The following is a 58,406-nucleotide window of genomic DNA, read 5'->3' on the forward strand; positions in this document are numbered from 1 at the left end:
AAAGTTCTAGACTGCTTACAAATGTGGAATTTAACGTGGCATATTAGAGAGACAGGATTCTTAAGCCAAATGTTGTTTCCATCTGTTGATCTTAATTCAGTGTGAATGCATCAGTGATAAATGAAAACTGAGAATTAGCCATTATTGTAAACTAGTCCCTTAAATGTTTGCAAATGATCAGGTTTGTACATTTATAATTTTAGCAGCTTAAACAGGAATTCAGTTTCTGTTAAGTGATGAAATAGTGAAGGAACTGTGTGTGTGGGAGAAGAAACCCAGGCCTGTTGCACAGAGAAAAGCCATAAAAATGTGGACAGTGATGTCTATTTAATTCTTCTACAAATAAATGTGCAAGTGAGAGAAACAACATCAGGAAGAGCATGAACATTTCTACTTTATCAAATAAATAAATCTATGTGAAAAAATACATGCAAGTGTGCTGGAGTTTAAATTCAAATTGTAGGAAGCTATAATGTATAACAAGATTTTAACTTTTAAGAGGCTAGTGTGATCAACGTGTACTGTGCTGGCTATGGCCAGAAGAAAATAACCATCAACTTTATTCCCAACCTCACATTTATCTTAAAACAAATTGGGTTCTCTTAGAAAAATTCCTCATAGCACAGTAAAATTTGTTTCCCCAGACGGCAGTATTTAAAGTAGACTCTGGTATAAACATTCTAGTCATGCTTTCTCTTCCACAGATACTCTTAGCCTTCATACTTTCCAAAATTATTTGAAAAGAACTAAAACAAATCCCACCTCCTTTCTGTCCAACTTAATTTTAAAAGAAACACTTACTATCCCACAACAGTTTTGAAATTCATTTTATTTTTAAATTCTATGAGAACAATTTTGCTAGTGGATGGTCCAGAGGTTTGGTCCCAGAGGGGGGAAAAAGGGATTCTTGCACTTGATTATCATCCCCAACAATGAAATGCAAACTCTGGTGCACATTCATTGGTTTGCACCAATTCTTTAGTACGTCCTCCTGTTTGTTTTTTAAAGTTCCAGGCTAATTCACCTACAATGAAATTCATTTATCCAGTTCAAAAATGTGTTTTATAATGCTGCTTTCTTTTAAAATTCTGAAAAAAATGGGTGCACATATACTTATATAGAAGACATTTTTACTGTGCCAGCTATCAAATTCAGGTCTCCGTTTGCCATGGTGCATGCAGTATACTCATGAAAGAATACCTGGTGCCTTCTCATCTTCATGGTATTTAAACCTCTATTATAAAAGCAGCTTAAAACTATGCCACAAGACTACACTGTCCATCTAACCCATAGGCAACCTGTTTAGCAAGCCAGGCACTGGAACTTTAATGGTTCTGCCTAAGTTTAAATGAGACTGTCACAGGACAGTAAACTTGGTCTGTTTTATTTGCACCAGATAACTGGTAAGGAAACATTTAGAGGCATTTATTATGTGGATTAAATATGACTTGTTTTGCAAAGTACAGCATACTTTTCTGTCTGTAAGCCAAACCAACTGTCTTTACATGAGCAAATTTACACATAGTTGCAGTACACAGATAAGAGTTCATAAATAAAATTCTACCAAGTATACAATGCTTAGCAAATTTTCAAGTCATCAGGATTCTCCACCCATATAAACAGTGTGGCGGGTAGAGATAACCTTCACCAAAGATGCGTCTCTCGAATCTCAGCAATAATCTGACTGGCTCGCTGCAATGCCTGCAGAGAGGGGAAAAACAAAAGAAGAAATATTAATTTTTTTCCTTATTTGCTTCTCATATGACAACCAGGAGATCATTCTATGGAAGACAATGTTAATTCAGCAATGTTTTACAAAACAAGATCAATCATTGTTTTCATTGTGAGAGTGTTGGGAGGATTAATTCACTAATATTTGTAGAGGCCTCTCCCTCAGATGGAGCATACTACACAAGTGCAAAATATGACAAAAACACAAAGGTATTGTCAAGATCGTAGACCAGAGTTATTGTGTCAAGTCACCCCCTCAGCCTCTCATTTATGAACTGAAAATGTTAGAAATTCATGCAAAACAGGTCTCAGTTTAAAACAAAAAGGTTCTGTTCCAGTCATAACTTTTTTAGACTTCTCTTTTGTTTCAAGCAACAGAGGGTCCTGTGGCACCTTTAAGACTAACTTTTGTTTCGAAGCTGTTCTCGCCTACCCAAAGGCCCCAAAGCATTTGTATTAACACTCCATGTGGATCAATTAATCTTTAGGTAAGCCACACAGATATTTGCCACCACGTATCATCATAATAAAGAATAAAATTGTTTCTTTCTGCAACTAACGTATAAATTGCACTTATTTTGTACCTTTAAACCTCTTCACTAGCATTCTGCCTAATTCATGCACCACTGGACTATGTCCAAATCCTGGCAGCTTTAAAACAGCTGTCATTTTAAACAAACTTAACAAATAAACCAGTTTATGATAAATACCAACAATGTACTAAGTACTGTACAAAACAGATGACTCATGCCCAAAGAGTTTACCATCTACAAGATGCTCTCTGACTCAAACATGTGGGTTAGGTAAGAGCAGAGATTTAAAATTACACTTGCTACATCCAGTCCTGGAACAGTGACAGGTTAGGGGGTCTGGTATCTCAAACATCCAGAGTCAATGCCTGCTGCATTCTATGAGAGAACTGACCCACACTATTTCTCCCTCACTGTGCTGATTTGATCTTTTAGAAAGCGTATTTCTCTATGCCAATTCAGTGCAAACGAATGGAACAGGCAGTATTTGGTACACCACAAAATTAGTGGAAAATTAGAGCTTTGGAAAAAAAAACAATTTTACTGTATTTATGACAAGTTCAAACTCACTGAAGTACAAGAAACACAGATGCAGCATCTGCAGTCACAGCCAAATCCACAGCAGTATGTCCCTGATCAAAATCTTTAGGACAGGATACTTTAGGACAATACTATTCACAGAAATAAGCATGGAAATTTACGTGTGTGGGGGGTGGAGGGGAGAGACCCCTCTTAACCCCACCTTCAAAAGGAAATTCTGTCAAGGGAGGGTTACAGAGCTTTAAAAAAGAAGAACAGGAGGACTTGTGGCACCTTAGAGACTAACAAATTTATTAGAGCATAAGCTTTCATGGACTACAGCCCACTTCTTCGGATGCATATAGAATGGAACATATATTGAGGAGATATATATACACACATACAGAGAGCATAAACAGGTGGGAGTTGTCTTACCACCTCTGAGTCTTACAACTCCCACCTGTTTATGCTCTCTGTATGTGTGTATATACATCTCCTCAATATATGTTCCATTCTATATGCATCCGAAGAAGTGGGCTGTAGTCCACGAAAGCTTATGCTCTAATAAATTTGTTAGTCTCTAAGGTGCCACAAGTCCTCCTGTTCTTCTTTTTGCGGATACAGACTAACACGGCTGCTACTCTGAGAGCTTTAAAAGAGTATGTTGGAAAACCTAATGAAGTTCACTATTCTAAAACTCCTTTATAAAAGAAAGTTAATACCAATCTAACAAAGCTGTGTTTGGGGTTTACTCCAGGAGCTAGATTAATGATGTATAGTCAACATTACTAGTATTTCATTATTGCTTTCTTGCTCACGCAGGGTTTCTATAAAAGAATGAACTAGATCAAAACAAAACTGACCTGAATCCAAAAAGCATGGCAAAAACCTGAAGACTGTTATATACTTGAAATCTCAGCAGATTTAATATGCTTCAGTTTAATTAACAGTTCATTGGGTGTTTTGATTTTCAATACCTTTAACATGTCAGCTGCCTCCTTTCTGCGCTGTGCCATGTCCTCAGATTCCGTCAGAAGGTCATCTAACAACAAGGATTTGTACAGCTGTCCAACTAGCTCGCTCTGAAGAGTATCTTTCACATGATTCACCAGAAAATGCATCACCGCCTTTGGCACACTGCAAGCGAAAAATAAAATATCAAACAAGCCACATAAAGCTAGGGCATTAGCTATTCTAGATTCAACATGCAGTTTGAATAAATCTATATGTTCCAATGTAAGCAATTATACAGAATCTTGCCAGAAATCTTACAGCAATGTGTCTTAAAGTGTACACTTACAGCTGTAAAGTGACTATGTGCAGTCCAACAGCTGCTGAGTTTATTGCCTGTGAGATGGCCGCATTTCAAAGTGAACTGAAACCCGTATGTACAACCCTGAACAGTTCTATACCAACTGTTAGGTCTAAATTATTTTTATTACAGTAGCACCTAGAAGCCCTAATCAAGATTAGACCCATTGTGCTAGGCACTGTAAAAACACTAAGCTCTTCACACCAGGTTCTGTCTATTAATATCTAAATAGACAATACAAAGGATGAAAAGGGAAACAGAGGCATCGGGCAGTGACTTGTCCATGGTCACACACTAGGTCAGCAAAAGAGCTGGGAACAGAATACAGGTCTACCAATTCTTTGCCAGTACCCTATACATTGGACGATGCTGCTTCTAAGGCACCACACAGCAAGAAGTGTGGGAATTTCAAAATGCGAGGAGAATTTAGACAAGCAGAATATAATTACCCAAAACAGTTTGGCCATGACCCAGCAACAAGACTCTTATTCATGAAAAGGCAGCTATGAAATCTTTAATGATCACAAGTGGGCAAGATTTCAGTTTTATGTCACACTTGAAATACCAAGAAGGAACATTGGTTTAGTATGAATTTCTGTAGTTACAAGTGCCCCTGAATTTCCTGCAGTAAATTCAAAATACTGACCCTGCCTTGCTTATGGAATCTGACAGGATCACAGCACAGCAGAGCTCTTCTGACAAAGTGGAAAAATCAATATAGATAGGAATTGGCAAGATAAAAACCATGCACTTCTTGTGGAGTGATAAGTGCAGTGAAAACATATCCTAACAGGTGATCAGCAGCCAGCACTTGGGATAGCCTAACCTGGATGTAAGTAGCTACACTGAAAAGCCATACCCAACTTAATGTGTCCTCATTGGCGCTATACTATGTCTGTCACTAGGACTTTCTGGGGGCATACCCCATGGTTTGTTGTGCTGCAGTAAGCCAAGCTACTCTGGTTCTTTCCAAGTGAATTGTGTGAGAACTTGTCTGTCCTTTTGGGCATGTGGGAAGATATTGTAGGACAGTGAGCAATCAAGTGATTTAGTCTGTGTCCTCATTGCAAAGTGGGCAGGTTACCAGCTTGAGTGAAAACAGGTTTTAAGCCTACAGTCACAGATGAGATAGCTAACCTAGGTTGAAAGCACCACTAAACTCAGGTCAGATGGTTGTGCGGATGGGTGGACAATAGAGGGTTATAGGCAACTGTGACAGTGTACCCCATAAGGCTTTATGGGGAGGGGATGCTTATAAATGTATGGATGACATGGCTGGAATATGTTTTGTGCTGCCTGTGCCATGTAACATATCTCCGTAAAGGTTATGGTCTACTATATCTATTCATCCTATTTGTACATATATATCACTTTCTACTCGAGGTTAAGAATATGGGCTGTATGCTTGCTTGATTTCTAAGTAAGCTTTGTGAGGCATTTGGTCAGCTTCTTTAGGAAGAAGAAGAACAGGAGGACTTGTGGCACCTTAGAGACTAACAAATTTATTAGAGCATAAGCTTTCGTGGACTACAGCCCACTTCTTCGGATGCATATGCATATGCATCCGAAGAAGTGGGCTGTAGTCCACGAAAGCTTATGCTCTAATAAATTTGTTAGTCTCTAAGGTGCCACAAGTCCTCCTGTTCTTCTTTTTGCGGATACAGACTAACACGGCTGCTACTCTGAAACCTTTCTTTAGGAAGGAATTCGCCAGGTTAAGTACCTGATCAGGAGACACTTGGGGAACAATGCATCTTGGAATGCTCCAATCCACATGAGAAGTCTTCCTGGAGACATGCAAGATGCCATGTGGACAATGGCGTCGGCCTGCAAAGACTGAGTCATGCAGGGGCATGTGACTTGCCCAGGTGACTCCAAAACTCCATCTTGGAGCTGGACTTTGCATAGGAGGGAGGAGGGGGGTCTCCACCCACAAGAGAGAGTCTATTTAAACCTGTGGGAGACCCCTCCATTTTGTCTTCAGCTGGCTAAAGAAGGAGCCTCTCCACCCCCCCAAGGATACTTGAAGGAGACTGAAACAAAGGACAGTAACTACAGGGGGTGTGAGTGATTGCTGGACCCAGGCTAAAAGGAGATTAGCCTGTAAAAGGGAGCACTCTGGAACTGGTGAGGAAATTATCTGTATTCAGTTTGATTAGGCATGGATTTGCGCATTTTATTTTATTTTGCTTGGTGACTTACTTTGTTCTGTCTGTTACTACTTTGAACCACTTAAATCCTACTGTCTGTATTTAATAAAATCACTTTTTATTTAGTAATTTACTCAGAGTATGTATTAATACCTGAGGGAGCAAACAACTGTGCATCTCTCTCTATCAGTGTTATAGAGGGCGAACAATTTATGAATTTGCCCTGCAAAAGCTTTATGCAGGGTAAAAACGGATTTATTTGGGTTTAGACCCCATTGGGAGTTGAGCATCTGAGTGCTAAAGACAAGCACACTACTGTGAGCTGTCTTCAGGTAAACCTGCAGCTTTGGGACAAGTGATTCAGACCCTGGATCTGTGTTAGAGCCAGACAGGAGTGGCTGGCTCAGCAAGACAGGGTGCTGGAGTCCTGAGCTGGCAGGGAAAACAGAAGCAGGGGTAGTCTTTACACATCAGGTGGCAGCTCCCAAGGGGGTTTCTGTGATCCAACCCGTCACAGCAACATCCAAGTAAGAGCCTGAGTTAACTCTGCAACGACACAGAGATGCAAGGCACAGTGCGCTCTTTTCAGTGGCCAATTCCTAAGACATCTTTGCATGGGAACACATAGTGGCTCTTAAGTGTTGTAAAGTTACACAGTGCAAATGTAAACAACCATGACACACACAGTATGTGAGCCTATGGGGGAGAAAGTGCATGAAGAAGGGAGAACAAAATTATTTAGGGGAGCACAAGAGGGTATATAACGTGGAATACTAGGATAAAGTGAAGTAGAGGTAAATCAAGGTTGAACATCTGGGGTAAAAGGACTTTTGGATAGCATTAAAATGGAAAATAATTTTAAATTACTCAAATGGTATTTCCTCAAACTGGACAGAATACTGGAGAACAATCTTGCAATAGTCATGGTGTGGAATAGACAACCTGATCTAAGCTTCAACTTGTAGAATTATTTTACTTTTCCTATAAAAAAAAAAGGATAAATTGCTGACTTTTCTGTAAAGCCTTCAGTAATAAAACCATTAGTCTCTTCTTTGCTTCATTCGTCTTAGCAAAAACAAAACAAAACTGGGCAACAGCAGCTTTAAAGACAATCTACACAGCAGAGGCAGCATGCTTTGGCATTACTACATCTAGCCTTATGGCTGAAAATTGGCACACACTTGTCAAAAGAATTCTATATGAGCCTCCTCAGATGAAAGGCAGGTGACTGCAAAGCTCTGACTGCTTGACTGGACCTTGGATGTATGCCAATTATTTGCACCCAATCCATCAATACAGATTGCCGTATCCTATACAAAACCAGACATTCTCTTTAAAAGTAAATGAAGTTTAAGGTGCAATACAACAGAGTACTCAAAAACAAGAACTAGTATTGGATGCTTTGAAAAAGTGTGCTCTTTTTGCCTATCAAGTGGACTTCAATTTTATAAGGAATCAAATTTCACAGCTCCTCCTTGTAGAGCTACTAAACTCTGCCTAGAGAGTTAAAGCAATATAAATGCAATGTTATATTCAGCAGCAAATGACATGGCTATATCACACAGAGATTTGCAAGGTTTACATGTCTACATAAAAGTTAGCTATTACCTGTCCTGAATGTTCTTCCTGACAATAAGGAAGTAGGATTTGATAAGTCGTTCAATCACTTCGCAGTCTCGTTGCTCACGGGAAGAGAGTCTGCGTGCAACAGGTACAGGCTACAGGAAAAAAAAAAATCTTATTTTAATGTTTACAGGTTGATTTTATTTAAAGCACTTTACCTACTTTGGATAGCCGAGTGGGAACTCCATTCATCTTTCAGCTTGATTCCAACTGGTCTTGCAACAAGTGTTTACGCTCCCCAAAACAGAACTACAGATGTTTTGACAAGTCAAAAACATGAGCCTGAAACTGATTTGAGAGGTAGTACAAAGGACAGGAAATTTTCAAGAAAACAACCTCTCAGAGAAAAAGGCAGCAGTGATTTAATTTAATCAAGTGACTTTAGTTTTTACAATAGTTCCTGACAGTGAAAGTGATTGTCCACTTGATCTTGCTGAAGTCTAGGGAAATTTTGCTACTCTGACAAGAGATTAATCTTTTTATAGCATTAATGAAGTAGGCAAACAGTCCCTTAATTTAGATGGGTGTGAAAGTAAGTCAGTTTCCCCCAGTTCTGTTCCATGAACTGAAGGGAAAGGAAGTGTTAATGGCAGAGGACCTCAGAAGGTACCTACCTGTCCATATGCCAATAATAGTTTCATATTCTACAGGTACAGAATTCATACAGATTAAAATCCGGTTTCTTGTGCCTGAGCTAATCATGAGAGGTGCAGATATATCATCTCTTTCACAACTCACCACATCCAACAGGTTTACAGCATGGCCTTTTTGAGGACTGGCAGGTAGGACTGTAACTGGTTTAGATTTTTCTTCCATTAATAGCTCTTCGGCTTTTGAGGGTTTCAGCATTCCTCTCCAGTTGCCTGTTCCAGGTTCTTGTGTCACATCTCCCACCCCAGGAGCAGCCTGTAGAAACAGGACAATGCAAAGAAATATTGGTCAGCCAAAACTCAGGCACTGCAAGGCCGTCTCCTGTGAAACTTACTACTACTACCACCATGTGATCACACATGGCTCACTTCATTTCATTCTTTGCTTCCAACAACTTTTCCCTCCCTCCAAGTTTCACCTTAGGTGATGGATTGGGGGGACACATTCAATTCACTGTGACAATGTTGAGCAGTGTCAGTGTAAACAAACTGAGTAAAAGTTTTCAAATATGCATAATAGTCTAACTCCCATTTTAAAAGGTGAATTAAGCACTTCTGAGCCTAAATCCCACAAAAGTCTCTGAGATTTGGGCTTGTGTACACAGGACCTTTTCCAATATATTAAGATTATATTATGATTATGATTATAGTTTAAGAGCTATAGTTATATTGGTATAACTACTCTGCCTGGATATTCTTATTCTGGAATAAGAGAGTGTCTTCTTTTGGTTTTAGCTTAAACTGCTCCCAGTGACATAAGCGACACCAGAATTCTAGAATAGGAGTGTCCCTAGGGGGAGTTACACTGGTATGGCTACAGTGCCTTAAACTCACATTCTCCCTTATAGCACTTCAAGATTTCCCATGTAGATCAAGCTTAGACTCTTAAATACCTAGTTCAATTTGAAAAATGGGAATTAGGCTCCTAAATCATTCAGGCACGTTGGAAAGTGTTACCCCCTATCTTGTAGCAGTATGCACCTATGAAAACTGAAAGGAGCAGCTTTTGTTAAACACATTTGGTTCGGTAAGTATATTTCTAGACAACATAACTCTGAAAGGCTTGAACCTATTCAACAGATTTTCTCTAATGCCTCAATTCAAGTAGAAGCAAGAACAGTCCCTTACAATAACAGTTGTAAAACCCCATGCATTCAGGTTCCCAGATATTAAAAGCTTGTATGTGTGCTGCAAAGCTTTAGGGATCTGTCTCCAAGAGCTGGCATACAATGAGACATAAGCCAGAGTTAAATAAACCAGATCAGCAAAACAGAAGGAAATCTCCACCCACTGGGAGACAGGAAAGAACTGGCGTTCTCAACAAGCAAAACTTCCCTTACAGAGAAAGGCTGTTCTTCTTCATCTCCCAGTAAAAGGATGTAACACCCACTCTGGGTTGCACATTAGGGACGCTGGATGAAAAAGTATTAATAGGTGATACTGTTGCATTACTTTGAAGACTGTTAGTTTGAAGGCTACATTGCTAGAGGCACCCATATTCACAGAACCTGATCATCCATCCTGCACCACTCTATGACCCTACCATCTGTTTTATTCACCCTGCTCATATACCTTTGACAAAGCGATTACTATCTGTGAAGAGAAATAAATTTAAATCTCACAGCTGAATCACTGAGAACCTTGAAATACTTCTTATATCTTGTTTCAAGTGCATGTGGAAAACAAGCCAAACCCCACCTTCTATGCTCATGGATTAAAAAATTAATAATTACCACAGCTTATCATGGGTCAAAAGGAAACTACAAGCAAGCAAGCAAAAAAAAAAAAAAAAAGATGGTATATATACTCAACAAGTTAATGATGAATAAATCTAATCAGAAGACAACCAACTGTCTGATTCAAACAGGTGTTTTGGGTTTTTTTCTAAATACAACTGTTAACAGTTAATGTGCATAAAATGCACTGATTTGAATTTTTACAGTCGTAATCTTAACCACTAACAAAACAGGAGACATTAAGACAGACAAAGACTTAAGAAGGCTCATTACATTTTCTGCTAGTAGTAGGACTTCTGCCAAAAATGACTTTATCATCCCATTAGGTGCTAAACCACAGAATACGGCTCCATAACAGTGATCTCTAAAGTCACCCCATATCCTTTCAGCACAGAATCAGTCACATATATCACTGTCCAAAATATTCCAGAAACAATCTCAAAGAAAGACTACATTCTGTTAAACACACTGAGAAAGAGTATTAAGATTAGCACATAGCCTTATCACATCTACAAACACACATTTTATACAGTGAACAGGAACGTACTTGAATTCAACAGTTCCCCTGCAACCAATCCTGCCATCATAATACCTAAGGAACACCCATCACTAGTATGCAAAGCCTAGTGTAAGAAGAGCAGTTTTCAACTTTTGTTTAGGTGACTTTGATGGATTAGACCCCCCTAAAGCACTTGCTACAGTGTACAAATAAAACTCCAGTTTCAACTAGAATTTGTTTTAGGTTCTAACTCCTTAATTGGGACGAGGGGGGGAAACACGACGACACACGACAGTGTCTTTGCATATATACATGCATGATCTAGCACAATGGGGCATGAAGCTCCTGTGATATAATATAAAATATTATTGAATATAAAATATTCAACAGCAAACATTTCTGCCTGTAAAATAAAGATGACTAGGGTGGGGAAAAAAGGCTTTTCACACAGATGTTCTGTGAATGCAACAAAACAGGCAGTACACCGGAGCTGAAATGTAAAGAGCCACTGCAGGAGGTATTGTACAGATACAAATAAATTGGTTAGCAGGGGTTATTTTTAAGATGACAAAAAGGGGGTTCAGTTAGAACAGAGCCTAGAGAGAGATTCCCTGCAGGCAGTAGGAGACTCACATTTTTAGTTTATCTTCTGCTTTCTTCCATTAAACATTAAGACATATTAAAACACATAACTTGACAAACATGCTCAAAATGTTGGATTACAGCATGGTAGTTGAATAGACTATTTTGGTGAAACAATTTCCTGCAAATTATGGCTCTCCGCATTCGCACCACAATTCACTGCAAACAAATATGCAGATAACGAAAGCAATGAAATTTCTATCTGATGTACCTCGCACATTACCTACCCTGTACAATCTAATGAAATGTGAGTAATGCTAGGCAACCCCAGCACTACAGGACACATGATCTGACAGATGCAGAGGACACTGCCTCAATGACAAAACACTATGTACATGAACTACTTTTTGTACTATCCAAGGTGCACCACAACGGAATGAGCATGCAGTGCTAATAGGAAGGAGCAGGACAGACCTTGCCATCAGCCTCAGCAGAAGCAGCAGTAGAGGCCTCCTGGGAGGCAGATGTCAATGCACCTGGAGGTTTAGTAGACTAAAGAAGGTAAGAAATGCAGAAAAAAATCAACTAAGGGCAGACACTGAATGTGCCTAATACAGTCATACATTGTTCTCTACTAACATCTTAGCTATCCAGAAAGACAGATAACTTGTGGATTTACAAGCAGCCCAGCATGAACAGGAGAAGAATCCCAAAGGCCTTCAAAAGCAGCCAATTAAAAATTAAACATCTCTGGCTTGTTTGGCCTCCAAACCATCGCTAATTCCCATGTTGCAGATTTAAATTTGACTGTGCAATGAAATCACAGAAAAGCATGATGTAATGGGCATGATCAAACAGCATACAAAACAAGCTCTGTACTGCTGCTTAACACTCCCAGTTCTTCCACCAACTGGTTCACCAGATCCTAGGTTGATCCTATAAAGTAATATTGGATACATTTTGAAAGCTTCTCTCACTTGTTTAATGTTCGGTTCATTAACTGTTTTTTAAATTACAAATTGCAACAATTCCTGCAAAGCTTAAACAGTATTTTGGAGACTCATGAAAAAGATGTTTTGCACCAATCTGGGCTTATAATAAGTTCACACAACACAGTGCATGAAATACTCTAAAATAATGACAGATTGCCCATTTTCACAACTAAGTACACTTTTCTATGTCACTTAGTGCTGCCTCGTGTACTTACCAATTACTCAACTTATCCTGAGAACCTTGCAAACTTAAACGAGCTGATGGGATACAGTTGAAAGAGCAGTAATGTAATAGTACTGGTCAAAAGGTTGGAATTGAATAGATAAGATCTATGTCTAAGCCTGAGAATAAACTCATGCTACAGTTTAATTTTCGTCTTCCAGAGAATAAAATGCTGCATTCTCAACTTTAGCTTTAAAAGTGGCTTTAAAAGTTTGAATCATCATGTTGGCTTTGGGATCTCAAAAACAAAAAAACCACCACTACATCATAGAGGATTAAAATCTCCAGATTCTCCCTCAAACCACATTTAAGCATACAAGTTATGACCCACTTTTTCTTTAACACTTGCAAACACATTAAATCTCACCTACTTAACAAGATGCTCATGCACCGTAAGTGTGTAATACAGTTCTCATGCTTTGAATCAAAGATGGTGCATTACACAATTTTTTTAAAATCAATATTCACTCACCTTGTCTCGTGGCATAGCAGAAGGCAATTCTCGGGCTAACCTGTTACGCCTTTGCTCCTTTAAAAAAAGCCAGCAAAAACCTTGATTATGTATCATTCTGGGTCAAGGCGCATTCAAGCTTTATTGCTTCAGGGACAAGCACCTAAACCATAGAGACTGATGCTAGCGACATGTCTCAGTTATCGCAAAGTAGCTTGTATCCCCCACTATGATGTTTTAAATCAAAACCTGTTAGCTGGACAAGACAGTTTGAAGGATTAAGTGGCCAAATATAATTTGGAATATAAAATCTGAACTGAACAAAGTGTTCAATGCACAAAGTATTCAAGGCACAGATCTTTGCAGTACACTCAAACAATTGAGCTTCTAAGCCACAGCCCTTAAAAACCAAGATACAGCTTGGATCAGGATGGATTCCCTATAGTCTTCATTACGAAGCATGTTTATGCAATAATATCCATAAGGAACTGACTACTAGAGCAGCATGGTCAGGTTGATAATTACTGGCCCAAAAGACGGGGAAAAGGCGAGAACTTGCACTACCTATAGAACAACGAAGTAGCAGTTGAAGCAAGTCAAGGTGAATAAGGGGAAAGATTGGACTTTTATGGTGATTAAGAATAGATCGCTCACTAGTAAGGACAAAGCATTACAAACTTAGAAGAAACAAAAGATTACAGACCCAGTATTTTTTTTAGGAAAACGTTAGAAAAGGGGGTATTATGTGCTATTCAGAATTTGTATAAGATACTATAGAAGTTTACATGCACTTACAGAGTCCTCATTCCTGCAATCGGATCATCACAGACAGACTTTGTTCCCACACTAAGTCAATGGGAGTCCACCTGCGCAAATCTGATGGCAGCCATAGGTAAAAGACTTGCCACCAACGAGCTTACCATTTATAGAACACAAAATAAATAATAAAAAGCGTCAAAACATAAGAGACAAGAGGAGACTATTAGAAGTCAATGGACAGTGAGAGATGTGATTGGAGAAGTGAGAGAAGAAATTAATGTTAGGGTAGGGAGAAGTGGGAAGCCTCAGGATAATGGCCAGTTCTCAACATCTATAAGGCTATTTTCTCTCTCAGAGATAGATAGATATTTAGGGGAGAAAAAAGCCAATCACTTGTGCTAAACAATGTACATTAGTTAGTACTGGTCTCTGTTCTGTGCAGTTTGCGTCTTGTCAATTAGTTTTGTTTTGTACTTTAAGTGGCATTTGAAACGCATGGAATTAGTATTTACAATGTATTATCCGAGTTTATTTCACTTTGCATATTTTAAAAAAAGACGGTTACTCACCGTTGTAACTGTTGTTCTTCGAGATGTGTTGCTCATATCCATTCCATTAGGTGTGTGCGCGCCGCGTGCACGATCGTCGGCAGACAGACAAGTGTATCGACCTGTTTGGCCGTAAGGTCTACTCAGCCGGAGGGCTACAACTGAGAGCGGCGAACCAACAGGCGTTACTGAGCCGCTACAATTTCAACTCCTGGAACTCTATGGGGAAGTTTAAGGAGTTGATTCCCCAAGAGTCCAGGGAAGAGTTTGGAGCCATGGTAGAGGAGGGCAAGAAGGTGGCTCGGACCTCCTTGCAGGCCTCCTTGGACATTGCAGACTCAGCGGCGAGGACCCTGGCTTCGGGCATCGCTATGCGCAGGATCTCCTGGCTTCAGGTTTCGGGTTTGCCTCCGGAGCTGCAGCAAACCCTACAAGATCTGCCTTTTGAGGGGCATGGATTGTTCTCGGATAAGACGGATTCCCGCCTGCAGAGCCTCAAGGACTCGAGAACAATCATGCGCTCCCTGGGGATGCATGTTGTGGGCCCCCAGCGCAGGCCATTTAGGCCGCAACCTCAGCGCTTCTACCCCCCCCCGCCTCGTCAGAGACAAGACTCGGCCCGGAGGCGAGGGCGAGGTGGTAGAAGAAGGTGGACCGGCCCTCAACCCGGCCAGAACCAGGGGCCACCTCGACCACCTTCAGGCCCCAGGCAGAACTTTTGAAGGTGCGGTCGAGGACGGCGCCCCAGTCATCCCCCAGGATCCAGCCCCCTTCTTTCGGGATCGCCTCTCCCACTTCCACCGTGCTTGGTCCCTTATAACTTCGGACCGTTGGGTCCTCCGCACGGTGGAGAGGGGATACGCTATCCAGTTTTCTTCTATCCCCCCCTCCTCCCCCCCTTCCCCGTCCCTCTTCAGGGACCCTTCTCACGAGCAACTTCTTATACAGGAAGTTTCTACGCTCCTCGCTATGGGGGCCATAGAGGAGGTTCCAGTGGAATTAAGGGGCAGGGGATTCTACTCCCGTTATTTCCTCATCCCCAAGTCCAAAGGAGGTCTGCGACCCATCTTGGACTTGCGCGGACTCAACAAATTCGTAGTAAAGTTGAAGTTCCGCATGGTCTCTCTGGGGGCCATTATCCCTTCCCTCGATCCTGGAGACTGGTTCGCCGCCCTCGACATGAAAGACGCATACTTTCACATTGCTATTTACACGCCTCACAGACGCTTCCTGCGATTCGTGGTAAACAGGGTGCACTACCAATTTGCAGTCCTTCCCTTCGGCCTATCCTCGGCCCCACGGGTGTTCACGAAATGTATGGCTGTCGTGGCAGCGTACCTTCGTCGGCAAGGGATACAGGTGTTCCCGTACCTAGACGACTGGCTGGTACGCGGTCGCACCAAAGAACAAGTTCGCGATCACGTCCACATAATAGTGCGCACATTCAACAAGTTGGGTATCCTACTCAACAAGGACAAATCCACTCTAGAACCTACCCAGAGAATAGAATTCATCGGTGCGGTTCTAGACTCCAGACGCGCACAAGCCATCCTGCCAGACAATCGCTTTTGCACCATCACGAGCCTCATCCAAGGACTCAAGGCCTTCCCAACTACCACGGTGAGGTCATGCCTTACCCTGCTGGGTCACATGGCTTCCTGCACGTACGTAACCAGGCATGCCAGACTTCGGCTTCGCCCACTCCAGACCTGGGTGTCATCAATATACCGCCCACATCGGGACAGCCTGAATATGGTGGTCACAATCCCGAACTCGGTCCTGACCTCCCTCACATGGTGGCTAGATCACAATGTGGTTTGCGAGGGGATGCCGTTTCACGCCCCACAACCCTCTCTGCACCTGGTCACAGACGCTTCATCTCTGGGTTGGGGCGCCCATCTCAACGAGCACCATACCCAGGGCCTGTGGACTGCACCTCAGCTAGCCCTACACATCAATGTTCGGGAACTGATGGCGGTGCGCCTGGCGTGCCAGGCATTTCTCAATCTCCTACGTGGCCGCTGTGTGTTAGTTCTCACCGACAACACCACGGCCATGTTTTACATCAACAAGCAAGGAGGAGCACGTTCGTCAATTCTATGCCAAGAGGCCATTCGCCTGTGGGACTTCTGCATCGCCCACTCAATCCATCTCACGGCATCGTTCCTCCCTGGAGTCCAGAACACTTTAGCGGACCGACTCAGCAGGTCCTTTCAAACGCACGAGTGGTCTATCCGTCCGGACATCATACATTCCGTCTTCCAGAAGTGGGGGTTTCCCCAGATAGACCTGTTTGCATCTCGAGACAACAGGAAGTGCCACGTGTTCTGCTCCCTGCAAGGTCGAGCCCCAGGCTCCCTCTCGGATGCGTTTCTCCTTCCCTGGAAAGACCACCTGTTTTATGCCTTCCCTCCGTTTCCTCTGGTCCACAAGGTACTGCTCAAATTGCGCAGAGACCAGGCACAGGTGATTCTGATCGCTCCAGCGTGGCCGAGACAACATTGGTACACCACGCTGCTGGAACTCTCGGTTCAGACACCGATCCCGCTTCCGTTGTATCCGGATCTCATCACGCAGAACCACGGCCGGCTGCGTCACCCCGACCTGCAATCACTCCACCTCACGGCGTGGCTGCTCCATGGTTCACCCAGGCAGAGCAACAGTGTTCACACTCTGTCCAACAGATTCTGCTGAGCAGTAGGAAGCCTTCAACACGGACCACATACTTGGCCAAGTGGAAGCGGTTCTCCTGTTGGTGCGAGCAACGAGCCACGTCCCCATTGCACGCACCTATTCCTCTTATTTTGGAATATCTCCTCTCCCTAAAACAGCAGGGGTTGGCGATATCTTCAATTAGAGTTCACCTGGCCGCTATATCGGCCTTCCATCCAGGGGAACTCGCGTCCTCGGTATTCTCTAACCCGATGGTCGTTAGATTCCTCAAGGGCTTAGACCGGATGTACCCACAACAACGTCAGCCCGTTCCGACGTGGGACCTCAACCTGGTTCTCTCCAAGCTCACAGGTCCTCCATTCGAGCCACTGGCCACCTGTTCACTTCTGTACCTATCCTGGAAGACAGCCTTCCTCGTAGCCATCACCTCAGCAAGGCGCGTTTCTGAACTCAGGGCGCTTACATCCGAGCCCCCTTACACAGTTTTCCATAAGGATAAAGTGCAGCTTCGTCCACATCCTGCCTTTCTCCCTAAGGTGGTTTCTCCATTTCATATCAACCAGGATATATTTCTCCCGGTCTTTCACCCTAAACCACATGCTTCTCGCCAGGATCAACGTTTGCATTCTCTGGACGTACGCAGGGCCCTGGCCTTCTATATTGACCGCACAAGGCCCTTTAGAAAGACGACGCAACTCTTCGTTGCAGTGGCCGACCGAATGAAAGGCTCACCGGTCTCATCACAACGCCTATCCTCCTGGATTACGTCTTGCATCCGGACTTGCTACGACCTGGCAGGTGTCTCAGCACCCCACCTCACCGCTCACTCCACGAGGGCACAAGCTTCCTCGGCGGCTTTCCTGGCGCAAGTTCCGATCCAGGACATTTGTAGAGCTGCGGTTTGGTCGTCAGTCCACACGTTTACAGAACACTATGCACTAGTGCAGCAGTCCAGGGACGATGCTGCCTTTGGATCAGCGGTTTTGCACACAGCAATGTCTCACTCCGACCCCACCACCTAAGTTGGGCTTGGGAGTCACCTAATGGAATGGATATGAGCAAGCACTCGAAGAAGAAAAGACGGTTACTCACCGTTGTAACTGTTGTTCTTCGAGATGTGTTGCTCATATCCATTCCAAACCCGCCCTCCGTCCCCACTGTCGGAGTAGCCGGCAAGAAGGAACTGAGGGGGCGCCGGGTCGGCTGGGGTATATATTCAGCGCCATGAAGGCGCCACTCTAGGGGGCTCCACAGCCGACCCGCCGGTGTTGCTAGGGTAAAAATCTTCCGACGATCGTGCACGCGGCGCGCACACACCTAATGGAATGGATATGAGCAAGCACTCGAAGAAGAACATGCTATTTTAAGAAAGAATAAGGAATACTTACTGATGTCTTGAGAAACATGCTCCAGAGGAACATATAAGCAATGTCTTAAGTTTATATTTATGGGTTGTAATTATAAAGGTTTTCATATCAAGTATATAAAGGCACAGGACAGTTGTAAGAAAATACAATTTATGTTCAGGTTTAAAAAAAAAAAAGTTCAACTTAAAGTCCCTTCTAAATAATCAGTGCATCGCTTAAAAGGCTGTGTTTTCCTTACCTCTATGTTATTGTTTATTAGCCCACAGGCATCAGCAAAGTCTGGGTGTTTCGTGTTGATATAAGCTAACTCAATGGCCACCAAATTATGAACCTACAGGGAGAAAAGTCATTCATAGTTAAGATTTTATGAGTTAATTTACTGCTAGGAAAGCGTGTTGGACTGGCAACTCCAGACACTGCAGTCTAATTATCCACACTACAGCATAAACACCCACAGCATAGGCTTTGCCCGCACTGCCCTGCGGCTGCATTTCATTTCTGACCCAAAAGGACAAATTCTTAGGGCAAGAAGGTAATTCTTCCGTCACAACCCAAGTTCCCTGTAAGCTGTGTGGCTGTGCAGCAGCCTATTTAGCACCCTGCAGATGCTCAAGGAGCCCGCCTGGGACCTGCCGCAGCCAGGGGAGGGGCACCCCTCCCCCAGCCCCCATCTCACCTGGCCCCCAACCTGCCGTTGGACCCCTCCCCCAGTCCAGCTCTGGGCGCCCGAACCCAGCCCTAGCCCGGTCCCTAGCGTGGTCAGAGGGGTCCAGCCCCAGGTGCAGCCAGGGTGGCCCTCTCCCAGCCTGGACCTGCTGGGGCCGGGGTACCTATCCTGCAGCCCCACCCCCAGAGCTGCTGCAGCTGAGAGAGTGAGAGCTGGGGGGAGTCCTCTCTTCCCGCCATAGCCCCTGAGCACCCTCCTGCACACCAAACCCCTCATCCCTGGCCCCATCCCAGCACCCTCATCCCCTGCACCCCAATCCTCGGCCCCAGCCCTGAGCCCCTCATCCTCGGCCCCAGCCCTGAGCCCACACCCCCAGCCAGAGCCCTCACAGCCTTGCACCCCAACCCTCTGCCCAAGCCCTGAGCCCCTCATCTCTGGCCACACCACAGAGCCTGCGCCCCCCAGCGGGAGCCCGCACAGCCCTGTACCGCAACCCTCTGTCCCAGCCTTCAGCCCCCTCCCACACTCCAAACCCCTAGGCCCTACACATCACCTCCATATTGGTGCACATAACAAAATTCATTCCACACATGGGTGGGAAAAATTAGAGGGAACACTGATCATGACATATTAAATCTTTTCCCTGTATTGAACTCCCCCCCCCCCCCCGCTCCCCACAAACTGGCACTCTTGATGGCATTTTCAGGCAGACATCTGTCCACTAGGAATTGGGTTAAGTTGCGACTCATTTCACACTGTTCACCTAACAGCTGCGACATAGTAACTTTCAATCACAAGCAATCTGCACCACATTTGAACCAGTAACCTGAGAGACTGTCCCAGAGTTGCTGATGCCATCCAGTGGTGCAACAGCCCAACATGTTTTTGTACATTAGTACCGACTACATCATTCTTTATTATGAATGGTGATCAGTCAAAACTACCATTACATTTAAGTTTGAGCAATGAAATTAAATTACAAAATCCAATCCAAGACAACACAAGCATTATCTTTTACATTTATCGTAGGATAATAAAAAAAAAAATTAGTTAGCCTAATTTTGGTTAAGAAAATACCATTCACTTTAGTTTGTGGCCAATAGGGAAAAGGCCCCAATCAGCAAGTAAATGAAGGCCGTGAGAATAAGAAGTAGTGGTATGGAAGGATGTATGATTTGAAAAGTAAAAGTAAAAGAGCTGCAGTAACAAAACAAAGGGAAATTGTCTCAAAAGAAAAACCCACACCTTCCCACTGTTCTTCTGTGCAAGCAACGATTGGGGGAGAGAGAAGATGAGAGAAGGCCTTGAAGGATGGAAAGTAGCAAGGAGAAACTGCTTCAAACTAGGTTTTTGCTGAAGCTAGTAAATTAGCTGGAGGGTATAAAGAAGGCCATGAATTGGGGTTCTTTGTCAGACCCTACCTGATCACGCTGGAGCACACCAGAGTGTGATGGTCATCCCTAAGTGTGGCCTATTTGTAAGTATAAGTCCATTAATGGCTATTAGCCAGGATGGGTAAGGAATGGTGTCCCTAGCCTCTGTCTGTCAGAGGGTGGAGATGGATGGCAAGAGAGAGATCACTTGATCATTCCCGGTTAGGTTCACTCCCTCTGGGGCACCTGGCATTGGCCACTGTCAGTAGACAGGATACTGGGCTGGATGGACCTTTGGTCTGACCCAGTATGGCCGTTCTTATGATGTATGGTGGTACATACTATATTACCACTCCACAGCAGCAGCAGCATCTACCATACTAATCAGCTATGGAAGTGAAGCGAGTAAGTTTAGTAACATATTTTTGTGCATCTCTGAGTCTGATAAAGCACAGCTTCCATGTTAGCAAGAAAATAGAAGGCTAAGAGGTTTAAAACGTGAATTCTAGGTAAAACTTTTTTTGAAGGGGAGGGTTTTTTTTTTTTTTTTTTAAATTAGGCCTAGGTATTCAAAATCAGGAGCCTAAAGTTAGGTGCCTAAATATGGATTTAGCTTCTATTTTTGAATATTTTGGTTTAGTCTAATGTTTTTGAAACTTTACGATTATATGGTAAACAAAAGCACGTAGAAAGGAAGCCACCAATAGAAACAATGGTTTGCTAGCAAGCACGAATGGAATACAAGGTGGTAAGTAACAACACTAATTACCATTTCATTTGTAACTGGTAGCCTCTTACGCAGAAGACTGGTCACTACTTCAACTATGGCATCATGTAGTTTGGGAAACCTCAGCAATTCCTAGAATACAAGGAGGAAAAGCAATGTAATAGAGTCAAAAGTCTAATGCCACGATTAGAGTGACCACCATATCATCTAGTCTGACCCCCTTTATATTACTGGCCACCAACACCACCCATACACTAAACCCAACAACTTAAATTGCCCTTAAAGTTGGAATTGCAATTACAGTTCTTGTTGATTTCAATCAAAAGCAGGGTTAATACCAAGTCAATGAGCAATAAGAGTTAACAGCAGGGAATGCGCCATTATCGTTTATAAATTTTGTAGCTACAGCTTGATATTGTTGTCCCACTAGGCACATTTGGGGGAGATTTTCACAGACAAAAAATGGCAGTCACCTAACTGCAATTTGTGCCTTTGATAGTATCCCCCAATGTAAATTAAAATTAGTGTTGCATGCAGACAATTTGGAGATGCTGAAGTTACCAGAGTTTACAGTATCCAATTAAAATTGGTGAGAAATTTAGACAGGCAGAATAAAGTACCCAACTAGGACATACCAAGTTGCTGGGGTTAACACTTCCATTAATGAATAGCACTGTGAGGAGATCTTTTATAGCCACATGTACAGTAGTTTGGACCTCACTTATGTCTCATTCAAAAATAATACACTGATTCCTACCACTGAACTGATTGTGCCTCCAAGTTCCTTCCTATCTCCTATACAAATCTGCTGTGGCTTCTCTCATCGATGAAAGAGGGAGGAAGAATAAAGTTTTTCTTAGGCATTTTCCTGCAAGTCTCAGCCCTTCCCTTGTGTTGTGTTGATTCAGAATATGAGAAATTTCAACACGTACGCTAAATTATCAAGGTTAAGAGACCTGGTAAGCAGGAGATTTTTCTGAAGTCAGAGCAGCATGAGTTTCTAGTGATCTTCTGTAAGCTCTGCCATCAACAATTCGTGGCTTAATAAATTACTCAAAAGTGTAATTAACTTCATTACACTTTATTAACAGACTACAAAATACTGAAAATAGGAAGCGTCTTACATATTTTTAATCATTTAAACTTTTTTCTAAGGGAATAAGAGAGTCTTTGAAAGCAACACTAAAGTTTTCCAATAAAGTTTCTTCAACACATTCAACAGATATATGTGGAGGGTAAAAAGCTAAAAACTATGCTCATTCTGAGCTATCAGTGAGATGAGAACGGCATTTTCATGAGGACTGCAAAACCTGAGAATCAATTTTATATTCTTGTGGCCCTGCAAACATTAAGTCTAGTGTGAGGAATTACAACTTTGAATTTTCAGACTACCGCATTTAAAATCATAGTCTAAACAATCTCAACCATTGTATTAACTTTTGGCATTCAATAATTGTACCGTATCTGCATCTCTTCTATCAAAACTAGAGCATCTGAACCTTATGGCCAAATCCATTATTGCCTTATTAGAGTCACACGCCAACAATGACCGTCTGCCCTTATGAATAAGATCCTTTGTATTCTGTGGGAAATGTGCACTTTCACGAGGGTGTTTACACAAGTTCACAAATGATTTTTATGTACACTGACAGAGTCTAACTCTGACTTTTTTTTGTTTGTGTATATAATGTGGATACTGAATTTTTGCCATAAAAGAGGCTACTCAATACTGTTAGACAAGTCGCAATGCACTGAAGCCGGGTCTTAAGAGTTTATGATATTTCTAAAAAAATACTTGTACACGTTTCTAAACTTAGTAGTCAACCTCTGCTTTTACCTGTGTACTGTAATTGCTACAATGTTGGATAATCCTCTGCATTTCCTCATGAACCAGCTCCACACAGCGCAAGCTGGGCTCCTCTAAACGTTTGATTTGCCTCTTCACCAACAATTCAAATGAAACTTCAGGCACGAACAAGGCAGGTCGGGGTCCCTAGTCGAAAAAGAGAAGAAAAGGGCAGATATTTTTTGTATGATAATAGCACCCAAAGTGTGCTAGGTGCTGCATGAACCCTAAAGGGACATTAGATGATGAATCCCAAAATTAAATCATGTTATTCCCACATCAAAATATTATATTCAGATGAAGATAAGGTTGAGAGTATGTATCAGTAACCTAAGGGTTTAAAAAACAAAAAACAAAACAAACCACAGAATAACCCCAAAACAGCACAGGGAAGATGTTGTAATTATCCAAAGCAATATAAACTCATTTTCACATTAAAAGAGCAGCTCACTAATACACAAATGCTGCACAAAAACCACTCAATCTGCAGTTGATTTATAGGTTCAGAAGGGTAGATTAGTGAGAATTGTACTATGAAGGGGGAAGCAGGGAGAACCCAGTCCCCAAGGCCTGGTCTACACTGGGGGGGAGGAGTTGGGGGGGGGGGGGAAATCGATCTAAGTTACGCAACTTCAGCTATGTGAATAATGTAGCTGAAGTCGACATACTTAGACCTACTCATCATGGTGTCTTCCCAGTGAGTCGACTGCTGCCGCTCCCCCATCGACTGCCTGCACCTCTCGCGGCGGAGGAGTGCAGGAGTCAACGGGAGAGCGCTCGGGGGTCGATTTATCGCGTCTAGACTAGACGCGATAAATCGACTCCCGCTGGATCAATCGCTGCCCGCTGATTTGGCGGGTAGTGTAGATATACCCCAAGTCTCTGTGCTTTAAGGTCTTTTCCCTTCAATCATACCTCAGTTCCTCTGGTAAAGGAGTTGAGGCAGCAGTGCTATGGGGCGCCTTTCAAGTATTTGGGGGTGTCAAACTATTATGTGACCATTGAACCTTTAAAGACCAGTGTCCGTTGTATCAAATATTCTATCAGTGAAAACTCTTGACAGATGTTGTCCAGTCTTCCTCATAGAATTGCTGCATGCAAATTAGCTGTAGAGTTAAGGTGGTGAGTGGTTGAGTTACCTCTGATGCTACAATGACCCCACTCAAGAGTTGCCTGAGTTGTTGACCTGAGCCTGTCTGTAGCCTAAATGATCATAGTAATGAGATCCAATCATTAATCTTATCTCAATTCCAATCTAGTTTCTTTGCTTTATAAACTATGCACAAGACTGATTATTTTTGTAACTATTAGGAAAGTTTGAAGTGCATGTGTTATTCCACTGTTAAGATTACTTGGGACCAAGAAAAGACTGACACCTTTACATTTCTTGAAGGACCTAGTTTTAATTAATTTCAGTTAAAATTAATTTAACTTGTATGGTCTCAGAAAACGTGGGGAGGATGTATTGTTTTCTTCACACAATAAAGAATTCCTCCTTTAAGCATAACCTTAATTTCATAATACAACAGACATGAATCAAAACAAGATTTTTTAAAATCCCATTTCAAATCCGACAAGCAAAAACCTTACGAAACCTAAGATAATACTCACTGTAGCATTTCTAATAGCAGTCAAAATATCTATAGTGTTAAGGCCACCTAGTGGATCAACAGATTCTAAGGTTCGTCCAAATGTCTCATGAAAAATGTAGCAAATTCTAGCTCCACCACATCTAAAAAAGATAAAATTAAGATTGAGGTTACAAATGAGGAAGAGGAAAAAATATTAACTGCAAGGTTTTTCTGTGCCAAACATATTGAATATTTTAAAGTTAACATTATCAAAGTATAAAATCTTTAAATATATTATGATTTGCTTTTACTACTAGTACTGTAGTTTTAAAGTAATGTGATCCAGTGTTTCATGCCAATTATCACAATCTAGATTCTATAAACAAACAATTATACTTACAGCTCAGAAGTTTCTATATATTTTGCTGTTCCTTCAATGGTGTTGCAATATTCAGTGGCAAACTTGGTAATCAGCTGCAACAAAGTGGCACTCTTGTCCTCTACCGGTTCCCCATAGCTGTTCAGCAGAGACTGATACTGAGCAGCTAAAACATTTATTCTAGTTTTCAGTTCTGGCAAGCAATCTCTGATATGATGCATTAGTAACCTAAAAATAGAGCAAGTATAAATTCCTCTGTTAGAAAAGGGAAGAAATCTTCTTCAAACTTCGTTACCTCCAGCACAACTTAAAATATAAACAATTATGATCAAACAAATATATTCGATGACATTTGCTAAGAAAGAGTACAGTAACCGCAGATACTAAATTTTATTTCAAATTTCAAAGGGAGACATCCCAATGTTTCACCGTAAAGCAATAGTACTTAAGGGATGCTAAAGATAAAAATATTTTTTAAAACATTAATTTTAAAATCTTTTTATTTGTTATTTGCTTTTTGCATTTTGCGTGACAATTTATCTGTGGTACCTGTTAAGTGTCCTAGCAAGATACTTGGTTCCATTTCGGTTGGCTAGAGATGGATACTTCTTTTGAAGAAAAGCATATTCATCACGGATAGAATCAGCTACATTCTTCTTATTGTTAATATCTAATTGACTCCTAGAGTAAAAAAGAGAACTATTAGTAAATAAACGTAAGGTGCAATTATCTTATTCATGCTTCCACTTTTCTTGACAGCACCATCCCAAAGTCATCAGAACATCTGCCATTTTTGCCTTCATTCTTAACCCATTTCCCCAACCATTTTCTCTCTTTCACTAACCACGTTTACCCAAAGTTTGGTCAACATTTTCCTCGGACTATAAAGGTGGTGGTTTGGTACTGGGGATGAAGACATGTCATCTCTTCTGAAGGTACTAGAAACGTGACTCCACGGACTGACTCATTGGTGTTGTGCAGCAAATAGGAAATCAGTATGGGCAGTAGCCATCCCCAGTAGACTAAGCATGCAGCCTCTACATCAAAGTGGTATCAGCTCTCACATGGAAGATGTGAGGGGTAAAGCAGGTGGGAAGAAGATTAAGCTCCTGAATCCAGGTACCCACACAGCAGCCAACATTTTGAAACTAGGCCACCCACTGCTTATTTCTTTCTGTAATTAAATACAGATGCTATTTTTGTCTCCAAATCCCTTATTCTAAATCCCACACCCATATGCTTGAGAAACCTAAGCATTCCTTTGTATTAAGGAAAGATCCAGCTTTCAAAAGAACATATTAATTGCCATCCCCTACACCAGTGGTCACCAACTGGTAGATCACAGAGCCTCTGACAGTGGATCTCAGTCTCAGTCACTCAGCCAATCACGATAGGGTTGCCAACCCTCCTGCAGCCAAACCAGGAGATCGGCTGCTAACAGTCCCACGGCACAGCAGAGCTAAAGCAGGCTCCCTGCCTGCCCTGGCCCCACGCCACTTCTGGAAGTGGCCAGCATGTCCGGCAGTGGCTCCTGGGAGGGTAGAGGATCTTCACGTGCTGCCCACACCTGCAGGCACTACCCCTGCAGCTCCCATTGACCAGAAATGGGGAATGGTGGGGAACCGGCCACTTCCGGGAGCAGCGCAGGGCCAGAGCAGGCAGGGAGCCTGCCTTAGTCCCGCTGCACCACCGCCTGGGAGCCGCCTAAGGTAAGCGGTGCCCGGCTGGAGCCCCACCCCATAACCCTCCTGCATCTCAACCTGAACGCCCTTCCCGCACCCTCTCCTCCACCCCAACCCCCTGCCTCAGGCTTAGTCCAGAGCCCCTGCCACACTCCCAACCCTTCAGTGAGCAAGACGGGGCCTCTGAGAAGGGGCGGGGCGGGGCAGGGAACGGGGCAAGGGTGTTTGGGTTTGTGTGATTACTATTATTTCTACAGTTTCTTTGAGGTAGATCCTGGGTTTCACTTAAATTCAAAAAGTGATCTTGTACTTAAAAAGGTTGGAGACTACTGCCCTACACTTACCTGTTCACTATCCCAATTATGCCAAGTTTAACTGGAATCACTCTTCCCATAAGTACATCCATAGCATCAGTGCCAGCATCCATGAGATCCAGCTTTGTGATAACAGCAAGTGTTCTTCGACCTATCAAAACAGCAGGAAAATTGTCATTTACAAGAAGTCTGTCAGCCTTAAGCAGTTTAGTATGGCCGTACAGCAGGGGTGGGCAAACTACGGCCCAGGGGCCACATCTCTCTCTTCAGATGTTTTAATACGGCCCTTGAGCTCCTGCCAGGATGTGGGGTCTGGATCTTGCACCACTCCGCATGTGCCATGGCTCTGCATGGCTCCCAGAAGCAGCGGCATGTTCCCCCCTCTGGCTCCTATGCGCAGAGGCAGCCAAGGGGCTCCGCACGCTTCCCCCACCCCAACTGCCACCCCCGCAGCTCCTTTTGGCTGGGAACCACAGCCAGTGGGAGCTGCAGGGGCAGCGCCTGTGGATGAGGCAGGGCGCAGAGCCGGCTGGCCGTGCCTCCATGTAGGAACCGGAGGGGGGACATGCCGCTGCTTCTGGGACTCCTTGAGGTAAGCGCCGCCCGGAGCCTGCACCTCTGACCCCCTTCTGCGCCCAACCACCTGCCCCAGCCCTGATCCCCCTCCTGCCCTCTGAACTCCTCAGTCCCAGCCTGGAGCACCCTCCTGCACCTCCAACCCCTCATCCCAGCCCCACCCCAGAGCCTGCACCCCCAGACGGAGCCCTCACACCCCCCCACACACACTCCAACCCCCAATTTTGTGAGCATTCCTGGCTCACCATACAATTTCCTTACCCAGATGTGGCCCTTGGGCCAAAAAGTTTGCCCATCCCTGCCTTAAAGTATTCAAGAAGGTCCTTAGTTGACTGCAATGGTCAGAACAAGATGACTAGAACTATGATGAGCAAGATTCTAGGCTCTACAGAGCTCCAGTAACCTGCATAGAAAAGAAGGTTTCACTGCTGCATTGGCTGGAAATTCAGATAATTGACATCAGTGACAGGAGCACTGTGTCAGCTGAGATGGGGTTAGAGTGAGAGATAACAGGAAGTACTAGGCTCACAAGCTTATAGGTTTTAAGAGTGAGCTGAAAGAAGAGCCCTGGTATATACCTAGAGCTAGCCCTGACTTGTTTGCAGTTGTACAAGGGCTACACTTACAATACTACCACTATATGAATGGCTAGAAAAAAAAATTATTAATTCTATTCTGTACACAATGAAACAGATTTAACCAGTTTCTAAAGTATATGATCAGATGTTTCTCAAGGAAAATAAGAACTTTATACTTAGATACGAACATCTCTAGACCCAAATGTGGAAAGAAACCTGTGTAGGTATACTGGATTTGCTTACTCCATGAAATGCTTTAGAAATAAATAAAACTTAGGCTATCTTGGAGCCTTAACATCTTAAATAAATTTGTTAGTCTCTAAGGTGCCACAAGTACTCCTGTTCTTTTTGCAGATACAGACTAACACGGCTATTACTCTGAAACCTGGTAAACTAAGCAGAGTTTGACTGGGTAAGTATTGGGATAGGAGGCTACTGCAGACAAACCAGGTGCTGCAGGAAGAGATAATTCAGTATTCAGTACTGTCCCCAAATCTATACTGAATCAGCATCTCAGCCCTGCGTTAGCTGTCGCTGAGCTGTTATTGTAAGAGCCATCTTTCCAATGGATGCAGATCAGAGGTCCTGACCACTGGCAGGCATTAAAAAAATCCCATAGAACTTTTTGCAAAAATAAGGACGTATAATAATAGCTTCAGACCAGCACACCTGTTACAGGCCTCAAACCTTTAAGGCTGGGAATTATGGAAAGTAGTCCTAGGGTTATATGCCTGATCATATGAACAAGGCAATAAATAAAAAGCAGGATCTGTTGCCCCGTCAGACAGCCCTGGTTCGAGGAAAGACCTAGGAGGAGGTTCTCCAAAGGGGTTAAGAAGGTGGGACCTGGGATGGAGCCCCTGAGGGTACGTCTACGCTGCAATTAGACATTTGCATCTGGCCCATGTCAGCTGACTCAGCTCGCAGGGCTCAGGCTAAGGGGCTGTTTAACCACAGTGTGGAAGTTCAGGCTTGGGCTGCAGCATGAACCCTGGGACCCTCCTAACTCACAAGGTCCTAGAGCGTGAATGTCTACACCTCAATTAAGCAGCCCTTTAGCCCAAACCCCACGAACTCAAGTCAGCTGCCATGGGCCAGATTTTTAATCAGTGTAGACACACCTTGAGGGGCTTTGCCTGAAGAGGCCCAAGCAGAGACTACGTTCCTGTGCCTGATACAATGGAAAGGGAAAAAATATCCCATGCACCAAGGGGAAAAGTACTTGGGAAGCCACATTAGAAGGGTGAAGCATTGAATATATTTTGTTTAATAATAAATGAAACCCCAGAACAGGGAAGGGAGAAGAATTTTGTTTTGAACTTCAACTCTGAGTTGGGCCCCGAAGAAGAGGGGAAACCAAGGCAGGGTGGTGCACCAACAGGTAAGGCAACTGCATGACAGGGTGTTAATCCCAGTGTCTTCGGATAATTTTAACTTGAGTAACTACATTCACTGTCTCTACATATTTCTTCTCTAGGTTCAAATAAATAAAATACTTTTAGCTATTTCAGCGGTTGTGAAAGTGATTCTCACATACATACAGTCAGCAAGTGTGCAGAGTGCTTTAGGACTCATTTGGATCAGTCGCTACATAAACATAAAATTAGTATATATCCACTGCTCAGAAGAAGTTCAAATCAGCAGACTTGCCAGACAAATACAGGGCACTGAAGTGGGCAATATCTGAACACCAAATGCTACCAAATGTATTTTCTCCCTTTTGAGACTAGAATAGAACCATACGCAACAGCCAATTACTAACTGTAGAAGTATTCATTTTCCCTGCTACAAGACACACATTTTATTCCTCCAAAATTGTAATCACCTGAGCAGGCCATACTCAATAACAACTCTCATGAAAGCAGCCTTCTTCAATGCAATTATATTGCTTTGTAAACAGCAGTGGATTACATGACCATATTAGAAGAGTAACAGGATCTGGACTGGCCTTGCCTGTGAGCCAGCAGGCCCTTAATTAGATACTAATTCATCTCAGCATTGCTAACAGCTTCCGAATCGCACAAGCTACAATTGGAAAATGTTATTTGTTAAAATACAACAACTGTTTCCTAGAAAAATCCACTAGTATGAAAAACAAATACCATTTTTTCCAAAACTTTAATTTGGAGAAAATGGTAGGAAAATCCTAGGAAAATCCATTTTAAGAGAAATACTAAAATGCAGGCTCCAGTATGTCTTGCTGCTTACCGTCTGGATCTACCTCCCGTGCAATTTTAAGTGCCTCTGATGTAGCCATGTCTGTGTTGGCAGCTGTGACTGCCAGAATAATTGAATTTGGGTTACTAATGAATCGAAGGATTAGTTCTCTGATTTGAAGTTCAATGTCCTTAGGCTGATCACCCACAGGTACCTAAAGGGAAACAAACAATATAGAACTAAAGGGGGGAGTGAATCATGCAAATCCAAATCACACACTTCTCTCTATTAAAAAACACAACAATATAAAACCAAATTTCTCTGGACTAGAAATCAAGTTTGAAACCAGGCTAATGAAGATACTATAAGAAAAGTACAAAAACATGAAAACAGTGCACAATGAGAACCAAACCAAATACTCCAATTTACTATGTTAATTTTGAGGAGATTTTCAAAGGAACAAATGGCAGTTCTGCCCCTAACTTGCATTGCAAGTCTAGGGAAGTTACGCACTTAACTGCCATTGGGGACCCAGAAAAAAGCCCCCTTCCTGTAGAAAAAGTTACAGTTCAATAAAAAACTTTCATATGGGACCTAAATATTTCCTCCCCTTCAGGGCACCCTGTGTGTCCTTCAGAGCTCAGACGGTTTCCACCATTGTTTCCTTGCTTTACACAATTCTTCAAGCATTGCCACTTCTGTAAGAGGGGGAGGTGTCATTTTGATTCTGGTCAATACTTACCTAATTAACTACAGGTGTTACTGCTGACACTAAAGTGCTACCTCTCCTATTAGCCAAGCATGCTACCTCCACAACATTTCCAAGCCTCTTAGTGTACATCTACTCTGCAAAAGAAAAAAAAAAATCCCACAGCAGCAAGTCTCTGAGCCCAGATCTACACACATGGGCTCACGGAGCTTGTACTGTAGTGATAAAAATAGCATGTAGACATTTTGGCTCGACCTCTAAAGCCCAACTCCCTCTCCGGTCTTCAGAGCCCAATCTCCAGCCCAAGCAGAATGTTTACATGGTTATCTTTAGAGCCATAGTGCAAGCCCAAGTATGCAGACCCAGGCTCTGAGACTCGCTGCTGTGGTTTGTTTTCTGCAGTGTAGACATAACCTTTACAAGAAAACCCTCTCTCCTCAGTGTACAGCACTACCAAAGATCCAAATTCTAATCACAAGATGGGGACACTTAATTTCAAAGCCATACAGAATTGCTGGTCAACTTGATGGACAATAACATTTTCTGTTTTTAAAGGGAATCTTAGATGATTTATCAAATGGTACAAAATGGTCAAAACAGAGGTCATTTTGCCCCCCTCAAAAATAATCTACCTGCAGCAAATCAAAAGGTAAAATTCAGTCTCTTACCTTTGTCATTCCTGGCAAATCCACAAGAGTCAGATTGACAACATTCGGTGAAAAAATTTTAAGGTGAATAGGTTCAGGACTGATCCCCTAGAAATACATTAAAATCACCAAGAATTAGAGTTAGAGGATTTGTTTACCTAGACATACCACTCAGAAAGCCAATTCTTTACTAAAATTAAACTCCTGCACCAGAGACCTCTACACAAGAATTTGTCCAGAAATAAAGTCATCAGTTTATCAACCAATTTCTGTGTGTGTGCAATCCTGCCTTCTCCTACTTGATGGATAAAACAAATTTCAGCAACAGCACATATGCACATAAACATGGCTGCTGATTTTACAAGCTAAACAAAGTGTCATACATACACATAAGGCTGTTTATATAAACACCATATGGGTTCGACCTAGGGAGGTGGAGGCTACTTCCCCTTGTGGCACTACTACATAAACAAGTTTTGAAGCGAAGTCTGATACCCAGAATTCTGCCAACATAATAATTTCATAGCAGTGCTGGTGTCACCTCAGAACTATGTGAACTACATGTGCTAGTAGATCCACTATGTTATTTACTGTACACTGGAGTTGTATGAGCCTGTCTCAATGTTTAACCACCAGATTTTCTGCAAGTGGGATGGGGTGTTTGCCCCCACATCAACCCCAAAAGGGCCAAGAAAGCTGAAAAAGGGCCAATTAGTGGCCACACATGAGAGGTTTAGGTTGCCAAAGCAATCCCTGATTGGAAGACGGCATTCAGCTGAGCAGAAAATGGCTGCAGCGACCCTCTGTGCTTTAGAGAGGAAAGGAGGGAACCTAAGGAAAGAGTAGGATCCTGTGGTCCTGGCCCTGAGAGAAGGATGTACCTAGCAGAGAGATAGGAAGAGCAGAAAGCCTGCTAGAGATGAGTAGGAAGCAGTCCAGGGAGAGAAGGAACTGAGCAGCCCTTGGCTGCATGTTGTAGAGTCCCTGGACTGGAACCCAAAGTTGTGAGAGGGCCTGGGTTCCCCTACAAGGCACTGACGGAGTGGCATTGCCTGGACAGCTGGTCCACTGTGACTCCATACCCCAGAAGGGGAAACAACATAGTGACCTGGCAGGAGGGCTGAGTCACAAAGAGGAAGCTGCAGTTCCTGGAGTGAGGGAGGGGCTGTAGAGCGAGAGAGAAGACAACAGCTGAGACCCTGCAAAGAGAGGTGTCAGACCTGGAAGAGAGCTAATCCCCAGAAGAGCCAAGAAGAGGTGCCACCATCGAGTACCCCATGACAGTAAGGAATTTTAGAAACTATGATATTCTGTGAACTAGAGTGGAGTTCATCTTGTACCAACCTTATTATTTCCTGAAATCCTCTCGGTTTCATTTTCTATTTCTTGTCGAATTTCATCAAAGTCTGTATAGAGCTAAAATACAGAAGCAAAAGTAACAAAGTCAGATAGCAATGTACTTACTGCATACATCTATCTATGAGAGAGAGAGAGAGAGAGAGAGAGAGATCTATATATCACCAAAACGTTTTTCTTGCCAACATAAAGTGATAAATAGTGTAAGTATGCACATAAAAAGCAAGAATCATCTTCAGCACTATTTTACAATGCTATCAAAGTGAACATTAATAGCTGGAAACCGATTATTGAGTAATAACATTCGCCTTTTGCTACAATGGGCAGCAGGAGTTATTACTCGCTACCAAGATCTCATCAAGGGGAAAGATTTATCCACAATAAAGTGTTTAAACTATATTAGTTTTATTTCTAATAAAATTTTGTCTTCGAAGTTTGAATGCGAGTAGGATACACTAACACGGGGTAGGCAACCTATGGCACGTGTGCCAAAGGCGGCACGCGAGCGGATTTTCAGTGGCACTCACACTGCCTGGGTCCTGGCCACCGGTCCAGGTGGCTCTGCATTTTAATTTAATTTTAAATGAAGCTTCTTAAACATTTTAAAAACCTTACTTACTTTATATACAACAATAGTTTAGTTATATATTATAGACTTATAGAAAGAGACCTTCTAAAAACGTTAAAATGTATTACTGGCACGCGAAACCTTAAATTAGAGTGAATAAATGAAGACTCGGCACACCACTTCTGAAAGGTTGCCGACCCCTGCACTAACGTCATGTTGCCCTCTGTATCTCCCAGGTACCCTGTTCCTCCCCCTCTCCAATCCTCTTCAACATGCCCTGCCAATCTTCTCTGGTCTGCCTCCGCACTCTGCAACCACTCTTCCTTCCTTAAACAAAACACCCCCAGTCCAAAATTAGGCAGCACAGAGTGATGTCATCCAGTCTTCCATCCCTCCTGGCTCCCCATCTCTGTATGTATCCCCCATCTTTCTCCATCTCTGGCTTTGCCAGAAGTTGTAGAAACAGTTTGGCATCATCAGCAAATCAACTAATAGTTAGAAAATTTCATAACAGTGTTCTATAAACATGTAAAAAAATACCTCTGCATGAGTGACCTAAGCCATAGCTTCAAGCAACACGCAAAGAGGGGGAAAAACTCGACACAAAATACTGCATTCTGCCACACCTCTCCACAGCAAATTTCTACTCCCTGACCCAAAGTACAGGGAGTCAGAACTGGGGCCCTCTTCAACCCATTCCAAAAAGATCCAAATCAAAATCAACAAGCAAGTCATCAAATTAAGGATGGCTTGCTTCAACCAAGGGAGACAAACTGTCCTTAACATAGAAAGACTCTTTAGCATTACAGTCCTTCAGTCTTCACCACATGGCTGGGGAAGCTCTTTCTAGTCCTTTCAATCCCCCTCCTACAGTCTTCCACTACTTTCCTCTTATATCTCTGCTCAAGTAAGTCTCTAGTTAACTCCTTCCCTGACTATCTTAATGTGGAGTAATAAAAACAATTTGTGATGGTATATGTACTTATCTTTGTAATTTCCACTCAATGCTTCACCAAAAAACACTAAAAACAAAGCCAACAATACATACAAAGTTGGAATTTTTAAAGCCTAGCCATTCAGGTGATACAAGCCAATATAGTGAGGACAAGCACTGTAGAAGAGAAACAACCCAGAGACACCATAACTTTAAACTTCCTTTCCTGAACTTAAAAACCCCACAAACTTCTCAAGAACAAAGTTCTACCTTGGCATGAAATGTAGCATGTGGAGTTCATCCCTTTTAGGGGAAGTTGATGGAGGAGAAAGGGTTGGAATTGAACTTCAGGCTTATAATAGAAAGCTAGCTACTGTCACTCCATAATAAACAAACCTTATTTTTGGTGTGAAGGAATTTACCCCATTCTTCAGCATCAATCCCTGAAAACAAAACCATTACATGAGTTAGAGAGGAAAAAAGTTTCATTTTCAAGGACACCCTACTAAGAGCCTAAGGAGGGATAGCTCAGTGGTTTAAGCATTGGCCTGCTAAATCCAGGGTTGTGAGTTCAATCCTTGAGGGGGCCATTTAGTGATCTGGGGCAAAATTGGTACTTGGTCCTGTTAGTGAAGGCAGGGGGCTGGACTCAATGATCTTCAAGGTCCCTTCTAGTTCTATGAGATCGGTATATCTCCATTTATTTAGGGAGGAAGGGATAGCTCAGTGGTTTGAGCATTGGCCTGCTAAACCCAAGGTTGTGAGTTCAACCCTTGAGGGGGCCATTTAGGGAACTGGGTAAAAATCTGTCTGGGGACTGGCCCTGCTTTGAGCAGGGGGTTGGACTAGATGGCCTTCTGAGGTCCCTTCCAACCCTGATGTTCTATGATCCTGGTGTCTTTTTCACTTGAATAGTTTGTTGAAAACCAAGATACATTTTCTTTTAAAGTAGCAGCAGAAATGCAAAAGTTAATCTACTTCCTACTGTAAGAAATTAAATGGCTTTAAATACATATATTTAACATTCTGCGTCTCATTCCAACTTTTAATTTGTAGATCCGTTGCCTAATTTCCACTCTCTGAATAATGGATTTGATTAAAAGAATAACTCATTTTCCTATCCTAGCAGGCCCCAGAAATGCCCTGCCTATTTAAAGATCAGTTTGTGACTGAAAAAAAATAACTTTTTGCAACATCCTTTTTTGCATACAAGTAAGCATACATACAGTGCACTGTACAGAGATCAGATTACAGCTGAAAGAAATCATTAGAAAAATCTGCTCAAGTAGAAAAAAAAACAATACATAAGTGTTCTACTTGTTAACAATGAAACCTTGGGGGCATAAGTCTTATAAAGTCCAATTCTGCCAGAGGCCAAGCATCCTTAGCCATACAGACTTCAACGTTGGCTGACAATATTCTGTGCTTCTTAGGATCAGGCCCAAAACCAGCAAAAGAGATATAGAAGTGGCCACTACTGTTATTGAGTGTACTTAAGCACAAGCTCCTACTAAAAAAAGTAAGTTTTAGTCATATCTGGAGACATCTGTATTCCCTCAGCTAGATCTCCATTTTTTTAAGTGATGTTGCATTTCAAATTCCCAGTTTCTCTATACAGAAATCAGTTCTAGAAAGGAACCAACAAGAACTCTGCTTACTATTTGCTCATCCAAATACTGCTTATCTAAAAGTAAGTACCATTCGAACTGTCTCATTCTGGTAGGAGTCCCAAAAGACACTCACCAATACATATTAAAAACACATTACGTAACTAAAATGTTATGAAAATTATATGATAAAGCAACACATTGCAAAAGAAAAGTTAAATTCATCCCTTGCTAATGCAGAGCAAAAACAGAAATTACTGAAATTGAAAAAAAAAAAAGCCACAAGACTGACCAAAATAACCATCAGTAAACACAGTAGCCAGTGTGTTAAAGTAAAAGTGCAGTCAGCAATAAAGTGGCATGAAATGCAGGTAGTTAAAATACATAAACATGCAGATAATTGTTGTAGGGACAACAAGCAAGTGGCTAAAAGAAACCTTTAGTAAGGTGTCTTGGATTTTTCCATGTAGCAGGGTCTGCAGTAAACACAAACAGCATTGAATAAAGTTTAGTATTTGCCATTAAGTTTTACATAGCATTATCTTTACCTTTCTGTACCAGACTTAGGGGGATTATAAAAGCATGCAGACAGACATGCATGCTATTCAATTATTAATGAAAATGCATAATGCATTATCACAATACACTGTAAACAGATCTTGAACACTCATCACTAAATGATACACATTAATCAAATATATTGTCATGTCGTTTATTTGATGCCTTTATTATTGCTGTTCATCTCAGAATTACTGTTTTGAAGTACTTTGATTTCAAACACACAAAACAGTGCCCTTTTCAATAGAGCAATCTAGAACGTCCCTTGATGAGGGTCATTTCTCACCCTGGATAAGCTATAAAACCTATTTGAAAACAAGGATTTAGTGTAAGTGCATTTTTTTTACATATTGCTGGAGGTGCTGTAGAGAGATCATTAACTTTTTGCTGCATAAATCATAGTTATGCATGACAACTTCCTGCACATCAATGAGAAACTCATGAAAATTAAAATAAGCAGGATACAATGGCCAGAAATCTGAGATTATTTAAGAAGAGACAGTGCCAGGTAATTTAGACTTTAAAAATGTAGGTTTCAAAAACCAAGTTTATCCACATCCTGTATCTCCCTTTACACTAAGAAGGCTATTTCCTCACAGCATCCTCTACTGGGAGCGGAGGAAGCCCACTAGGGTCATAAAAGGCTGCCATCAGAACCCCAAGATCTTCTAGGTTGAGATGGGGACAGCAAGGACTTCCCAAAACAGTCAGGAGCAGCACCACTGGTGCATGAAGAGACCCAGCTGGTCTCCCAGTTCTCCCTCTCCAATACTTTACAGTCCCTAAACACCAGTAGACCACTTCTTATTATCTGAAATCTAGACTTTATTGTTCCTGTTTACTCATCCCTTCCTTTCACCCTATAACAAACAAAAATAAAGAAATGGAACAGAAGAGAGACATGCCCAGCCACACTCTGATGATGCTGTACCAGTTACTCCACCCTTTGTCTTTTTAGATGGCAAGTTCTTTGCAGCAGGAACTGTCTTCCTTTGTGCTTGTACCAACTACAACAGGGGGCCCCAAAACCTGACTGGGGCTTCTGCCTGCTACTGAGATATAAACAGCACTTGCTTCAGATATCACAAGGTCCTATGTTTGGAGGTACTGATGTGAAAAGCTGATAAAATAATGTTGCTTTAGTAATTCTAGATTCAGACTCTGGCTCTTATCTTCTGGCTCCATATTAACTGTCCAGTAAGACTGCAACATTTAACTTCCCACCTCAAATATTAAAATAGTAAAGGTTACTAAACTGATCCGTCATACGTCCTCTTCCCCCATCCCATCCTCCCACAAAACGGATGAAGTTTAATTGTAAAAATGATTCTGAGCTGCAAGGCCAATTTAATAATTAATGGGGGCAGAAATTTCACAGAGCTCTCTCAATTGTTTTCTTTGTCCTGTAATTCACTAGAAAACAATGCAGTGTGCTATTGCCACAAACATGTTATATGACTATCAACAAACAGAACTATTATGAGGTATTTGCTCTGATCAAACCAAGAACCTCTCTCAGACCTCAGTGTAAATGAGAGTTATGGAGATTGTGTCTCTGTCAGATATGATGATGTGAAAATACAGTGCTTACTCCCTCACTTCTAATGGAGTAGACTATTCTCTTTTGTTAATATATTTTCTGTATTTTGGGTTAGAAGCTCTTCGGAAGCTTCAGATTCTTTTGTACTGAATAGCAATCGTATTTACTATCCCTTCATTTCAGTGAAGTGGTATGATTTTATCATGTCGGGGAATGCTCAAAAGTGACTCAAAAAATAGTTGCTCTTTGGTCTGGCACAAAAGAAAAATCAGAAACATTGTCAGTTACATGGTTCTTAAACTTCTCCTCCCTACCAGAGTGCTGAGGATCAAACTCAAACACAGTAGGTAGGGTTCAAGAGAAAAATTATATGGGCTCATTCCTCAGGTAAATCACACCGAGTTTTGTCAAAGGCTATCAAAATGAAATTAGCATCACTGGAAAGTAGAGGTTATTTCCAACTGCCTGTACAGTTATGTCATGTCAATGTATTTACCTTCAACTTCTTTTTGAAAAACAATCTAGTATTTGGCACAATAATATTAAGGTCTGAAAACAAGTACAATAGGTGACAATTTGAAAGTCTAACTACAAAACAAGGGAGGAATTTTCTGGGTGAATATACCTATGCTGAAGATAAATTTCTGTTTATAAAAACATATCATGTATAAAGCCTCACTTTTGGAACCAAGATGTGTATTATTTATATACAAGCTTTAGTGAATAAAACTGGTGTTAAAATGTTAAGTCAATAACAGCACAATATAAGGAGGCATTCAAATGAAAGCACAAGGAACCACTATGTGTTCTTATGTTTATGAGCATGAAGAGTTCATTAACAGTATGTTCAGAGTAGTACAGTGCACTAGTGCAGAAACTGAGGACTTCTTGTATAAGATTCAACTAGCAGAAAAATCTCCCCTCACTTAGGGACAATGTGTCATTTTGATGGGCAAATATTAAGTTTATTTTCCTCATTCTAATTCATTCAAATTAGGGGTGCACCATAATATTTTTTGCCCAAGCTAGTAATTTTTATTGACAATTTTGAAAGTATTTTTAAAAAAAAACGGAAGTAAAAGCAAATATGTCAATTTATGTAATGACCAGATGCTAAAATATGCTTGAGAACAGATTTTCACAAGAGCTCTGAAACAGAAACCAAGTTTACTAGGCTGGAATAACTGGAGCAGCTATAACATTGTGGAGAATATGAAATTCTTCTTTATTATACAATAAATGTCTAGCATTCCTGATTATCCAGCATTCTTGCAAAAATGTCATATGTTGCTATCCAATGCCATGTCTGGGGATAGTGATATTATGGTAGCTAGCCTATGACATTACCTGGCACTTTAACTGGTAACCAACTTAATCAACTACAGTCAAATGCCACAGGGTTAGTTCCATGAAATGCACTTAAGAGTTAGACGTGTAGAGTTCAGATATGCAACTGTCCTTAAATTTATTTACAAACTGTATTGTATGGCCACCAGATGCAACGACTATACATCAATTTTGGAAATACATACTTTCATTTTATTAGCAAGTGGAATATAATTCTAATTATTTTGAAAATAATCCATTCCTTGCACTATTTTTGGAATTTTAAAAATCAACTACCAAGTTGTCCTAGTTCATCTGGCAAAACCTTCACACTACATTTCAAAGCTAAAATGGTTCTTATAATTCTGCATATGCACTAGCACAATGATGTCAGCAGGAATATATTTAATTCTGAGAATAGCATTTGTTAGGGAACAGAACTAGAGGGCCAATAGATTAAGCATCAAATCCACTCCTCTCCTCTCCCCCCCCCCCCCCCACTGATGTTTGTCCTATGTTGTCATTCAGCTTCATATTAATAATCTTGGTTTGATGACAAAATTACACATACAATTCAAATTCCAGAGGGTATTTACCTGCCGGAATGTTTTTGGTTTCTTTTAAATGTAAGTCAAATTCTGGACTTCATCTCCTTAACAGCGTTTGCTTTATATCAACAAAACAGACCCTCGGACAGCAGGCAGCTTTGACATTGTATGAGAAACAACAGACCATGCTGACTCATTTAAGAAAGGCTGCAGTATTACTGACTGTAACTCAGCAGTATATAATTTTGTAAATACTCAAAAGAAAGCAAAACAAGTTATTTTTTCCAAAAAAGAAAATTCTCTAAATCCCTAAAATTATTATAGGACAACTATGCGTAAGGATACTATATAAGGATAAAGTTCATAGGGTTATGCTTTATTTCATGTCATTTTAGTCCTTGAAGCTGGAATGAAAAAAAGACAAGTCTGATAATCATAATTAGCTACATGTAGGTTTATATAGACAGTTGTTTGTGTACTTATATCTAACACACAAATAGGGCCCTACCAAATTCATGGCCATGAAAAATGCGTCACCGACCGTGAAATCTGGTCTCCCCCATGAAATCTGATCTTGTGTGTGCTTTTACTCTATACTATACAGATTTCATGGGGAAGACCAGCATTTCTCAAACCGGGGATTCTCACCCAAAAAAGAGTTGCACGGGGATTGAAGGTTATTGGGGGGGGGGGGGGGGGGGGAATGTCACAGTATTGCCACCCTTACTTCTTCACTGCATTCAGAGCTGGGTGGCCAAGAGTGGCAGCTGTTGGCTGGGCGCTCAGTTCTGAAGGCAGCACCCTGCCAGCAATACCATACCGTACCATGCCATCTTTACTTCTGCACTACGCTGGCAGTGGCTCTGCCTTCAGAGCTGGGTTCCTGGCCAGCAGCCGCCGCTCTCAGGCCACCCAGCTCTGAAGGCAGCGCCGCCGTCAGCAGCAATGCATAAATAGGGGTATCAGTACCATAACCCCTCCCTCCAATAACCTTGCGACCCCCCCACAACTCCTTTTTTGAGTCAGAACTCCTACAATTACAACACTGTGAAATTTCAGATTTAAATATCTGAAATCATGAAATTTACTATTTTGAAAATCCTATGACCTTGAAACTGACCAAAATGGACCGTGAATTTGATATGGCCATACCCATAAAGAAAGGTATCTATTGAAAAGTGTCTGTGTATTTTGCTTTAATGTTTGTCCCTGCTTCTTGGAGCATCCGTGCAGTTTGTTTGCACCTCAGTAAAAAAATTCTAACTTAGTTGATAGAAGCCATAAAGCTCTGTCCATTCCGATCAGATAAGCCTACCTTACTCTGAAAATTAAAAATGTAGCTATAACACTTGGCACATATGTAGTGGCTTTCATCCAAAGATCTCAATGGGCTTTATACCATAAATATTTATTTAATTCATCATCCCTGTGCAGTATGTGCCATTATCCCCATTTTACAATTGAAAAGACTGAAGCCCAAAGTCACAGGAAATTTGTAACAGAGCTGAGAACAGAAGAGATGCCTACAAACTCCTAATACTCTGTCCTGGTCTACAAAAACATCTTTTCTACCCTTAACCTTGCAGACTAGGACAAAAACTAGTAATTATCATGCATCTCATTCTACTGTGCACGAGGTGAAAGCAGTTCAAAGGGTACCAAAACATTAGGTGCAAATAAAATGCAAATAATGTGAAATTAAATTTCACGGATACTTTAAAGAAACCAAATGTGTTCTATGGTTCTATTTTAATATTCATATGCCTCTCAGAGCCCATCCTTGTCAAGTAGTTTATTGTGCTGCATGTTAAAAACTTAACTTTTATACATTGGATTTGTGTTTTCTGTCACTTTCAGCAACAATGGCATTTGGAGCTGGAACACCTTCAAGGTTCTCCAGTGTTTAATAGTAATTTTTCAAGTACCAAAAGATACAGAAAGTATATTAACAAAACAAGTAACAGACTTCTAGAACCTTGATTTAATATTTTCAGGAATCTGTTCTGAACTAAAGGTTTTAAAAGGAGCTTTATTTAAATTCAGGGAAAAGTAACAATTCTAGTATATATATTTAAGTTCATCATACCATCAGAAGTGTATGTGTTTTCACTGTCAAATGAAAAGATTTTTTGCTATGACTGATTAATTCTAGTGGTCTCACTCTTACATAGACCAAGAGTATTACTTAATGCAAAGTGAAACTGTTCCAACTCCCAACAGGCAATTGAGGTGACACTCTTGATCTGCTAACGGATAAGGAGGAGTCGCTAAAAGAGACTAAAGCTTTAGACTAGACAAGATTTAGAATAATCTAAAACATCCTACTTTCATATGGCTTAGAATTTCTCAATACTGCTTAGTAAAATGATATCAATAAGCCACTGGAGGTTCCAATTAAGTTTTAAACTAATAAAGGTTTGTTTTCGTAATCCCCAGCCCACTATTTTTTCCAGTTACATACATTCTTTAACTCCTCTCCACAGTCATGCACTTGTAGGGGAGGTTTTATTTATCAGCAGGAACAGAGAACCTAAGCAAAAATGCTCTGCACACCCTATGCAATCACTACCAGTCAAATACCGTAATACTCTCTTCTCACAGGTGCACACTGAATACAAGGGAGAGAACAAAGGTAAGCCTAAAAATATGAAACTCAGAAAAGCTATTGAAAGAACCAATTATCCTAATTGCCAGAGCTTTTATAGCTTCTGTCGTATGGGTAGCATAGGTGGTGACAGTGGCTACGTTTTCTCAACACAATTATATGTATAAAATAAGCCTCAAAGGAATAAGAAAAAATGTGCAAATACATTTTAAAATTAAAGTTAGTAATTTTTTCCCACAAAAAGGGTAGAAATATCATGAGGTATTTCCTTTTAAGGACTACTACATAAACATGAAGATTAAAATCCCAGTTGGATCACTCTTACCATTTTCATCTCCAGATGTTTTCCGACGATCCTCTGGTGAAACATGCACCAGCTGCAGAATAAGGGGTCTCCGGGTGATAATTCCAGTACCTCTTGGGAGCAGATCCCTCCCCACAAGACTTTCCAGCACTGAACTCTTGCCACTGCTCTGAAAATTGAAACACATCTGTGACTTTCTTATATACCTATTATTGCAATGCTGTAATATTAACCTTTTAACATTTTATTTTATTTAAAGGAAAACAAATGCCTCCATAGATTGTATTCATTTATTTCACCAACCTTGAAGTAGGAACTTACTGGGTTTAAGAAAATATTTTGCACTTTTTTAGCACTTTCCATCCAGAGATCTCAAAGCACTTTAAGAACATTAATCTTCACAACAACCTTTTGGAAATAACTGAAAAGTTGTTTAATTATACTTTAACTTCTATAAAGCAACTCTGTATCTTCCGGGGTGACTATTTTGTAACATCTTACAGTAACACTACAATGAGTAACAGTAGAGTAGAGAGTTAATTTTCCTGGCTACACCATGATGGAAACATACAAGTGTCACTGAAAAAGATGTTTTGCATTTGGGTACTTATCCTTTCTACATCGATACAGTAGAATCTTTCACATGAAAATGAGTACAAGTCTGTCGCATCTTACGCGCATTTAACATGCGCGATTTCAGCTTTACACGGTCGGCAAAAGCAAACAAACAAAAAACAAAAAAGAGAAAAATAACAATTTTAATACCGTACCTGTAGTGCGGGCGATTCCGCCCGCCACTGAACTCAATGTAATTTTGACTATATGCGGTTTTCGCTTTAAGCGCTAACCGTGGAACAGAACCCCCGCGTAAGATGAGACAGACCTGTACCCCAAGTAGAATTTTGCACGGCTATTGTACACGTTTTGGCAGGTAACTCCACGGATTGCAAAGCTGATGCATCTTGCCTATAGGCCAATCAACCAGCGGCAGCTGACAAAACATAGCAGTTAAATACTTTCACTGAGGACTGGTCTACACTGGGGGGCGGGGAGGGAAGGGAAGATCAAGCTAAGTTACGCAACTTCAGATACGTGAATAACGTAGCTGAAGTCGACGTACTTAGATCTACTTATCGCGGTGTCTTCCCCCATCGACTCCACCTCTCGCTCCGATGGAGTACTGGAGTCGACGGGAGAGCACTCAGTGGTCGATTTAGCGTGTCGTCACTAGACGCGATAAATCGAACCCTGCTGGATCGATCGCTCCGGAGGTAAGTGTAGACATGCTCTAAGACTGCACAATCCTAAATTCCCTCTGAGTGTCATTTCCCTCTGCAGAACTTGTGTATGAGGTTGGTAGAAGTGTAACGAGATTGGCAATAATATATACATACAGGTTCGAGGAAATACCTTGTTAATCATCTACTAACATTTACTAAGCCTGGGCACATCACCTCAATTCACTACAATTCTGGATTGACAGGTTTGGTTTGGGGAGTTGTTTTGTTTTAATAGAACCATACTACACTATTCAATTTCTCTGTAGTTTGCAATTGAGGGGTAAGAATAAAGGGCAAGGAGCTAAAAAGGTATTTGTCAATCACTGAATTATTGAGTCCCCAAATTATCACCGACCAACATGGTAGTTATTTAATAATCATTGAGCATATTGACAAGTCTATCTGCTACACAGTAGCTCTATGGAACCCTTTCCACTGGGTTCCAATCCGGGGCCCAACAGTAAGCAGCTAAGTCCTAATACTCCAAGTGCTAGACGGCTGTTTCGCCTACCTAGATCACTTCCTACCAAAACCCTCTTTTCCCCCATGGATAAAGTAAAAATATGAAATAACTGAAACCAAAGAGTCTCAGACCTTCTGAGAGCTGCAAGTCCCTTCTCTGTGGGTTTGGCAAAGGTGGTACAGCTAGTAGCAGCACCTGCAGTGCTCCTTCCCAAGAGATCAGGGTGTAGGTCAGTTCTCCACCTCTGCCAGCCAGCTACTGAGCTGTGCTCCCCTTTTAAGTTCCTTCTCCAGCCCACGCATGCTTTGCAGGTGAGGCGGGGCAGGGCTGCCCAGGCCCAAAGTAGCTCCTTACCCCCTTCCTTTCCAGTGCAGGGTTTGTACACTGTCACGGGGGTACTATTTAAATCAAAATAGTAAATAAAATTTGGTAACAATTGTCTCATTCCCAAGATTAACTGCTGCTACCCTTCATTATTTTCAGAGTAGAAAGCAGTTTCTTTAACAATAGTTTAAAGTCAAGAACGGATATGGAGGTCATGAACCTAATCATATCATTGTTTACAAAGGCAGATTAAGGTGTCATAGTGAGAGATGGACACAGTGAAAGGAGGATAAGAGAATGGGATTAAAAAGTGACTTGCTAAAGGGTTAAATTATAAAGTGCAAAGTAGTAACAGATTTTTATTGATGTGATGGGACAAGACAGCCAAATCACTATCTGTCCCACTAAAGGGAACACACACAGCAAGAGAGTATTAAAGAGAATATTTATGGATAAGGCATCTACCTTAGAATGTATCATCTCCTCCTCAAGCATACAGGGCCAAAACCTTCAGTTGTTACTCAGAATTTCAACAGGAACGTTGCCTAAGCTTTATTTTTTTTAAAAAAATAAGAGTTTCATGCTGTAGGAGAGAGCTATTTTACCAACAAATAGAGAAAGACTTAAAAAACACACTAAAAGTTATGCTGCTGTCAGATTTGCAAACCACAGCTGGAGTTACATTATGATGAAAAAAAGTCCAAAATAATCACACCTAAATAATCTGAATTGGAATGTGGACCCACTCTGAAAAATAACTACATAAATATGGCACTCATTCCACAGATCTGTTCCCTATATGAATTTTGGATACATCTTCTGATTTGTATATTTTAACTACTTTCTCCCCAAGCAACTCTACAGAGCCAACAGTTAGAAAATAGGACTTGATTCTATCCCTTTTCATCCATCCACAGCCCATGTCTTCACTGCTAAATTGAGTTACAGGCAGCTCTTGGCTTAAGTCCATCCACACACAAAAATCCTTGAGTCTGATGTTGTTTTTAACTCAAGTTGGCTGGCCCACCAGGAGATAATAGAACACAGCTGGAGTTAGCACAACTCATCAGCAGTTCACGTCTACCCCCATTCTGTGTAGCTCCAGTGTTATTTTGCAGGATGGATTCTCTCACTCAAACCAGGCTAACTCAAGAGGAGTTAACTTGAGCATAGATAATTTACATTAACTCTGTGGTGAAGATATAGGGTACACCTACACACGCACACACACAAGTTGTGCTCATTAGTGCCTACAAGTAGCAGTGTGGCTAAGCTGGCATGGATGACAGCTCACACAAGCCGCCTGAGTATTTAGCTGAGGGTCAGAAGGGCCTGTACTCACGCAGCTAGCCCAAACTGCCACCAATGGCATTTGTAGTAGAAAAAGAGAGCCTGGAGACATAAGACCTGCTGTAAAGCCAAAGGCCCTGCTTATATAAAGCAAAGTTAGCAAGAATCAGGCTATAAGCAAAAGTCGGGTCCTGTTACAAAACATGCCTGCCTGCAGGTTCGCTGTCCGGAACATGAACTTGGCAAGAACACGGCTGGTGTTGCAAAAACACAAACACTCCTAAAAAGTGCTAGGCACTGGACACTTGCATAAACACATTCCAGAAGATCATGCCAGACACCCCCACAGCTCCCGGCCACCGCAGCTGGCAGGGGGGACCCCCACAGCTCCACGCCACCGCTGCTCCCGGTCACCATGGGAGGCAGGGGAATCCGTTGCTCCCGGCCAGCAAAGGGGACCCCCGACTGCTCCCCACCCATCCACCGCGGACAGCATGGGGGACCCAGCAGCAAGAGAGACCCTCGGAGCTCCTAGCTGCTGTGGGTGGCAGGGGGGTTCCCCACAGCTTGGAGCCTCCAGCAGAGGGGGACCCTGAAGCTCCCAGCCCCCACACCCTCTGCCTAGGCTACCCATTTTGTGATGGGTATTTTTTAGTAAAAGGCAAGAACAGGTCACAGGCTTCGTGATTTTTTCATTATTGCCCATGACCTGTATGTGACTTTTACTAAAAATATCCATGACAAAAACTTAGTCTTAATTACTGTACCTGTAACCATTGAGACAGGGCATTAGAACTGTGCTTCGTTAACAATAAACCTGGTGGAGCGCCTTCGCCACTGAACCAAGTTTGTGGTCTTCTTGGACAATTCCATCAAAGGCTGCGGTATGGGCTATCTGGCCAGACCCACTGCAGCACGCAGAGAGAACACATGCAGCCAACAACAGACACCACCACTATGGCCATACTGCTATTTTTATGCATTAGCTCAAGCAGCGCTAGTGCACGTACATCTACCCGAGCTGGGAATCACATCTCCCACTTGCTGTGTACGTGTACCCATACCATAAGTTCCAACTGCAGGGCCAAATTCTTTCCTAAGTCACACTTGTACAATACAAATGGGTTGCAGTGGTTCAAAAGAATTTCTTCTGCAGAATCTTTATTATGAGTGAGACTACATGAGAAGGAATAGCCTCAGGTTTACTCAGATTCCATTATGAGTTTGCAGGACTGAGACTGAAACATTCTCAATCAATAACTAATGATACACAAGAAACAAACCCTACAATACCAGTTTACAGTCATTTTCAGACAAGAACTGCACCCTCACCTAATTTCACTTCAGACATTAACACTAATGGACTTGTACTAGCAGTAGATATTGTCAAACAACAATTTAAATTTGTTGTTGCTCTTTAAATGTATCATTAGGTCCTTCCAAGATAAAGTTTCTCATTTTAAAAAGTGTTTCCAGTGAGGGACAAGTTATCAAATGCAACTATTGAGGAATTTCAAATCCTCAATAAGGATAATTTGTAAATGCATCATCTTTTGCAGAGTTCGCACAACTGCATAGTGAAAAAAGTACAGAATTTATGCGTGAGGTAACTTATAGTAGGACCATAGAGCAAAGCAGAGGCAATATAGCCCTGACTTGGCAAAGCAATGATGGCAATATCAGAGTTTCCCCTACAATATGAGATAACGGCAATGAGAACTCAGAAAGAGCAAAACCTTGCACTACAGGACAGAATCATCTCCTCAACATTTTCTTAAAACTAGCTACCAGCCCTGCTTTGAGATTCCAGATGGGATTTTGCAAAGCTGCATTCTTTCCTTCTTGCATACGATCACCAACAGTAAAAGTCCAGCTGGCCAAATTATGCTCTCTGTAACACCTGTGTAAATCCAAGGGGTCGGGGCGGTCAGAGGGTGGGGAACAGGGGGGTTGAATGGGGCAAGGGGTCCCGGGGAGCAGTCAGGAAGGAGGGGGGGGTTTAGATGGGGCGGTGGGAGGTAGTCAGAGGTAGGGGTTCCAGGGGCGGTCAAGGGACAGGGAGAAGGGGTGGTTGGATGGGGCAGGTGTTCTGGGGGCAGTCAGGAGACAGGGAGAAGGGGTGGTAGGATGGGGCAGGGGTCCCGGGGCAGGGGGGGGCGCCTCAAGGAACGTGGGGGGTTGGATGGGGCAGGAGTCCCGGGGGGCAGGCCACAACCCCCTTGTGGGGTGAGGAGGGAACCAGTTCAGATTTTGGCAGCTCATCACTGCTCTCAACCCACACCTGGATCCCCCCCCAAAACTTGGATCCTGCCTTGCTCAGCCTGCATGCCCACACATGGTGCACCTGGCCTGAAGAAGCAGGGACCTGGGTTGTTTCTGGGGCAGGCCCGGTCCTTGCGCTGTGTCAAGGTTGGGTGTAGCCTCACCTCTGAATCTGTGTCCCCGGGGGTGGGGGAGATGCACAGTGATCTCCCACCTCTATGCAGCCAGTGGCCTATGCTCCCCAATGCCATGCTGGAGCCTTCACATTTATTTAACAAATAAAATTTGCAGAATTTTAAAATATTGTGCGCAGAATTTTTATTTTTTTGGCGCAAAATGCCATCAGGAGTAAAAGTAAATATCCTTAAAGCAGGGTGGATTTGATTTAAATCAAACTGATTTAAATCACTAGTCAGGAAGACTTCATTTGATCATGGATTTCTACATAAAAGTGCATACTTGATGGTTGTTATAACCTTAATACATATTCTTCACAACTCAGAGATAGATGTAGAAGGTACACACTATACATTTTTAAAGTGATTTATTTTGAAAATGTTTCAGATTAGTTTTACAGCTATATCAGGAAATGAATGATTGTTTGGTTATTTCATTTATCAAAGGTAACTGAAGCAAATATTTATGAAGTCATTGGGAGGTGAACTATCTCCAATTAAACAGGTTAATCATTAGTATTTGGAGGATTTTCTTGCATTGCTGTGTAGGAGCAGGATTTTATAATGTCCCTGTAGCAGGGTGGACACCTGCTCTGGCCTGGAAGGGCCTGAGATAGCCCAGGGAACAGGCCTTGTGAAGGCTGAGCTGATTAGGGGAAGTGGCTGCAGCTGGGGCCACGCCCCAAACAGCCTCAGCAGGCCCTATAAAGGCAGAGAGCCAGGAGCTCAGGCCAGAGTCTCTCTCTGCACTCAGGAAGAGAAGGGCCTGGCTGCAGGGAGCTAGAGCCGCAGGGGTGAGTCCGGACTCCTTACAGTCCCATAAGAATTAACGTATGATTTGATTTAATCGTGTCAGCCATCCTTTTTGAATAGCAGAAAGGAATGACAGACCAGAACAATCCTTATGACTGATTATGGTCACCCTTTTGTTTTAGGATAAGTTATGTCTACTATGGTTTCCTATATGTATTACAAATTAGGCACTCTAAAATATACATTTCTTTGTTTTAAGGTTTAGTAAGTAAGAGACAGGACCTTGTATTGTATCCTATGCTAAGGAGATTAGAGGAATGTTGAGGGCCTGAAGCCCCAATCTGACTTGTTTTAGTTATAAAATTTAGCAAGGCTTGATTTACAATGTAGGCTGCTAAATATACAATACTGTTGTCTGTATACCTTTGAAGGTTTCTGTAAGAGATTGTTTGTGTGAATGAGGAATGCATGCATCAGGAAAAGATAAGGTGTGAAAGCCGTCACAAATGTCCAGATGGTCAAGAAGAAGTGAGAGACTTGGAAAGACCAGAAGACAATCAGAAAACATCCATTGTAGCCCATGCTAAACATGTTAGCAGCACTGACTACCTCAGAAGTGAGGCAGGCACCCCTGAAGGCGAGACAACAAATAGGAGATAACTATGGGAAGCCCGACAATAACCATCAAATGATAACACCACTTAAGGACTAATGATTACAGGATGACATTGCAAAATGCATGGACTCAAATGGGAATGTACAACTATAAAGCTGGGGTGTTTTGCCATGGAACTCTGGGTTCAGTCCTGCAAAGCCTCGGAGCATCAGATCGCGACTGACAAGAGCCCAGTTCCACACTCATGTTCAATCTAACTGGCCATTAGATTGACTCAAGCTACAACAGACTGGTAACTATAAATATCACTGGCAGGACTCTGGGTGCGTGTCTGTGTACATGTGTGAGACTGAAAAGCACATGCTAACTATTGTATTTTCAATAAATACTGTGTATTTGCCTTCCTCTATAAAGATCCTGGGTGCTTTGTATGGGCATAACAGCTGTATTAGGAGGAGAACATCACCAGACGTTTAAATTGTTTAACTAAAACAACAACATTATGTATGCTGGATTTTTTTTCTTCAACAGCAAACATAATATTTTAACAAAACAAGCATATAAATTTAACTAAATTCAAACCTTCAAGTTTTTTTTAATGAGGTTTTTGTTAATTGTTAACAAAAATAGTTAAATTGAATTTTTTTTTAAATATTTCATCGACTATGTCAGCCAGGTCAACATGAGAAACTTAAAATATTGGCTTCTGCAGCTAACTGTCGTCTTCACCTTCATTTTCCTGTTTGTTCAGAATCTGGAAAAGAAAAACAAGCTTTCCTGCTTTTTCAGGACCCAAACAATTTCTCAATTTGGAATGAATTAGTCCAAAGGAAAATAATATTCTTTCTACACTAGCAGTAGAAGCTACTGCTGTTAAAAGTGAGATTATCGCTTCAACAGTCTCGGCTACACTTGCAGCTGTACAACGCTGTGAGGTAAACCTGTCTCCCTACAGCTGAGTAGGGAAAAGCGCTGCAGTCTGTCCACACTGACAGCTGACAGCGCAGTGGTGTGACCACACCTGTAAATTTGCAGCTGTGTTGGGAGCGGTGCATTATGGGCAGCTATCCCAGCATTCATGTGGCTGCAACGTGCTTTTCAAAACGGGGGGTTGGGGTGGATTGTGACAAGGAGCATGGGGGGAGAGAGTGCTTTTTGGAGCACGTCAGCTCTCTATTTTGCAAGTTCTGAACTCCCGGCCCCCTGCTCATTCATTTTAGGGCCTTGGCTACACTGGCAATTCACAGCGCTGCACTTGCTGCGCTCAGGGGTGTGAAAAAACACCCCCTCCCCCCAAGCGCCAGTGTAATCAGTGCCTGCAGCGTTGCACACTCGTTCGCAGCGCTGCAAGCTATTCCCCTCGGAGAGGGGAGCTCTCGCAGCGCTGGCGGCGCGACTACACTCACGCTTCACAGCGCTGCCGCAGCACCGCTGTGAATCCGCAAGTGTAACCAAGGCCTAAGTGACTTCTACCAGTTCACTGGTGTGACTTTCTTTAAAACATCATCAGCAAACATATATTTCTTGAATGGTTCTTATTCCCAAACTGGGTCTCTTTTACGGCCTGCTGCCATTATAGGTTTTCCCTTCTAGTGAGAGAATGGTATGGTAGATCTCAAATCAACGAAGGTTACACTCAGAAAGACCTCAAGACTTCTGGAATATGCTGCTCAAAAAGTTTCACTTTTGTTTCTACTGCCTGTCCCTCCCTTCTCACATTTATCGCCAGACTTTGTCTCCTTGTCCAGATCTATTCCGCCCCATTGAACTTTTTGAAACTTTGCACTTTTAGAGAGAGGTAAGGGACTCTGTGTATACAAATTTGCAGAGGGACAATAGGGTTGAGGTCTATTATTTCTCACCTCTATAGATTATTTATGTATTTAAATTTTTTTTTTTTTGCTGTTAACAAGCATGTTGTCTCTGGAGACAAATCCAGTTTGAGAACTGCAGAACTAAGCATCTCTGATGGTATCTTCTAGCACTGAGTCCCATTAGGTAGGTAGGTAGATTAAATAATCTATACAGAAGCTCCTGGAACCCCATAAGATTGGGTCCCTAATCCATGAACTATTGGAACTCATTTACAAAACTTTTCTTAAACATTACATGAATCTATTGTCTCATACTATGGAACTAGAATTTATAATCCCTATTCCATCTTTGAGCTATAATGTATCTTATCTAAAGCTATCTTTAAATCGGATTTTTTTGCTAAAATGCTTTTTGAGGAAAAAACCTATTTAAAATCAACAAATCCGATTTAAATAAAAAAATCATTGATTTTTATCCACCCTGCCTTAAAGCCAATTATAAGAAGCTCTCAAGCACCATTTTTTCTCTCTTGCCTATCCATAAATTTTTATCATTATCAATGGAAATATCTTTTCATTCATTTGGGGGGAAATTGATTACTGACTTTTACCAATCAAAATCTAATCCTTCTAAGTCTATCTATACTCAGCTCTGCCCACACGCTATAACTAGCAAGATGTATCCACTAAACCGATCAGCAGGAAAACAGTCAACACTGTAATTGGTTTTAATGTTAAAATCCTTTAGATGAAGGGGACACAGTTCATGCTTCTGTACAACTATCCTTTCATTCATCCATCTGCAGACTCGGTGTGAGACAATGAGGCACTGATCATTCTGAAGGTTTTCTTCACAAACCTAAAGGCCCTAAAAAAATTCTGCAGAAACTAACGATGGGGCCAGAGATGCACCAGTACAGCATACCATCAAGTACTACTCAATCTGGCCTAAATTAGAAGTAGATTACACAGTATCTTGAAAGTGTAAACAGCTAACTGTCAATTTCACATCACTGCTCCTGCTCAAAGCAGGCACCAGAACAGCCAGGGTATGAACCATGGGGAGGACACACTTGAGAGGAAGAAAGACAATTACACAAAAAAACAGACACCATGAACAGCAGATAAAAACCATCAGGGCTGGGGGGAGTTGGGGAGACAAATGCACACTCCTTGCCAGTTATTGTCTAGATTATGCATTTGCAGTTCTATCCCATCAGTGGCCAGCCACTGGTGTAGATGCACAGGTGCAAACCCCTTCTACGGGCATGAAAACTGGAGCTTTCCCAAGTGGAGCATACCCATTTGAAACCTGGGTAAATGACACTGGTGCAAATTGCAGCTTGCCCTATCTAAAGCAGGGGTTTACACCAACACATCGCAAGCACACCATTGTTTTACAATTGAGAGCTGAAATTGGGACAAATCCCCAGTCAAGACAAGGCCCTAGCAGCTAAGCAGGAGAACTCACATTTAACAAACTAAACCAGGGCTCGCACAAGTACCAACTCTCCAGGAGGATATCCTGATATAACATCTGGTACACTTGCCCCTGAATCCCAGTAGTTGAGTGTGTACACCTGGCTTCACAAACATTTTTTCCCAAACAGTATCTTGATGTGAGAATTATAATCTTAACTTTATCTAACAGAATATAGTGGATGTGCAGGATAGCTATTATGCAGAACCTGACATACCACATCATGACCTTCAGAGTGGTTCTATCATTGGGGTACCAAGGACACGACATCCACTCAGCAAGATTAGAAAATAGAAATAAAAGAAATTTAAGGGAATCCCAAATCTGAGCGACACTTACAGCCATTAATAGAATAAAACAGCTGTTGTCTTTGAAAGATCCATGCAGGAAGGCTGTATGTTAAATACTGGGAAGTACACTTGGGCACTTTCCAATAGGAAGTGCTACTAATGAGCACATGTGCAGCTAAGTATTACAATGCCTCACCTGAAATACTGTCCCAAAGTCATGCCTAGGATGCACAGATAAAAATCACAATTTTACACATAGTATGGGTTGACTCATAACTCATTTCTGTAATGGTATAATGGTATTTACTACTAAGCTAGTCATTATTTAAATCAATGGGAGAGGCAATGTTTTCTAGGAACCCCCTGCAGAAGGCAAACAATAACCTGGAGGAGTAAAGTTACCTTATTCATAGCCATTTGGATTAATGCCTTCTTGCGATGCCCAAATCTGATAATATTCTCATTCTCCATAATGAGCCACATGTTTTGACCTCTTCTTGAATCCAGACCTGATTTTGTAGTGTAGGCAATTAACCACAGCAATAACTATCACACATTTATTTTGTATGTATATACATTCAAATAGACTCATTGTTTTGGGAATGATCAATATCGCTCCTCTCTTTTTATTGTAGTGTTTTGTGCTATTAGGTTGAAGCCATTCCATAACACTTTGTAAGTAACAAGTCTTAACCACAGAGCAAAGTACAGGTATAAGATGGAGACATCAGAGTGGTTGGATGCTATTGCACTATTGTATTGTGTGTGTTGCTTAGGCAGTATTCCCAGCCTGTGCCTTTTCATGAAATTTGATAATGCAGAAAGCTAACATCTAAAACCAAAGGAGAAATAAAAGCACATACTCACCACTAGGAATGACAGAATAGCCAGAATTAGTGACACAAGATTAGTGTAACGGGAAGGGTTCAAAGGGCAGAAACCAGTAACAACAACTCTCAACTCCTTTTGCTAAGGCTGGCAAGAATGCTAGCAAAATATCTATACTATGACACAGAATTGCTGCTCTACACAATACCTAGAGAGAAGTGGAAAATGAACAATTCTCACACTGTTTGGAGTAACACAGAACATGACTAGAGGAGCAGAGGCATCTGAATAATAGTGTCCAAAGCCCAGTTAGGAAATATTTTATAATGAGGACTAAAATGTGTTTACAGAGAGAAAAAATAGGACACTAAAGTTCAGCAGAGCATGTTTTCAAGGAATGCAGGAAACATTGAATCACAAAGCAATGGAGGAAAGGAGCAGATTGGGCAAATAGAAAGCATTCAAAGATAAATTAAGTGCATGCCCGCAGGATATGGGCAATTTCTAGATAAAAATACTGTAGGAATGAAAAGAATCCACACAGCATGCACAAAAACACAAAATATATCATGGATAAGAGAAAGGCATAAGCAAGGTATGAAATATTATATACAGAGAGAGTGGAAACATTATAATATAGAGGGAGAACAAAAGTGATGTGTGAAATTAAAATTACAAAGAAGATTAAAATAATATTCCTCTCCAAGTAGAATGTACATTAAAAAATATGGCCATTTAAGGAGAGAAACAGACAGAAGGAAAGAATGAGAACAATTCACTGACAGAGGAGAGAGAAAAATTCTCTTTCATTTGACTGTGTCCGTTTTCCACAAAGAACGAGTCAGGTGAAGAATAAATACAGAAACGGATTTGAAAAGTCAAAAAGAAGAAAGGCAAAATATTTTTAAAAATCTTCAGATGCCAGCAAACTACTAGGAAATTAGACATCTTAGAAGAACTCCAGGGCCATACGGAACTTTCTCTAAGAACTAATTTTCAGTCTGATAGGTAAACCCTTATTAATAGTCTATGATTTTATAACTTGGTTTTAAAAAAAATTAAGGGTCACATTTAAATCGATAACATCCCTTTAAACAACAGTAGGGTATCAATTTGTTTTTTAAAACATACTAGCACTGCTAGATTAAACCCGTAATTTGTTGCAATTATTTTGAGCCAACACAGGCTTGTGGGTTTTAAACAGGTGCACCAAATTGCCATTTAACACAAATCAATCCAAGTAACTGCCAGTGATGTTAAATGACTGTACAGAAGAGCAGAGGGCCAGTGTCACAAAGATGCGGTGGGAAAAGTTACCTTACCAGCCCCATCTTACTACATCCCCTTTCCAACGTTATGCAGCCCAAGCACCGGGAAGGTCAAGCCCAGAATAAAACGGGGGCCCAACACGGCAAGATGCTGGAGTGGGCAGCGCGGTCACCTTCAGCGGGACAGGGGCATTTGGAGCCGGTCACTTCACCCCTCCCCCTCGCTCAGCCCCCCCCCCCCCCCCGCCGAAGAGGGAACAACCCTCCCCCGCCTGCCGGGGCTGAGGCACAGTCAGCCACTGACGGGCGCTGGGCGCAGCAAGGCGGGACACCCGCTGAAGGGCTCACGCCGGCTGCTCTCCCCGGGGGCCGCCCCGCAGGAGCAGGCTCGGGGCCAGGCCCCGCGCGAACCCAGCTCCCCTCCCCCGGTTCCCTTCACAGAGGCGCGGCTGCCGCCCCGCTCCCTGGGCGCCTCCATCCCGCCCCCGGGCCCGCAGCGCCCCCGGGCCCGCAGCGCCCCCGCCTCGCTCACCTGCGTCCCCACCACCACGATCTGCGGCAGCTGGATGATGTCGGCCCCCACGGCGTTGAACACGTCCTGCAGCTTGTTGATCACCGGGATCAGCGCCTCCATGGCGGCGGGGCGCCCGGCCGGGGACGCGGCGGCGATGGCGATGAATGGACCCGGCAACCAACGGTTCTACCTCCCCCCCAGGCCACTACCCACCATGGGCGCCGGCCCCGCGCGCAGCCCGGCCCCAGCAGGCTGTGCGCGCGCCCCCGCTCCCGGGGCGGTGGCAGTAGTCGCAAGGCCCGACGGGAGTTGTAGTGCCAGGCGCCCCGCAGCGCCCTCTAGTGGCTCCCGGAGGCAGCGGCAGGCTGAAGTGGCGCAGGCTGCCAGGCCTCGCCCCTGAACGAGGGGGAAATGGTGCAGCGAAAGCCACAGTCCTCCAGCTAGGGTGACCAGATGTCCCGATTTTATAGGGACAGTCCCGATTTTTGGGTCTTTTTCTTATATAGGCTCCTATTACCCCCCACCGCCTGTCCCGATTTTTCACACTTGCTGTCTGGTCACCCTACCTCCAGCCCACCCCCGAGTAAACAAACCACAGCCCTGAATTGTCATTAATTATTGTGCCTAATAGAACAACAGATACTGTACTACAGAGGTGCTGCAAGTGGGGATGCTACTGCACCCCTTAGCTTGAAGTAGTAACAGCCCCAAACCCAATACAAGGTTTCTGCCCTCAGCACCCCTACTATAAAAATTGTGCCAGTTCCACTGCTGTACTAATACCAAAGTCCCTGCACTAGGTAACCACAGCATAACCAAATCACCAGGCCTTCCCCAGCTATACAGTATTTATTTACTACCCTCAGGTTTACATAGCACCTTCCCCGCTCCCTCCATAAAAGGCTTCTCACAATACTCACAAAGTTCCCCCCTTGCCCTGCCAAGATGCAGATGTAGAGATTAATGTGGAGAGACCCTCAAAAAGTACTCCTCAAAATGCTGCAGGACTCCTGCCTTGCACATGTGCAAGTTAACTCTGTCTTTCACCTCAGTTGCATGCATTTTTATTTCTATTGTAAGTAATTTTCAGCAGTCAGTGTGAGGAGATGGCAAATTAGCATAGGACACAACCTGGGGACTGATAAGCGCCAACCCTTGCACTGAGATACGCTGGAGAAATATGTCTCTGAAATGCAATCATGGGAGACAACCTGATTGTTGTAAAAGCACAAGTGCCCTGTCAATGCTATAATTCCCATTCCTTCCACTGATGCAGCTGCACAGGTGTTGAATTACAATTCTGAAGTTTGCTAGAGCTCTGTTAACACAAGCAATTAAAAATGAGTGCATCAGCATTACCTCCTAAGCAACTTGTCTGAGGCAAATTGGTGCACTTCCTCAGTGACATTAACCCTGCAAGGTCATCCAAACAGGAGAAAAGGGTAGCCAAAGGGATATGAAAATACCATAAATGGACAGAAACATAATTAATAGCATTAATTTTCATAACTTGCCACATTTAATAAAGTGGAGATGAGCCCAAACCCCAACATTCAGATCCAGATCCAAAACTTCACTAAAGCAGAAGTAAAGCTGATCTAATGTTTCAGCTCAGATCCGTTTTACCAGGAGTCATGAGGGCAATTGCACATGCACAGCAGGGGGATGGTGTGGAGAGGACCTCAATGAGAGTCTTCTACTTTTATCCTCCTGTACTGGGCTTTCATTGGGGGCTGGATTAGAAATGGGGTGTTGATCTTCTATTGTAATTTATAGTAATTGAGAATGGGGTATTTGCAGAGTTTAGCTTCTGGCAGCACTAACAGAGGAGTCCTATATTCCTCAAAACATGAGTGTTTATGGGAACCCACCAAGGGCTGTGGAGGCTGATGCCAGGAACATCTAGTGCCTTGCCTCCACACTCATGGCACACAGTGAACGCTACCACACATCTAGAGGATTGGTGTACCATCAGCACTCACAGCCACACCCTGCAATTGAGTCAGTTACATAACCTATTCTCCCCTAAAAGATGTCTCCCTTTACTTGCAGTTATCTTCTTGGCTTCAGGGAAGAGCAGCAGGTCATTCTCTCACTCTCCAGCATCTTCAGGGAGCATCTCCTGTATGCT

General features: G+C 42.4%; 1 protein-coding gene across 14 annotated transcripts; it reads right to left on the reverse strand.

Annotated features, from left to right (window-relative positions):
• Nucleotides 1-312: 312 nt before the first annotated feature.
• DNM1L (dynamin 1 like) lies at nucleotides 313-56,549 on the reverse strand. 14 transcript variants are annotated; one of them, XM_042850042.2, is made up of 21 exons: nucleotides 56,294-56,522; nucleotides 54,068-54,174; nucleotides 42,939-43,086; nucleotides 36,474-36,512; nucleotides 34,826-34,872; nucleotides 32,916-32,987; nucleotides 31,593-31,679; nucleotides 30,267-30,429; nucleotides 26,935-27,055; nucleotides 25,458-25,589; nucleotides 24,930-25,136; nucleotides 24,570-24,690; nucleotides 22,950-23,105; nucleotides 21,155-21,244; nucleotides 18,584-18,676; nucleotides 13,020-13,076; nucleotides 11,807-11,884; nucleotides 8,604-8,771; nucleotides 7,851-7,960; nucleotides 3,758-3,917; nucleotides 313-1,701 (listed from the first exon to the last, which is right to left on the reverse strand). In XM_042850042.2, exons 2-21 carry the CDS (start codon nucleotides 54,146-54,148, stop codon nucleotides 1,645-1,647), a joined length of 2,187 nt encoding a protein of 728 aa, XP_042705976.2. In that variant the 5' UTR covers nucleotides 54,149-54,174; nucleotides 56,294-56,522; the 3' UTR covers nucleotides 313-1,644. The 14 variants fall into 14 exon arrangements, with proteins under 14 accessions (XP_042705976.2, XP_065422203.1, XP_008169573.2 ...); XM_065566131.1 differs by lacking the exon at nucleotides 54,068-54,174 and adding an exon at nucleotides 45,450-45,534 and having other exon boundaries at nucleotides 56,294-56,495; XM_008171351.4 differs by lacking the exon at nucleotides 54,068-54,174 and having other exon boundaries at nucleotides 56,294-56,549.
• Between the last annotated feature and the right edge of the window lie 1,857 nt (nucleotides 56,550-58,406).

This window comes from Chrysemys picta, chromosome 1 (assembly GCF_011386835.1).
Source record: "Chrysemys picta bellii isolate R12L10 chromosome 1, ASM1138683v2, whole genome shotgun sequence".
NCBI classification, from domain to species: Eukaryota; Metazoa; Chordata; order Testudines; family Emydidae; genus Chrysemys; species Chrysemys picta.

Excerpts from the sequence above, each read along its gene's own strand:
- DNM1L (XM_008171351.4), bottom strand. The coding sequence starts at position 56,395 with ATGGAGGCGCTGATCCCGGTGATCAACAAGCTGCAGGACGTGTTCAAC. Across the intron at positions 32,988-34,825 it reads TCCTTCACACCAAAAATAAG|CTCTATACAGACTTTGATGA; the intron begins GTTTGTTTATTA and ends TCTGTATTTTAG. Across the intron at positions 8,772-11,806 it reads CTGCTGAGGCTGATGGCAAG|GCTGCTCCTGGGGTGGGAGA; the intron begins GTCTGTCCTGCT and ends CTGTTTCTACAG.